Source organism: Gossypium arboreum, chromosome 10, assembly GCF_025698485.1.
Source record: "Gossypium arboreum isolate Shixiya-1 chromosome 10, ASM2569848v2, whole genome shotgun sequence".
NCBI lineage: Eukaryota > Viridiplantae > Streptophyta > Magnoliopsida > Malvales > Malvaceae > Gossypium > Gossypium arboreum.
The window spans coordinates 18,184,835-18,256,923 of record NC_069079.1 but is presented as its reverse complement, the minus strand read 5'-3'; the positions used below and the strand labels follow the sequence as shown (position 1 = coordinate 18,256,923).

The 72,089-nt window shown below is 33.5% G+C and overlaps 3 protein-coding genes and 1 long non-coding RNA gene across 4 annotated transcripts; 3 read left to right on the top strand and 1 right to left on the bottom strand.

The window, feature by feature from the left end:
* Positions 1-24,753: 24,753 nt before the first annotated feature.
* LOC108459363 (thioredoxin-like protein AAED1, chloroplastic) lies at positions 24,754-27,359 on the top strand. The gene is made up of 7 exons (XM_017758722.2): positions 24,754-25,267; positions 25,374-25,420; positions 25,524-25,638; positions 26,344-26,388; positions 26,656-26,715; positions 26,815-26,910; positions 27,003-27,359. Exons 1-7 carry the CDS (start codon positions 24,968-24,970, stop codon positions 27,120-27,122), a joined length of 783 nt encoding a protein of 260 aa, XP_017614211.1. The 5' UTR covers positions 24,754-24,967; the 3' UTR covers positions 27,123-27,359.
* An 852-nt stretch (positions 27,360-28,211) lies between these two features.
* Positions 28,212-32,947, top strand: LOC108459634 (short-chain dehydrogenase ptmH-like). Its single transcript, XM_053020506.1, has 2 exons — positions 28,212-32,353; positions 32,613-32,947. The coding sequence occupies exon 1, from the start codon at positions 28,380-28,382 to the stop codon at positions 29,217-29,219; it is 840 nt and encodes a 279-aa protein (XP_052876466.1). The 5' UTR covers positions 28,212-28,379; the 3' UTR covers positions 29,220-32,353; positions 32,613-32,947.
* Positions 32,948-34,887: 1,940 nt separating this feature from the next.
* LOC128281534 (uncharacterized) lies at positions 34,888-35,427 on the bottom strand. Its single transcript, XR_008271758.1, has 2 exons — positions 35,388-35,427; positions 34,888-35,261 (listed from the first exon to the last, which is right to left on the bottom strand). It is a non-coding gene; the product is annotated as an uncharacterized LOC128281534 (long non-coding RNA).
* Positions 35,428-41,587: 6,160 nt separating this feature from the next.
* Positions 41,588-43,658, top strand: LOC108458537 (1-aminocyclopropane-1-carboxylate synthase 9-like). The gene is made up of 4 exons (XM_053020625.1): positions 41,588-41,888; positions 41,966-42,097; positions 42,179-42,339; positions 42,434-43,658. The coding sequence occupies exons 1-4, from the start codon at positions 41,742-41,744 to the stop codon at positions 43,476-43,478; spliced, it is 1,485 nt and encodes a 494-aa protein (XP_052876585.1). The 5' UTR covers positions 41,588-41,741; the 3' UTR covers positions 43,479-43,658.
* The last annotated feature ends 28,431 nt before the right edge of the window (positions 43,659-72,089 follow it).

The window sequence follows — 72,089 nt, the reverse complement described above, 5'->3', positions numbered from 1 at the left end:
CGATGAAATTCCAACCAGATAGAGCTTTTGATAATTTGAAAAGTAACGAAAAAAATCTACTTAAGTAATGAATGCTTAGTAAGCTCGTATAAACTTTAGTCATATCAATCCATTTCAAATATGAAATTTATACATATCAAGAATAATCATATAACAATATTGCAAGGTTCATGAAACCATATCCAACAACTTACAAAGTGAATAAGTCCACAGCGTCACATATATATATCATCCTAGCATAGTAGGACTTTATAAAACTTTAAACCTTTTCAAATTTTCTTATTTTCATTTTCATTTTATTATTTTCTATTGCATTTACTCTCATTAGCTTAAATAACAACATCAATTCAGTTCATCATTCCCTTTTTCATCATTCTACACTTTAGATATGAACTTACTATTCCATTACCTTTCCACACCCGTTTCATATGCATAACATGTAACAACCCATTTTTAGTCAAATTAGAACAGTAGTTTTGGGACCACAAATTTGAGGTTGAAATAATTATTTAATTGTTATTTTAATGTCTACAGCATGATAATATAATTGTGTGAAAATTTTGTTAAGAAATTTTATCGTTTGAGTGTTTAATTTGATAAAAAGGACTAAATCGCGTAAAGTGTAAAAGTGGAGTTCTATTAGCTAAAGGTATCTAATAGCTATGGAATATTAAATTAGAGGTCCTTATGTTGTAATTAAACCATGGTTAATATTATTGGACATATATGGGCATGTATTAAGTGATTTTACTATTTTATAACTAAGGTTAAAATAGTAAATTATTAAATAAACTAAGTAAAATATAGAAAAACAAATGAGTTATCTTCCTTAGTGTGTTCATCCACTGAATTTTAAGCTAGGAAATCACCATTAAAATAGCTTCAAGGTTCATCCATCTATCATCTATGCATGTAAGTGTGATTTCGTTCCATTTTTAATGATTTCTACGATTTTGATATCGTTGCAGCTTAATTAGCTAGCCCAGAGACTAATTTTCAAAACTGTTAAAGTTTTAGGGTTTTTCCATTGATGAATCCATGTTTATTTTGATTTTTGATAATAGAAAATATATGTTTGTTTTTAGATATACAACATTTGTAAAGTGATTTTTAGTAAAATTGTCAATTAGGGATTAAATTGTGAAATGTGTAAATTTTATGGTTAAATTGTGAAATAAATGAAAAATTCAGGCTGATATGGTAATAAGGGAAATTCGGCTAGCTTAGGTAGGGACTTAATTGCATGAATTTGTAATTTTATGAGATAAGGACTAAATTGTAAAAATGTTGAAATATTGGGGGCAAAAGTGTAAAGTTGTCATAATGTGATTTTTTTGGGCTAAATTGAATAGAATGAAAATTAAATAAGCTAAATTTGATTACATATAGATCAAGAAAAGCGAAGTTCGGATCTAAATCAGGGGAAAAATAAGGTTTTGGACTAATCGACTCATTTCGTCATTTTTGCATTTGAGGTAAGTTCATATGTTACTAAGCATTATTGTAATTGTGTTTTAAATGTTTTATAATTGAATTGTTGATGAATATGATTGTACGAAAATGTTCGACGACAATTCGACAAATGTGAAATCCCAGTTGAACTTTAGGAATAGATAGGATACAAATGACATGTCATTAGGGCTTATGTGATTTGGGTGCTGGTTCGTACGACCTACCAATGGCTGAGTTATCTAACATGTGTTGCGGATTCTCGTCAGCTTGTATGAGCAGCACCATTTAACTATGTCATGACCATCAGCTTGTGTGAGCAGACCCGTTGATAGCTTGAGTGAACATTATATGTGATATGAGATTGAGATAGCTTCGGCTATGTATTGGCACTTAGGGTGTGAGATTCTTGAGTATTCGATAGTATTCCAAATGGTTCAACGGGTATATCAAAGATATGGATGAGTATGAGATTGATAAGAGTTGATACAAGTATGTACATGAACCGTACAAGCTTTAAATTGAAGAAACTTGTGAATTTCTTATCTAAACTTATGTATGAATATGTGATAGGTTTGTGGAGCTGTAACACCCCGTACCCGAGACCATTACCGGAGTCGAACACGAGGTGCTAACCGACTAATTCATTTACTCTCACAGTCCAATTAAAATTTTTCCAGACGACTAGCTAACTGCATCACTGTCACCTTAAAAATCATAACTTGAGTTCCACAAATCGAAAATCAGATTTGTAATTTTTCCCCGAAACTAGACTCATATGTCTATCTACATTACATATTTTTTCTTAGAATTTTTGGTCGGGCCAATTAGTACAGTTTATTAGTTAAAGTCTCCCCTATTCCAGGGTTCGACTACACTGACCTTCATGCATTACGAATCAGATATCTCCCTGTACATGGATTCAATACTGATATCGTTTGTTTCTGTAGAAACTAGACTCAAAAAGGAATCTATACATATATGGCATGACTTCTAAATGTCTCTGGTTAATTTATAATGAATTTCCAAAGTCAGATCAGGGGATCCAGAAACCGTTCTGGCCCTGTCTCACGAAAACTTTAACATCTCATAATATACTGTTCATATGAACGTTTTGTTACTTTCCTATGAAAATAGATTCATCAAGGTTCGATTACATAATTTATTCGCTATTTAATTCCATTCCTACTATTTTTAGAGATTTTTCACATCCACATCACTGCTGCAGCCAGCATTTATTTTTAAGGTAAACTTTACCTATTTCATGATCCTCATGGATCAACTAGAGTTTGTCATACATATACCAAAAGTGATCATGAATAACCATTCCCATGACTAACCGTTACCAACATTTCCATACCTCTCAATGGACGACATACAAAATGATTACAATGCTATGATCAAAGTATACTTAAAGCCATTTTCGCATGGCTTATATACATTAACCAAAATATCCTCCCGCTACTAGTCTATTCTATACATGCCATAAGATAATCCAAAACATAGCAGTACCAAACAGTGGATGGTGATAGTGTGACTAGTTGCTGACGATCCCCGAGCCTGTAGCTTCCAAATGAGATCTATAAAACAGAGGAAACAAAGTAAGCAGAGTAAGCATTACAATGCTTAGTAAGTTTTAAGCAAGTGTCAACAGATAATAACCAAATTATAAGATAGTTGTTCGTATTTTTATTTCACTCTTCTTTCGGGCATACTATCCCTTTACCGAATATGCACATCTCAACATATACTGATGAGGCAAATAAACTTTCACATAAAAGTGAGCTCATGTGACATAAATATATTGTATGATTTCACATAACCTCTCACACTGATCCGATGTCACATACTCATAGGAATAGTCTCATGGATTGCTCTCGTATGCATCACATAACTACCTTATGATTTAGTTCAAATCAAGCTCACATACAAACTTGGAGTACATACTGCTTAACCTTTCGTGACCGAATATAAATTTATAAGCAATTCTTATTACAAAGTCTTATAGCTTTAACCTCTACTCGGATTATCAGCGAGACCTTTAGCTCAGACGAAATCTCCACACGAAGTCATCGGGTCTTACCCGGACATACTCTCCACACGTAGTCATCGGGTCACTAGAGCTCGGATATAGTACGAGCACGAAGCCTACGGTCATTAATCGGTGATAATATTCTCGCATAAAGCCTGCGGGGTTTTAACCCGGATATAGTACTAACACAATTGCCCTTCGAGACTTATCACATTTATACACTTCCACATCCATCACGTCGGCCACTAGGCCTTATCACATATATACACACTTTCACATTCATCACATCGGCCATTAGGCCTTATCACATATATACACACTTTCACATTCATCACATTGGCCATTAGGCCTTATCACATATATATATCTCATACATATTTCATATTTTTCTTGTACATCAATTTCAGCAATAGCTTATAAGCAACTCAAATAGTTTCATCAAAGTTTACAACAAAATCACATATTCACTACATGCAGTTTTCCGAGCAACAATCACTAAATTGTTTATAACTGGAGCTACAAAACTCAAAATCAATTGCCCTTAATTTTCCCCGAATGTAGACTCACGTATCTTTCATCCATAAAATTTCAGAATTTTAGGTGTGGCCAATCAATACCAGATTTTTCTTAAAGTTTCCCCTGTTTCACTGTTTGACTAATCTGACCACTCTTCACTACAAATCAAATTTCTCATTGTACAGAATTCAAAATGTGTTCTATTTGATTTCATTTAAAACTAGACTCATTAAGGAGTCTAGGCATATAAATATTATCTTATAACCATTTTTTTACAAATTATAATGATTTTCCAAAAACAGAACAGGGGATTTTGGAGTCATTCTGACACTGTCCCACACAACTTTAAATATCTCTTTATAGGAAATTTCTTTGCTTCCACGGTCTCTTTTATAAGAAACTAGACCAACTAAGCTTTGATTACATATTTTATTCAGCCTATAATTCCACACCAACAATTTATAGTGATTTTCTAAAATCACATTACTCTTCTTGTCCAAGCAAATTATCACAATTTGCTCTTAAATTTCCAAGTCCAAACACTTATGAACTTACCATTTGGGTTTAAGACATATCATGGCCACATCATATCTTATTAAATCAACTCATTATGTCCTATTATGATTGAATTTACTCAACGATTAATCGCTTAAAACTTACCTCGGAAGTGGTTGACGACTAGATATCCACGGCTATTCGTTTACTTTCTCTTTTCCCTTATCCGACTTTGATCCTCTAGGCTCTTGAGCTAAATCAAACAATTTACTTCCCAATCAAACACAATCACACGGCATCCATATACATTTTAGAACCATTCTTAACATATTTACTACTCAAGCATGTAACTTAACAACTTAACCATTAGTTGCCGAACCACAAACAAAACATATTCATACGTCAATATCTCAAACCTTACCATAACAACCAATATGCAAGATATCACATATACATAACTTAGCTTATGAGAACATATGTATTACATCATAAACACATCTTTTACCAATTACCTCACTTAAGCCAAATTTTTATAATCAATCACAAAGAAAATATACCACAATCACACTTCCAAAATGAGCTACCTCCATGGCCGATTATACTTCATCATTAACATATCTCATTTTCGAATCATATAATCAACATTTGTTCAAGACATCAAACCTCTTTAATTTCGGCTATTACTAATATAAACATTCACAAATCATATTCTTAGGAAGACCGATTTCTTTCCATAACACATTCATCATCAATACATAGATGAAACAATCAAAATCCCTTCCTTTATACCCTAGCCGAATGCTCCAATCATCCATCAAAATTACAAATTTTAGCATGGGCTAAGTAAGAACCATGATTATTTACCTAAAACAAGTTAAAAATTTCACCATTTAACATAATATACTAACCTTCTTAATGACTCAAGTGACCAAAAATTCTTCCCCTCCTTTGTTTCTTCTATTCGGCCATGTTGAACAACCAAGGAAGAATTTTGTTTCTCCTCCCCTTTCTCTAGTCACGGCAATGGGGGGGGAACATGGATGAGACAACTTTGTTCTCATCACCCCTTCTATCCATTTCTTTATTACTAACCCTTTGTTTTATTCTTTCTCCCATAACACACTAACAAAACATGTTTCCAACATGTTTCACCCCATAACATTTTGTCCATCCTCATGCTCATGGCCGGCCACTACATATTAGGGGGGGAAATTGACATGCAAGTCTTCCCTTTTGACTACATGCACTATTAGATCCTTGTAGATTAGCCTATCACATTTCAAAAGTGTCACACAAGTCCTTTTGACTAAATTCACATGCAATTTACTAAATCGAAGCTTAAAATTTTCGCACATTCATATTCACATATTTTAGACCATAAATATCACATCCAAATAATTTGGTGATTTCGGTTTAGCGGTCCCGAAACCGCTTTCGACTAGGGTCACTTTAGGCTGTCACAACTCTCCCCACTTAAGAAATTTTCGTCCCCAAAAATTTCTACCGATGCATAGTTTAGAATAACGTCCTCTTATTGAACTATATTCATATAAACATTAGCTCATCGATAGCAATTGTAATTCATTATTGATTTCACATCGATCTATAAAATCATTTTCTTATCTCAAAACAAATACATAAACATTTCTACAAGTATGCACATATATCTCATTTCCTTGATTTCATAAGCAATAATCACTTAATTTAATTCACAATTGCATTTCAAACACATATCAAGCACATACTAACATGTATAATTCACATCATCAACCCACATATTTGTAACCCACATTTTCATCCATGTATAAGTCAGTAACTCGCCGAAAATACACATATACTCAAACATCCCAATAAATATCCTTTATAACTCCATCGTATCTCAATATTCAACTTCCACACACGAACATTTAATTCATTCAAGACATACGAACATACCTCATTGCTGGAATTTTTACAAGCGTATTAACTGAAATTTTACAGCAAGATTGCTCATTTCGAATCACGTACCTTTGGATTTAATCGAATATAGCGACTCGCTCGATTGTCTTGGGACATAGCCGGTTATAGTGATTCGCACAATTGCCTTTGAATTGACCGGATTTAGTCACTTAGCACAAAAGCCTTCGGGACTTAGCCGGATACCATTTGAATAACCAAGCACATATATCAACAAATCAATACACATTCTTATTACATTCTCATTACCAAAGCTCAAACACAAGACACTTATCATATTTACAATTTCGGCTCAATAGCCACACACCAAGAGCATGATTTCGATTTGCTTAAAACATGATCTAATCAAATCATAATTTAAGCTCTATTTACTCAAGAACTTACTTCACATTACCAACCCTTATGTTCATACACAAAAGATCAACTTAGCTAAAGACCGGTAGCTCGTTTATCAATCGGCGAATACTTACTTGTAAGGGCTCAACTAATTCAAGCACATATAGCTCTTACAATGCCATATCCTAGATATGGTCTTACATATTCTCACATATCGAGCCGATGCCATGTCCCAAGCATGGTCTTACACATTATCTCAAATCAATGCCTTCGTCCCTGCACGAGGTCTTACATGAATTCCACTTCACACACTTAGTGCCCATCGACCGATCTCGCACTCATAGTGCTCGGTTAAAGGGATTTACACACGCAAGTGCCTCTAATCATTCACACACATAGTGCTCTTATTCATTCGTTATTACACATTGAAATGACTTACCCAAGTCTATAAACATCACGTATGTACACTTTTAAACAAATCGTCTCATATAAATTTGAATTGTATAATAATGAACACTTAAACTTTGCTCAATTTACCCAAGACGAAGCCTACTAGGGACGAAGGTCCGAATACACGTCACCAAAGATGATTGCTCTTCGGGACCTAGCCCGGATACATCACTAGCACGAATGCTCTTCGGAACTTAGTCCGGATACGTCACTAGCACGAATGCTCTTCGGAACTTAGTCCGGATACATCACTAGTACGAATGCTCTTCGTAACTTAGTTCGGATACGTCACTAGCACGAATGCTCTTCGGAACTTAGTCCGGATACATCACTAGTACGAATGCTCTTCGTAACTTAGTCCGGATACGTCACTAGCACGAATGCTCTTCGGAACTTAGTCCGGATACATCACTCTCAATTCTCATGGTCATATACACATATAACAATACACATTAGTATATCATTTACATTACTTGAATACAAACACAACATGCTTATCGACCATTCAACTTCCAGTTCCATAGCCACATACAAAGAATCACATTTATAGTCATAACACTCTTTCAAAATTGCATCACTTATACCCTTAATTCAATCCAAATCAAAATTCAAATACGAGTGCATGATACGTGCACGATCAACTTAATAATTTAGGCATATCTAAGTGAAGTTATATCGCAAATTCTCATAGTCGAAGCTTGCTACACTCGATCGGGATCAAGATTCATTACAATACAAACAACCACATTTTAATAGTCAAAAATCATCACACTATCATTTTATCACTTTATGGCATGTATAAATAGACTCACGCGTGCTACGTTAGTCCTAGAATCGACTAAACCGTAGCTCGATACCAATATAATTGTAACACCCGTGCCGAGACCGTTAATCGAGTCGAACACGAGGTGCTAACCGACTAATTCATTTACTCTCACAATTCAATTAAAATTTTTCCAGAAGACTGGCTAACTGCATCACTGTCACCTTAAAAATCATAACTTGAGTTCCACAACTCGAAAATCAGATTCGTAATTTTTCCCCAAAACTACACTCATATGTCCATCTACATATTTTTTCTTAGAATTTTTGGTCAAGACAATTAGTACAGCTTATTAGTTAAAATCTCCCCTATTCCAGGGTTCGACTACACTGACCTTCATGCATTACGAATCAGATATCTCCCTGTACAGGGATTCAATACTGATGCCGTTTGTTTCTGTAGAAACTAGACTCAAAAAGGAATCTATACATATATGGCATGACTTCTAAATGTCTCTGGTTAATTTATAATGAATTTCCAAAGTCAGATCAGGAGATCCAGAAACTGTTCTGTCCCTATCTCACGAAAACTTTAACATCTCGTAATATACTGTTCATATGAACGTTTCGTTACTTTTCTATGAAAATAGATTCATCAAGGTTCGATTACATAATTTATTCGCTATTTAATTCCATTCCTACTATTTTTAGAGATTTTTCACATCCACATCACTGCTGCTGCTAGCATTTATTTTTAAGGTAAACTTTACCTATTTCATGATCCTCCATGGATCAACTAGAGTTTGTCATACATATACCAAAAGTGATCATGAATAACCATTCCCATGACTAACCGTTACCAACATTTCCATACCCCTCGATGGACGACATACAAAATGATTACAATGCTATGATCAAAGTATACTTAAAGCCATTTTCGCATGGCTTATATACATTAACCAAAATATCCTCCCGCTACTAGTCTATTCTATACATGCCATAAGATAATCCAAAACATAGCAGTACCAAACGGTGGATGGTGATAGTGTGACTAGTTCTTGACGATCCCCGAGCCTGTAGCTTCCAAATGAGATCTATAAAACAGAGGAAACAAAGTAAAGCAGAGTAAGCATTACAATGCTTAGTAAGTTTTAAGAAGGTCAACAGATAACAACCAAATTATAAGATAGTTGTTCGTATTTTTATTTCACTCTTCTTTCGGGCATACTATCCCTTTACCGAATATGCACATCTCAACATATACAGTAGGCAAATAAACTTTCACATAAAAGTGAGCTCATGTGACATAAATATATTGTATGATTTCACATAACCTCTCACACTGATCCGATGTCACATACTCATAGGAATAGTCTCATGGATTGCTCTCGTATGCATCACATAACTACCTTATGATTTAGTTCAAATCAAGCTCACATACAAACTTGGAGTACATACTGCTTAACCTTTCGTGACTGAATATAAATTTATAAGCAATTCTTATTACGAAGTCTTATAGCTTTAACCTCTACTCGGATTATCTGAGACCTTTAGCTCGACGAAATCTCCACACGAAGTCATCGGGTCTTACCGGACATACTCTCCACACGTAGTCATCGGGTCACTAGAGCTCGGATATAGTACGAGCACGAAGCCACGGTCATTAATCGGTGATAATATTCTCGCATAAAGCCTGCGGGGTTTTAACCCGGATATAGTACTAACACAATTGCCCTTCGGGACTTATCACATTTATACACTTCCACATCCATCACGTCGGCCACTAGGCCTTATCACATATATACACACTTTCACATTCATCACATCGGCCATTAGGCCTTATCACATATATACACACTTTCATATTCATCACATCGGCCATTAGGCCTTATCACATATATACACACTTTCACATTCATCACATTGGCCATTAGGCCTTATCACATATATATATCTCATACATATTTCATATTTTTCTTGTACATCAATTTCAGCAATAGCTTATAAGCAACTCAAATAGTTTCATCAAAGTTTACAACAAAATCACATATTCACTACATGCAGTTTTCCTGAGCAACAGTCACTAAATTGTTTATAACTGGAGCTACAAAACTCAAAATCAATTGCCCTTAATTTTCCCCGAATGTAGACTCACGTATCTTTCATCCATAAAATTTCAGAATTTTAGGTGTGGCCAATCAATACCAGATTTTTCTTAAAGTTTCCCCTGTTTCACTGTTTGACTAATCTGACCACTCTTCACTACAAATCAAATTTCTCATTGTACAGAATTCAAAATGTGTTCTATTTGATTTCATTTAAAACTAGACTCATTAAGGAGTCTAGGCATATAAATATTATCTTATAACCATTTTTTACAAATTATAATGATTTTCCAAAACAGAAGCAGGGATTTTGGAGTCATTCGACCTTGTCCCACACAACTTTAAATATCTCTTTATAGGAAATTTCTTTGCTTCCACGGTCTCTTTTATAAGAAACTAGACCAACTAAGCTTTGATTACATATTTTATTCAGCCTATAATTCCACACCAACAATTTATAGTGATTTTCTAAAATCACATTACTCTTCTTGTCCAAGCAAATTATCACAATTTGCTCTTAAATTTCCAAGTCCAAACACTTATGAACTTACCATTTGGGTTTAAGACATATCATGGCCACATCATATCTTATTAAATCAAATCATTATGTCCTATTATGATTGAATTTACTCAACGATTAATCGCTTAAAACTTACCTCGGAAGTGGTTGACGACTAGATATCCACGGCTATTCGCTTACTTTCTCTTTCCCTTATCCGACTTTGATCCTCTAGGCTCTTGAGCTAAATCAAACAATTTACTTCCCAATCAAACACAATCACACGGCATCCATATACATTTTAGAACCATTCTTAACATATTTACTACTCAAGCATGTAACTTAACAACTTAACCATTAGTTCTTAGAACCACAAACAAAACATATTCATACGTCAATATCTCAAACCTTACCATAACAACCAATATGCAAGATATCACATATACATAACTTAGCTTATGAGAACATATGTATTACATCATAAACACATCTTTTACCAATTACCTCACTTAAGCCAAATTTTTATAATCAATCACAAAGAAAATATACCACAATCACACTTCCAAAATGAGCTACCTCCATAGCCGATTATACTTCATCATTAACATATCTCATTTTCGAATCATATAATCAACATTTGATCAAGACATCAAACCTCTTTAATTTCGGCTATTACTAATATAAACATTCACAAATCATATTCTTAGGAAGACCGATTTCTTTCCATAACACATTCATCATCAATACATAGATGAAACAATCAAAATCCCTTCCTTTATACCCTAGCCGAATGCTCCAATCATCCATCAAAATTACAAATTTTAGCATGGGCTAAGTAAGAACCATGATTATTTACCTAAAACAAGTTAAAAATTTCACCATTTGACATAATATACTAACCTTCTTAATGACTCAAGTGACCAAAAATTCTTCCCCTCCTTTGTTTCTTCTATTCGGCCATGTTGAACAACCAAGGAAGAATTTTGTTTCTCCTCCCCTTTCTCTAGTCACGGCAATGGGGGGGAACATGGATGAGACAACTTTGTTCTCATCACCCCTCCCATCCATTTCTTTATTACTAACCCTTTGTTTTATTCTTTCTCCCATAACACACTAACACAACATGTTTCCAACATGTTTCACCCCATAACATTTTGTCCATCCTCATGCTCATGGCCGGCCACTACATATTAGGTTGGGAAAATTGACATGCAAGTCCTCCCTTTTGACTACATGCACTATTAGATCCTTGTAGATTAGCCTATCACATTTCAAAAGTGTCACACAAGTCCTTTTGACTAAATTCACATGCAATTTACTAAATCGAAGCTTAAAATTTTTGCACATTCATATTCACATATTTTAGACCATAAATATCACATCCAAATAATTTGGTGACTCGGTTTAGCGGTCCCGAAACCGCTTTCCGACTAGGGTCACTTTAGGGTTGTCACAGGAGCAATATGAATTATATTATGATATGTTTAAATTGCTTAAATTGTAATTGTATAGTAAGTTGAGTTTATTACTATACGAGCTTACTAAACTTTATAGCTTACTTGGTTTACTTTTCTGTGTTTTATAGTGACTATCAAATCTAGCTTAGATTGGGAGTCATCGGAGATCTCATCGCACTACCAAGCTATCACTTTGGTACTTTTTAACTTATGTAATTTGGTTATATGGCATGTATAGGAGTTATGGTCATTTTAGTATATGTTTGTAATGGATTTTAGCCATTTGAGTTGGCTTGTAAATGATAAGTGTTTGGTTTTGTGTATAGCAGTGAGAGTTGGCTTATTTTGGTATATTTGGTGATGTATATATTTGTACAAATGGCCTTTTATTGTGTGGTTGATAATTTCCATTTTATATACTTGTTGTGAATTGGTATTTGGAGTACCATATAGTTGAATTTTGAAGAATTGGTATGCATGTGATTAGAAGTAAGAAAGTACATATATGAAGTTAACTAGTTAAGTGAATTGAGAATGTGAATTTGGTATAAAATTGAGTAGGAAATTGTGATACTTGTGTGCCTCGTAGTTGATGGTATTGAAATGGCATGAATTATACTTGGTTGGGATTGGTTTGAATGTCTATTGATGCTATGCATATAGGTGGTTGCAATTTGAGTGAGAAAGATAGCTTGGTAAATAGCCTATTTTTGTCTACACAGGCAGAGACACAAGTGTGTGTCTCAGCCGTGTGTGACACACGGTTAAGTGACACGGCTGTGTGCCCCCTAGTGTTTAATTAGAAATCAAGTCAGTATGCTCTACACGACCCAGCACATGAGCATGTGACTTGGCCGTGTGGCATAAGTTAGTGTACCCTCTAGGTTTGGCACAGCCTAGCACACGGCCTGGCACACAAGCGTGTGAGGCCATTTCGAAGTGTACACTGGCATATGGTTGGCCGTGTGACCCAAGTTATAGAGTTAAACGGGGTTGAACACGAGCTGGGACATGACTATGTGATACCATTTCAAATGTCCACATGGCCTGTGACACGGGTATGTCTTTGACTATGTAAGACACCCGGCTGGGCCACAAGGCAATTGTCTCTTGTATTTTGAAAAAAAATTTAAGTTTTCTAAAAACTTCTTAAAATATCGATTTAGTCTTGAACCACTTCCAAAGCATGTTTTGGGCCTTGTAGGCTCGTATTATGGATGTTATGAATGATTGTGAATGTTTTATTTGAAATGGAAAATGTATGTGAAATGTATGTTCGATTGTGTTATAAGATCGATAATGCTCCGTAACCCTATTCCAGTGACGGATATGGGTTAGAGGTGTTACATTTATTGGTATCAGAGCTACAGTTTAGTCGATTATAGGACTAACGTAGCATATGTAACTGTCTAACTATACATGCCATATATAACATGTGATAGTGTGATATCTCATGATAGTTTAAAACGTGTTTTCTTATAGTAAATGGATCGCAATCAAGCAGTGGCTGATGATGTTGAGAGTAATGCGCCAGCCTCCATTCATGAAGTAGCGCAATCTGAGTCGAGACCCATATCGGGTAAAAAGGGAGAAGAGGCCAAGGAAGCCTTCTTCTAAATGATGAACGAATGGTTCACTGAGTTTGTCTGAACTAATCCGGCTGCTCAGCAACCTCCACCCCCATCTATTCCCCAACCGGTCCCCATAGCTCCTCAAGGTGTGGAATATTTACAATTGAATAAGCCGCCTATTGATAAAATCCAAAAATACTAGGTTGAAGAGTTTAGAGCTACAATTGATGACGATCCTGAGAGAGCCGAGTTTTGGCTTGAGAACACGATCAAAGTATTTGATAAACTATCTTGCATGCTAGCTGAATGTGTAAAATGCGCCGTATCACTTCTAAGAGACACTGCATATCAGTGGTGGAATACCTTAATATCTGTGGTACCGAGAGAAAGAGTCAAGTGGGAATTCTTTCAAACCGAGTTCAGAAAGAAATACATCACTCAGCGATTTATTGACCAAAAGCGCAAAGAATTTCTGGAATTAAAATAGGGACAAATGTATGTGACGTAGTATGAGAGAGAGTTTGTGAGACTCAGTAAGTATGCTCGAGAATGTGTTTCAACTGAGGCAATTATGTGTAAACGATTCGAAGATGGGTTAAATGAAGACATCAGACTGTTAGTTGGAATTTTAGAATTGAATAAATTTTTTGTATTAGTTGATAGAGCATACAAAGCCAAGAAACTGGGCAAAGAAAAGAGAAAAGCTAATTTTGAAGTTAGAGATTCGAGAAAGAGATCGATGAATAAACCCTATCAATCCTCGTCAAAGAAATCACAGGATTTATATAATCCTTCAACAGCTTCAGCGGGATATTCTAATAGAGATCGTGGGAAGCAATATATGAGTCCTAAAGCTCAGGCTACTTCAATATCGAGTGTGGGTAGTGTGAGAAACAATAAACCTAAGTGTCAACAGTGTGAAAGGCGACATTTTGGAGACTACTGGATGAATAATAAAGGTTGTTTCAAATGTGGCTCACATGATCACTTCATTCAGGATTGTCCTAAGTTACCCAAGAAAGATAGATATTAGAATACAAGATCAAGTAACACAGCTGCTAGAGGGAGACCACCTAGAAATACAAGAAATGTGACTAATAGTAAAGGAACAAAAAAGGACTCTGCTATGAGATCCGAGGCTAGAACACTAGCCAGAGCTTACGCTATTCGCGCTCGCAAAGATGCGTCGTCACCAGATGTTATCACTGGTACATTTTCTCTCTATGACACTAATGTAATTTTCTTGATTGATCTTGGATCTACTCATTCATATGTCTGTATGAATTTAGTGTCTAGTAAGAATTTTCCTGTTAAGTCTACAGAATTTGTGATTAAAGTATCAAACCCCTTAAGTAAGTATGTCCGAGTTGATAAAGTTTGCAAGAATTATCCTTTGATGACCCGGTGTTACTGTTTTTCAGCAAATTTAATGTTTTTACCTTTTGATGAATTCGATATGATTCTGGGTTTGGATTGGTTGACTCTGCATGATGTTGTTGTGAATTGTAGATGAAAGACTATTGAATTGAAATATCATAATAATAAAATCCTTCGAATTGAATTTGATGAGTCGAGTGGATTATCTGTTATGATATCGTCGATGTTAGCTCAGAAATATGTGAGAAAAGGTTGTGATGCTTACCTTGCATATGTACTAGATACAAAAGTGTCTAAATCGAAGATTGAATCAGTACTAGTGGTTTGTGAATATCTGGATGTGTTTCCAAAGGAGTTGCTTGGGTTGCCACCGATCAAAGAAGTCGAGTTTAGTATTGAATTAGTGCCGGGAACATCACCGATTAATAGCTCCGTACATAATGACTCCAACAAAATTGAAAGAGTTGAAATCTCAGATGTAAGAGTTAATAGATAAAGGTGTTGACGACCTAGTTTTTTGCCCTAGGCTGCACCAGTGTTATTTGTAAAGAAGAAAGATGGGTCGATAAGATTGTGCATTGATTATCATCAGCTTAACAATGTTATAATTAAGAATAAGTATCCTTTGTCGAGAATTGATGATTTATTTGATTAGTTGAAAGGAGCAACCGTATTTTCAAATATCGATCTAAGATCTGGTTATTATCAGTTGCGAGTTAAAGATTCAGATTTGCCGAAAACTGCATTCAGAACAAGGTATGGGTATTATGAATTTCTTGTTATGCCTTTTGGATTAACTAATGCTCCTATAGTTTTTATTGATTTGATGAATTGGATTTTTAGACCGTATTTAGGCAGATTTGTTGTTGTATTCATTGATGACATTCTGATCCATTCCCGAGATAAGTCTTAACATGCTAATCATTTAAGAATTGTATTACAAATATTAAGAGATAATCAATTATTTACTAAATTCAGTAAATGCTAGTTTTGGCTTTGAGAGGTTGGATTTTTGGGGCATATTGTTTCAGTAAAAGGTATCCGAGTTGATCCGAGCAAGATTTTAACAATTGTTGACTGGAAACTACCAAGAAATGTGTCTGAAGTCAGAAGCTTTTTGGGATTAGCTGGCTACTATCGGTATTTTGTAAAAGGGTTCTCAATGATAGCTACACCGATGACTCGATTATTACAGAAAATTTGAAGTTCAAATAGTCTGAGAAATGCCAACATAGTTTTGAATAGTTGAAAGCATTGTTAACTGAGGCATTAATTTTAGTTCAGCCTGAATCGGGTAAAGAGTTTGTGATTTTCAGCAACGCATCATTGAATGGTTTGGGATGTGTTTTGATGCAATAGGGCAAGGTGATAGCCTATGCTTCTAAACAGTTAAAGCCGCATGAAAAGAATTATCCGACGCAAGATTTAGAATTGGCCGCTATTGTTTTTGCTTTGAAAATTTGGTGACATCATTTATTTGGTGAGAGGTGCCATATCTTTACCGACCATAAGAGTTTGAAGTAGAAAGATTTGAATTTGCGACAATAAAGATGGCTCGAGTTGTTAAAATACTATGAATTAGTATTTGATTATCATCCAAGGAAGACGAATGTAGTTGCGAATGCTCTGAGTAGAAAATCTTTATTTGCTTTGCAGGCGATGAACACATGGTTAATTTTGTCTGTTGATGGTTCAATTTTAACTGAATTAAAAGCTAAACCGTTATTTCTTTAGCAAATTTGTGAAGCTCAGAAATGTGACGATGAATTACAAGCTAAAAGAGTACAGTGTGAATCTACTACTAATTCAGAGTATCAGATCAGATCCAATGATTGTTTGATGTTCCGAGATAGAATATATGTACAGAGAAACTCCATGCTTATTTAGAAAATTATACATGAAGCACACAGTGGTTGTTTATCTGTTCATTCGGGAAGTACTAAAATGTTTAATGATTTGAAACAGTTTTATTAGTGGTCGGGATGAAACGAGACATTTCAGAGTTTGTATCGAAATGCTTAGTTTGTCAACAAGCTAAAGCCGAACATCAAGTGCCTTCGAGACTATTACAACTAGTAATGATACTAGAGTGGAAATGGGATAGAGTTATGATGGATTTCGTATTGGGATTACCCCTGTCTCTGAAAAAGAAAGATTTTATTTAGGTTGCCATTGATCGACTGACAAAATCTACACATTTCATTCTAGTACGTACAAACTTTTCACTTGATAGACTAGCTTAGTTGTACATATCTGAGATCGTTAGATTGCATGGGGTGCCAATTTCTATTATTTCAGATAGAGATCCGAGGTTCACATCACGATTTTGGAAGAAATTGCAAGAAGTTTGGGTACGCGATTGCACATTAGTATCGCATTTCATCCGTAAGCCGATGTCAGTCTAAGAGAGTAATTTAGATTCTTGAAGATATGCTTCGTTGCTGTGTTTTAGAGTTTAAAGGCAATTGGGAGAAATATTTGCCATTGGTTGAATTCGCGTATAATAACAGTTTTCAATTGAGTATAAAAATGGCACCGTATAAAGCATCATATGGTCGCAATACCGAACTCCGTTGTAGTGGACCGAGCTTAGTGAGAAAAATATTCATGGGATTGATTTGGTTAGAGAGACCGAAGATAAAGTGAAAGTAATTTCCGATAGTTTGAAAGCAGCTTCAGATTGATAGAAATCATATGCGGATTTGAAACGCAAAAACATTGAATTTCAAATCGGCAACAAAGTATTTTTGAAAGTATCTCCATGGAAGAAGATTCTTCGATTTGGTCGCAAAGGCAAATTGAATCCGCGATTTATCAGGTCGTATGAGATTATGGAAAGAATAGGGCCGGTGGCATATCGACTAGCTTTACCGTTAAAGCTAGAAAAGATTCACAATGTATTTCATGTTTTGATGTTGCATCGATATAGTTCAGATCCGTCACATGTAATTTCTCCGACAAAGATTGAAATTCAGCCTGATATGACTTATAATGAAGAACCAATCAGAATTTTAGCTCGAGAGGTTAAAGAGTTGAGAAATAAAAGCATAGCTTTAGTGAAGGTTTTGTGGCAACGTCACGAGGTTGAAGAAGCTATGCGGGAACCCAAGGAAGCTCTGAGAAAACAGTACCCTAACCTCTTTTCTGGTAAGATTTTCGGGGACGAAAATTCTAAGGAGGGGGAGAGTTGTAACAGCCCGTTTTTAGTCAAATCAGAATAGTAGTTTTGCGACCATAAATCTGAGGTCAAAATAATTATTTTATTATTATTTTAATGTCTACGGCATGATAGTATGATTGTGTGAAAATTTCGTTAAGAAATTTTATCGTTTGAGTGTTTAATTTGATAAAAAGGACTAAATCTCGTAAAGTGTAAAAGTGGAGTTCTACTAGCTAAAGGTATCTAATAGCTATGGAATTTTAAATTAGAGATCTTATGTTGTAATTAAATTATGGTTAATATGAGTGGACAAAGATGGGCATGTATTAAGTGATTTTAATGTTTTATAACCAATGTTAAAATAGTAAATTATTGAATAAACTAAGTAAAATATAGAAAAACAAATGAGTTATCTTCCTTAATGTGTTCATCCACTGAATTTTAAGCTAGGAAATCACCATTAAAATAGCTTCAAGGTTCGACCAACTATCATCTATGCATGTAAGTCTGATTTCGTCCCGTTTTTAATGATTTCTATATTTTTGAGATTGTTGCAACTTAATCTAGTTAGCCTAGGGACTAATTTGCAAAATTTTTAAAGGTTTAGGGTTTTTCCATTGATGAATACATGTGTATTTTGATGTTTAATGATAGAAAATGTATACTTGTTATTAGATAAACAATATTTGTAAAGTGATTTTTAGTAAATTTGCCAATTAGGAATTAAATTGTGAAATAAATGAAAAATATGGGCCGATATGGTAACAAGGGAAATTCGGGTAGCTTGGATAGGGACTTAATTGCATGAATTTGTAATTTTATAAGATAAGGACTAAATTGTAATAATGTTGAAATATTAGAGCAAAAGTGTAAAGTTATCATAATGTGATTTTTTGGGCTAAATTGAATAGAATGAAAATTAAACAAGCTAAATTTGATTACACATAGATCAAAAAAAGCGAAGTTCAGATCTAGATCGAGGGAAAAACTAGGTTTTGGACTAATCGACTCATTTCGTCGTTTTTGCATTCGAGATAAGTTCATATGTTAATAAGAATTATTGTAATTGTGTTTTAAATGCTTTATTATTGAATTGTTGATGAATATGATTGTACGGAAATGTTCGACGACGATTCGGCAAATGAAAATCCCGGTTGAAAATTAGGAATAGATAGGATACAAATGACATGTCATTAGGGCTTATGTGATTTGGGTACTGGTCCATAGGTCTTACCAGTGACTAACTTATCCGACATGTGTTGTAGATTCTCATCAGCGTGTATGAGCCGCACCATGTTGCTAACCGTCAGCTTGTGTGAGCAAACCCGTTGATAACTCGAGAGTGAGCATTATATGTGATATGAGATTGAGATAGCCTCGACTATGTATTGGCACTTAGGGTGAGAGATTTTTGAGTATTCGATAGTATTCCAAATGGTTCAATGGGTATATCAAAGATATGGATAAGTATGAGACTAATAAGAGTTGGTACAGGTATGTAAATGAACCATACAAGCATTAAATTGAAGAAACTTGTGAATTTCATATCTAAACTTGTGTATGAATATGTGATAGGTTTGTAGAGCAACATGAATTATAATATGATATGTTTAAATTGCTTAAATTGTATTTGTATGGTAAGTTTAGTTTATTACTATATGAGCTTACTAAGATTTATAGCTTACTTGGTTTACTTTTCCGTGTTTTATAGTGACTATCGAAGCTAGCTCGGATTGGGAGTCATCGGAGATCTCATCACACTATCAAGCTATCACTTTGGTACTTTTGAACTTATGTAATTTGGTTATATGGTATGTATAGGAGTTATGGTCATTTTGGTATATGTTAGTAATGGATTTTAGCCATTTGAGTTGGCTTGTAAATGATAAGTGTTTGGTTTTGTGTATAGCCATGAGAGTTGGCTTATTTTGGTATATTTGGTGATGTATATATTTGTGCAAATGGCCTTTTGTTGTGTGGTTGATAATTTCCATTTTATATGCTTGTTGTGAATTGGTATTTGGAGTACCATATGGTTGAATTTTGAAGAATTGGTATGCATGTGATTAGAAGTAAGAAAGTACATATATGAAGTTAACTAGTTAAGTGAATTGAGAATGTGAATTTGGTATAAAATTGAATAGCAAATTATGGTACTTTTGTGCCTTGTAGTTGATGGTATTGAAATGGCATGAATTATGCTTGGTTGAGACTAGTTTGAATGTCTATTGATGCTATGCTATATGCCAATTGACGTTGTTAGGTGGTTGCAATTTGGGTGAGAAAGATGGCTTGGTAAATAGCCTATTTTTGTCCATAAGGTCAGGTGACACGACCTTGTGTCCCCTGGTGTTTTATTAGAAATTAAGTCAGTATGCTCCACACGGCCCAGCACACGGGTGTATGACTTGGCCGTGTAGCATAAGTCAGTGTACCCTACAGGTTTGGCACGACCAAGCACGTTACCTGGCACACGGGCATGTGAGGCCATTTCGAAAGGCACATGGGCTGGTCACACGGGCGTGTGGTTGGCCATGTAACCCAAGTCAGAGATTTACACAAGGTCGGACACGGGTTGGGACACGGCTATGTGATCCCATATCAAATGTCCACACGGCTTGTGAGACGGGCGTGTCTTTGGCCATGTGAGACACACGATAGGGCTATATGGGCGTGTGTCCCCTGTATTTTGAAAAATTTTCTATGTTTTCCAAAAATTTCCTAAGGTATCGGTTTAGTCCCGAATCAGTTCTAAAGCATGTGTTGGGCCTCGTAGGCTCGTTTTAGGGATGTTATGAATGGTTGTGAATGTTTTATTTGAAATGGAAAAATGCATGTGAAATGTATGTTCAATTGTGTTATAAGTTTGGTAATGCTCCGTAACCCTATTCTGGCGATAGATACGGGTTAGGGGTGTTACATAACACACAAGACATAAGCATATCATTCAATCATAGCTACAAGTTAGCGCATTAAAACATAACTCCTTTTGGAATTAGTCACATAATAAATTATTTCACAAGAAATTACATAATTTAAACCTTACCACTCTTTCATGAACACAAGCATATTTCTATTAGAGCACTTACCATTTCAATGCAACTTATAAGTAAACATAACACCATTCAATCAATAGCTTGGCACATGCCTAAGCATCAAACAACAGCACATGTTAGCCATGTAAATACATATATAAACCAATAATCATGGATGAGCACAACAATTGATTAATTTTCTTAAACATGTATCATCCAATTCAATTTTTTATATACTATATAACAACATTTCCATGTAATTCATATGTGTCCCTCTAATAGTCCGTATTGAACTCTTACCATTTCGTATCAGAATATTGCCCATTGAACCATTTAAAATATCATTGGATACTCGGGAAAGCTCACACATAGTCTGCTAAACTGTAATCCATCAATTATTGTACATGTATGCTCATGTGAGCTATGAATTGGTATGCTCTCACGAGTAGTAAATCGATAAGCTCATATAAGCTAAGAATCGGTAAACTCTCACAAGATGAAATCGGCAAGCTCATTCGAGCTGAGAATTGGTAAGCTCTCACGAGTTAAAATCGGTAATCCCTAATGACATTTCATTTGTATCCTACAAATTCCTAAGGTTCAAATGGGGCTCGTTAATCGTCATATGTCGTTGGATTTACGTCGTTTCATAACACGGTAAATTGCATACTAATATATATAATGATTTAATCACAATATAATCACATATTAACATTAAATTTAATCAAAATTATACATAATACACTTCATACGAACTTACCTGGCTAAATTGCAGAAATACCAAAGTTTAAGGACATTTTGGTAATGTTCTATTTTCCTTGATTTTCCACCCGATCTTGATCTAAATTAATAATTTCATTCAATATATTAATTTAGATAATAAAATAATTCATTTCATGCAATTTGATCTTTTTTACATTTTTACAAAATCACCTCTAAAATTTTACTTTTATTCAATTTAGTCCTTGAGCCCAAAACATGCAAATTAACCATTTTTACCCAAAATTGAACCTAGTCGAATACTTATGGCATCAAATACAACACATTATTGCAACAGTTTCACATCAAGTCCTTATACTTTTACTATTTTAACAATTTAGTCTCTAATTGAAAAATTCATCAAAAATCACTTAATAAAATACTTTTAAATATCAACCAACATTTCAAATTCATCATTTAACATATAAAATCATAAGGTTCATTAATGACAATATTCAAAATCTTTAACAGTTTCAAAATCGAAGGTACAGGCTAGCTGAACTTAGTTGCCACGATATCAAAAACATAAATATTAAAAGAAATAAACTCAAATTTAGCTTACATGTAAAGGAGGACTTGGCCGAATGTTTAAGCTATCATCCATGCTTCCTTCATTCTCCAATTTCGGCAAAACTAAAGAACAAAGGTGATAGCATAATTGTTTTATTTTTAATATAATTTAATTTATCAAATTATCATTTTAACCTTGATTAATAATTAAAATAAACATTAAATTCAAGCTCATAATTGTCCACTAACACCTTGAATGGTCTAATTACCATTTAAGTCCATTTTCCTTTATTCAATTACCCATTTAATCACTCAAATTAAATAGTGATCAGATTTTATATCTTTTACGATTTAGTTCTTTTTAATTAATTGACTATCGAAACGTTAAAATTTTTCAACGAAACTTTAATAACACCTTAATGACACTACTTAAATATTTATAAAAATATTTACAGCTCAATTTATAAAAACAATGTCCCGAAACCTCATTTTTTAAAACCACTTGACCTCAAAGATTTATCACTTGAATTTAATTAATCCTCGAATAGTATAAATTATCAAATAAAAAATATTTTCAAAGTCACAATTAACTCGTAAATATTAAATAATAATATTTACGAACTTATTCACCAAATTTAATGACTGAAACTCTGCTTTCAACACCTCTAAAAAATAGGTCATTTATATATATATATATATATATACCAAAATTTTAATGTGATATGACTTTAGTTCATTGGTGTCATCTTAATGTAAGTTATTCAACCCTTTTAATTATATTTTCATATTTATTTCTTATCTAATTTACATATCAAAGTATGTCATTTTTCCATTTTGGCATTTAAAGTATTTTTCGTAAAGGTTTGGTACATTATATAATTTAGATTAACCTTATTTTCTTTAAAGATAAATTCATTAATTCATTTAATAAATGGAACCATACAATTTAGGGAGAAAAAATAACAAACACTCGTTGTAGATGGTGAAGGACAAGCTCCATAAACACGACAAAGGCTTTAACCTTAGCATCAATAGAACATCATGGCACGTTAACAATTGATTTTGTCACAACTCAAGCACGACATATCTAGAGTGACTGTAAGCACTTAATACGATAAATAAACCAACCCCGGATGGTCCAAAGCGACAAGCAAAATTTGACAAAAGAGTCAAACATTCACCAAACTAGAGAGGACGGCAACCAAACCATCTCTAAAATTACTTGTAATACTAATGTTACATGCATAAGTAAGACTTAAAAATGTGCTACAAGAGTAGACAAAAACTTCCAAAACTGAAAACATATTAAACAATGGAAAAACAAGCAAAAAAATATATATAACTTAAGACAACAATGGCCCAAATCGACTCATAAAATCATTTATTATTCTAAAATATTCTCAAAAATAGAAATAGATTAAGAAGCTAACGAAAAGTCACACACTTTCCAAGAAAAACTATTAGTGGCCTGTATAGTTTTAGCGGACAACAGGCGTTGTCATTTGTCCATTACAACTTGTGAATACAACAAAGATACCTATAAAATAGATCTGCAAACTGAAAAGAGAGAAGACACGAGGAGTAAATGAGAAAGAAGAAATAAAGGGTTGGTAGGAGCAAGACTATAAAAATGTTCACTAAATTTTGGTGAAATTTTTTTTCACTAAATTATGAAATGTTACTTTTTGGTCACTAACATTATTGACTTATAACGTTTTGGTCACTCGTCCGTTAATGGTCGTTATGGCCTTAACAGAAAAAGTGAAGTGCCACATTTATTCAATGGTCAATATCCAATTTGATCCCTAAACTATAGTTAAAACATTCAATTTAGTACTTTTATAACATTTTTAACTATAATTTTGAAATTTTAATTAAAAATTCTAAAATATAAAAAATTTAAAAATTCTAAAATTAATTATTATTTTTATTTTATAAAAACTTAAAAAATTATAAATCATTGGTGTGATTTTAATTTCTTTTTGAAATTATAATTATAATTATGTAAAAAATCAAAGAGATATTTATGAGTATTTATAAAAATAAACTTAATGGTTTGATTAACTATTGAACTAAGAAAAATATCAACTTGGAAAGGAAAAATAGATTAGGTACCACTTGTAAAAAAAATTTAAATACTAATTTACAAGTTAAACCTTATTTTTACAATATTAATGTAAAAACCTAATTTATAAATTTATAAAAAAGTATAATTTAACAAAAATGAAAATGTGAAATTAAAGGAAATTAAATAAAAGAAGTCTTATATTTTTATTTTCAGAATTTCGATCACACAAAGATAGAAATGGTCGAGTGGAACTGTGGAAGTGGTTGTTAAAAACCCGCCCCCAAAAAAAAAAAATTTCCTGGCGCCATCCACCATACATATTGCCCAAACTTCCGCCACGTAAATAACGAATACAAGACGCGATACACCGCCTTCGACGGTTGGCTTAACTTTCATTGCTCCGTGAAAAAAATAAAAAAACGAACTCCAAATGTCTATGGCGATGATGACTTGTTCAAGGATTTTTCTCTGTTATTCAACTCCAAGATCCCAATTCCCTACAGTCATTTCTTCTCCTTCTCACTTCCTTACTCCAAAGAAAGCTACCTATAAATCCACCAAACATATTACTTTGAACGCCAACGGTGGTAACTCTCGTTTCATGGCCCGAGTCTCTTCTTCCTCTGCCGCTGAATTCCCCACCAACATCGGCGATATGCTCAGCGACGTTACCATTTTCACCGCTTCGGGTCAACCCGTTCTGTTCAAAGACCTCTGGGACCAAACCGAGGTAGTAATAATACTTATTTCTATGCTTGAATTTTCAATCCCTCTTGTTTAAAACAATAATTTCTGGGAACCCAAATTTCTTAACAAGCAGCTTAATATTGATTCAGGGAGTAGCGGTTGTTGCATTTTTGAGGCATTTCGGATGCTTTTGCTGGTATATATGTACATATTTAGGAGCCATCTTTGTTAATTTAAGAAACTAGATTTTCCGTTGGGTCTTTTCAGTGATAAATTTATATTATACTTGTTCTTGGAAGTTGGGAACTTGCTTCAGCTTTGAAAGAAGCAAAGCCAAAATTCGACTCAGCTGGTGTGAAATTAATTGCTGTTGGGGTTGGTACTCCTGATAGAGCTCGTATCCTTGCAGAGCGGGTACTTATGTTTTTTCCATTACTTTTTTTCTTTTTTTTGGTTTTCTTTTTTTTTTTTCTTTCCATTACTTGAGTTCTTCATAGTCTATTCGACAATCTAACTTATGAAAGCTTTAAATGGGAGACCATGAATTTTGAGTCTAACTTGTTTGCTCAATTAGCTGTTTGTAGCAGTTCGTGCTTCATCTTTTCGTCAGGGTTTCCCTTAATCGTTTATGTTACATAATTTGGAAATATGTTGTCAACTTTCAAGGCTTTAACATCTAAAGAAGCTTTGATAGAATAGTTTAACCTATGGTTATCGGACTATTCAGTTTTCCTAAATCATCCATATTTGGATATAGATGTGAGGTATGATCCTTCGAATATATGAAAAAGCTTAGAAAAATTTGGTGAACTTGTGCCGGATCCCATATCCAATACTTACCTTTGAGTCTAAGTAACATAGAGTTTAAACACTTGAAATGTCTTTTCATCTTTCTTATTCTCATATGATTAATCAGATAGGTTGTTACTAAAAATGTAACAATTGCATCTTTTGAGTAGATATGAATGTGTGATCTTCTTTCTTATGGAAATGGATTGAGCATGAAAATTGATTTGTTACTCATTGTAAAACCTAAGTTGAACTTGGCACTCTCGGTCATCCGTGTATTTCTGCATCTGCCTATGTCCTTTTTAACAATTGCATTCATGGAATTTGCAGGTACCATTTCCAATGGACTCCCTTTATGCTGATCCTGAACGTAAGGTAATATGTTGCTAGTTTTACGTCTTGAGTGTGAGTATTGGGTGCGCATATGTGTCTGACATAGATATGTTCAATATTTATCAAGATTTCCATGTATTTGGAGGGTCTTTGGAGGATAATACCCTTATACCACTGTCTGGATATGTTTCGGAGATGTGTGTAAAACACAGGACAACTCATAGATATGTTTTACTTATTAATCATGCTCATTTAGTTGAATTTCCCTCTTTTTGTGATTGCAAGTGTTGAACATCTCTTCAATTTCAGGCATATGATGTTCTGGGTTTATACTATGGTCTTGGGCGCACATTTTTCAATCCAGCCAGTGTAAATTCCATTCTCAGCTTATAAGGAGTTACTTTTGTTGTTCATTGAGAGACGATGTCTCATTAATTGATTCATATAAAATTTCATATGTATGTACAGGCGAAGGTGTTCTCAAGACTTGACAAAGTGAAGAAAGCTATGGAAAACTATACCATCAAAGCAACTCCAGATGATACAAGCAGTGTCTTACAACAGGTTTCAGAATTTGCATCAACATTCTTCGTAATTGGTGTTTCAGTTAAGATTAACCGGCTGATCATTCAGGTTTGATTTGGTTCTTTTATCAGGGAGGGATGTTCGTATTCAAAGGTAAACAGTTGTTGTACGCACGAAAAGACGAAGGGACCGGAGATCATGCTCCCCTAGATGATATCTTTGATGTTTGTTGCAAAACCCCTGTTGCATGAAGTGTTCCCTATGCTGTATATTCTTCGATCGTTCTAGGCAAGGCGGCTTCTGATATTGGTATGCTGCAAATTCTGGGTTATTGTTCCAGACACATCTTATTTGTAATCCAGGCTGCAAAATATTGCCTTCAATAATGTTGGAAATCCTACCTGGGATAGTTTGATATATGCAGTTTCTCATGTAAAGCGTGTTATGATAGGAGAAAGAAAATCTATGAAAGCCTTGATCAAAAGAAAGTTCAATTTATGCTATCAAGTGATAAAGTTTAAGGGCTGAAACTTATTAATTTGTTTTCATAAGGTTTTGCATATGAACTTAGAAACAAGTATGTTTTATTTATCACGCACAAATGTTATATTTGGACTTTTCTTGTATATGTGTGAGTTTAAGTTTCACCATACAGATTACTTACTAATAATTGAGCTTGTAAAATCCTTTAAAAAATTAATGGTCAACTAAATTACAAAATAATAAGTTAAAATTTATAGTTAGTCTTTGTAATTTGACAAAATTTAAGATTTAATCTATATATTTAAAGAGATAAATATTAAGTTTATTTATTTATTTAAATATTTTTGTTTAGTTAATTTGAAGTTTGGATTAGACTAGTATGATTGAAAAAAAAATAAACATGATAAAGTTTTGACAAATGATAATGATTGAACTAGGATTTTTAAGTTGAAAAATTAGGAGGATTGAATTTTAACTTTTAAAGATAAGGACTAAATCTCCAATTCTATACAAGTGCAGGGACCAACAGCACATAATAACAACAATGCAATTCAGATAAGGCTTATGAGTTATGGGCCAGGCTAGGTCTATTTTAGGGCCATTTATGCTTTGGCAAACCAGCACTATGATTTAGGCCGTTGATTAAGTTTTCAGTTGGGCTTCCCGTAAGATTTGAAGAGATGAGATAGGAGGAATCCTTGATTTTTGGATCTGAATTGCATTATAATTTTTTAATGGTTGCGTTATGTGGAAAGAAAAAAGGTGTTGAAGATAAACTCTTATATATGTTAAAAGACAAAGATAAAAGGCCTATATGTATATAAGCTAACAAGCTAAGAAGCTCTAATTTTGCCGGCCAATTTGCTTTGAGCAAGCATATGCGTTAAGGCATATTCTTCATCTAGATTTATGAAATAAACAAGAAAAGCAAAGCCTTGTCGTATCCGACAGTCTGCCTCACCAACAATCTTTTATAAATGAAACATTCTTAATATAATCAAAGAGGAATATGAACACGACCTAAAATGCATGAGCCAAAGGTTGTTCTAGTCACCGGTTGTGCAAAAGGTGGCATTGGATTTGAGTATTGCCGGGCATTTGCCGAGCAGGATTGCCGGGTCATCGCCTCCGATATCCCTCAACGCAAGGATGACATGCTAGATTTCGGTTCTGATAAAATCGAAATGGAAGAGCTTGATGTTTCATCAGACGAGAGCGTATCATCAGTTGTGAATGGTATTATATCCAAGTACGGTCACATTGATGTGCTTGTAAATAATGCTGGTATAGGAAGCACCGGACCGTTAGCCGAGCTTCCGTTAGATGCAATCAGGAAAGCTTGGGAAATCAATGCACTGGGGCAGTTAAGAATGGTGCAACAAGTTGTGCCTCACATGGCGTCGAGGTGTCGGGGAGTTATAGTTAATGTAGGGAGCATCGTTGGGAAGGTGCCGACACCATGGGCGGGGTCATATTGTTCTAGCAAGGCTACAGTCCATGCCATGACCAACAGTTTGCGAGTTGAATTAAGGCCCTTTGGCATCGATACGGTGCTTGTGATGCCTGGTTCTGTGAGATCGAATTTCGGAAACTCTAGCCTCGAGAGGCTGGGACACCATGATTGGAAACTTTATAAGGAATTCAAGGAGGCGATTGCAGAGCGGGCCAGGGCTTCGCAAGGTTCAAAGGCAACGGATGCAACTATGTTCGCAAGGCATGTAGTGAAGAAGGTTTTGAGTCCTAAACCACCAAAGCAGATAGTGTTCGGTCACATGACTGGCTTGTTTGCTGTTCTTTCATTGTCCCCGCTTTGGGTTAGAGATATGTTTTTTCGAACTCGTTTCAATTTAAATAAGAAAATGTAATTGATTATAATTAATTGAACATAAATATCGGATACAAATATATGTCCGATATATATATTTTTAACAAAAAATATCCAACACAAATACTTAAAAAACTGTACTAATGAAATTAATTATAAATTAATTACTGGTATTGCTATGTTTATGAATCACTGGTATCTATGAAATTGCACAAAAATGTACAGACTTTCCTTTTAATGGTGATATTAAGGAATTGCAAAAATTTTTATATTCAATTTTCAAAAACTTCGAAAAACAAAAAGAATTTAACAAAATTATTCTCAAGTCTAAGTAATATAACTTATATGTAATGGAATTTCATTTCAACCTTTTAAAGGTTTTACGGTCACACCATTGAAACGCCTCTCATGGTTTCTTTGCAAACTGATGGGAGATTTAAACACCTCATTTGCTATTTATATCAATTTTTTTAAATATATTTATCGCATAATTTTGTTCTTAATCTAGTTCATGACTATGCCATAATCTACTTGTTTATTGTATAAAGGAAACAAGCATCACATTTCAACAAAATCTTATATAATTTTTTAAAATTTTGTTACATAAAATTTTTACTGACATTATATCTGTCAAAACCATTTTTTTGAAAACGGGAAATCGACTTTTGAAAACGAAAAGTTGGGAGTCGCCACCAATCCTTTTTGTTTAGGTGTGATCGAGTCACCCTGTGGTTGATTATTTTAATAAAATATTTTGATTTATTAAAACAACATTTTTGGTCTACGAAAAACTAGAAAATGGATTCGGGAGTCAGTTACGCACGAGGAAGGATTAGCACCCTCGCAAAGCCCAATATCGGTACCGTATTATCGATTAATGTCCTAATGTTGAAAATTTGAAAAAATTTTAAAATACAATCTTTAAAAACGCTTGGATAACTTAAATTGGATATTGAGATTCTCTCGCTTAAAAGAAATAAAATATTACGTCCAGCACGATTGGATACAATATTTCGAAACCTCAACACAGGATCATCTCAAGATTTCCAAAACACATGCACTTAAAACTTTTAAAAAGGATATTTGGCTATTCGGCCCTTCGGCCCAAATGGTAAATCGAAACCTCGACACAAGATCATCTCAAGATTTCCAAAACACATGCACTTAAAACTTTTAAAAAGGATATTTGGCTATTCGGCCCTTCGGCCCAAACGGTAAATCGAAACCCAGCACGATTGGGCACGATTTATCGAATTTCCAAATACGAAACATTGCCTCATTTTAATTTGAGAAAACATGGATGAAATGTCGGAAGGATATTCCGTATCTTAGCCGAATAAAAAAACGAAACCCAGCACAATTGGGCACGATCTCTCAAACTTCCAAACACGGAATATTGCATCATTTTAGTTTAAGAAAACATGGATGAAATTTCAAAAAAGATATTCCATATTTTAGTCGAATGGAAAATTGAAGCCCAGCGCGATTGGGCAGGACTTCCCAAAACTTCCAAACACGAAATATTGCCTCGTTTTATTTTAAGAAAATGTGGATAAAATTTCAAAAAGGATATTTCATATTTTTAGTCGAATGGAAAATTGAAACCCAATACGATTGGGTACGACTTCCCAAACTCCCCAAATACGAAATATTGCCTCATTTTAATTTTAACAAAACATGGATGAAATTTCGAAAGGATATTCCGTATTTTAGCTGAACGAAAAATCGAAACCCAGCACGATTGGGCACGATTTCTTGAACCTCCAAACACGAAATAATTCCTTAAGTTGAGAGGGTAGGAGTTGACAATGATAAAAGTCGAGTTAAAACGTACTTGTTTGATTTGTTTGGAGATAAAAGGCTATCGACATTTAGAAAATATGGAAATTACAATCATGTTGCATTACCAAGAAATTAAACATAAGCATATGCACTAAATCTAATTACTGATGGTGACACATGATGTGCAAAACCGTACGAAGATTTAGAGTCAATGCAATATAATCGATTTAAAGGCTATTAAATATGTACAGGAAAAATACACATGCTAGAATTTGAAATAATTTGTATGTACATAAAACTAATAATATATGGTCAATTCTTTAAATATACAACATGTAAGAAGTAATTGAAATAAATAATATGTTACAAAAATTCAAATGAAACAACTCGATTTAACTAATTATGTATATGCATATGAAGATGAAAAATTAATGTAAATAATATATACACAGAATTACTAAAGTATTTAAAATAAATAAACAGTTTAAGCTAGGATGCTCAAAAGAAGATTAACTTATACATAAATAAATTTAAAAGGAAAGAAAGGAAAAAAATACCTAAATAAATTTAAAAGATATTTGCATGAAATAATATAGTCCAACAGTGTGTACTTAAAGTATAAAAAGCTATGTATACGTGCACACAATAGTACTAAATTAAAATCATATAAAGACGTAGAAATATATGTGTTAAAGGGAGTTTAAAATAGATAAATTGTAAGGTAAAACCATTTTAACACACAAAAAAAAATATAAAAATAAATTAATGAAAATATAAAATAACCAATTAAAACCAGTAAAGTCTGCAAAGACAATTTCTAAAAGATGACTAATGAAACAATTTTAAAAACAAAGAATAAAAAAGGTATACTGAGATAACAAATATTCAATTGAAATAAAAAAAATATAATAAAAAAGGACAATTTGAAAATAAATGTAGTGATGAAACATAATTAAGGATTTAAAAAGATAATGCGCGTAAACGAAAAGGGATTGAAAATACAAATAACCCAACTCCTCAAACGTGATGCCTCAAAACGGGCCAAAATGCAAAAGCACGAGAACTTTGCGCAAAATTTAAAAAAACGAATTAAATGTGAATAGGGTTAATTAAAAGATGAGATAAAAAGGAGGGCCAAGTATGAAAATAACCCCACAAGCCCAAAATGCATGGATCATAGCACCCCAAACGGTGCCATTTAAAATGCAGTACAAAGAGTCTTCCTTTTTTTAAACCAAAATTCATTTGGTTTCTGCCATTTTTGAAATAGAATATGGCAACCCCTTTTTCCCCAATTTGCTAGGGCTTGCACCCTATTTTGGTGCACCAAAAATGGAGGGTCATCGGCACCCTCATGCCGTTGCCTCCGGTGCCTATCCACGGCGAACCCAGGTAAGTCTCCTTTCCTTCGATTTTACTTTTATTTAAAAAAAAAAAAAAAACAGTTTATAAAAGGAAAACATTAAACGAAAATCAGAAAAGAAACAGAAAAAAAAACACCTCTTTAACCTTTAATCTGACTTTTTTTGATGACTATTGCTTGTGTATTCTCTGCTGTGGGTAAAAAAATCGGGAAAAAAACCATTACTTTTACATTTGTTTTGTTTCCATTTTATAGCCGACTTTTACAACTTATTTTACATGTTTGTAGGAGCACGTCTCTAATGTGGAGGTGGAGTGGCATACAACACGGAGGAGGTGCGTGACGTGCGGAAGAGGGACTGCTTCAATTTGTTGAAACGGCACAAAATGACTGCTAGGGTTTCCTTTACTGAAGATGTGCTGGGTTTGTGGGCCAATTGGGCCCTTAAAAATTTGGGTCTGAATTGGTAAACAAAGTGGACTGTTTATTTTGGTTTTTATTTATGGGTCCCGGGCTGAATTGGGCCATAACAATATCATAATTTAATATCTATCTATACTTGTATCAACTCCTTCACCACATTGCGAGTTAATCAGACATAATTTAATTGAGATATTAGTAAACACACTTCTTTCTATGTTTAAATTAACCTGTCACTAGACACCAATTAAGTTGAGATATTAGTAAAATGTCTTTTATATACAAAATAACAAATATTAATATAAGGATGTTTAGGGTTTAGGATTTTCTATCTTTTCATTTTAATAAAAATAATATCATAACGGGATTTGAATTAGAGCACATACATATCAAACTTGATTTTTTATATAATTTTTAATAAATATATTTGTGACATAAAAATTTCACCCACATAATGAGTCACATACCCTATGCCACATGCATTATGTGAGTAAAAATTATTATGTAAAAAGTTTATATAAAAATAAACTTTAATTGAAATAGGTGAAAATTTGAATCTCTTTGAATCTCGTCCTGATGAAAATAAATTTATATTAAAATTTATTAGATATTTAATTATTTTTAATTAAAATAGTGTCTGATAATAATAATAAAAACTTAATAGTGTGTATGTATATAATCACTGACTGCTCCCCATTACTTGAAAACCTATTGAGAATTTTGCTAATATATGCACAAAATCAATGTTGTATGAAATGAGTCACTTGGTCAAATAAAAGTCAATGTGGGTATAAGTCGGCTGTTATATTGGTTGTTGCATGATTAAAAATACCCAACTTACACGATATGAAAACACATTCACTTTTATTAGCTCTAAACATTTTTTTGGAAGGATGGATCAATTTTGGTCTGATTAAACTGAATTTTCTTTTTAAAATTTGGAATTAATTATGATCAATAAACCAAATAAATAAGATGAATTTAAGTTTCAATCCATTCAATTAAAAGTTTCATAATATAATGAATATTTTTTAGAGGGAAATTTATTAATTCATTCCATGAATAAGATCATATAATTCTAGGGAAAAATAATAAACATCCGTTGTACACCTTGAAGGACAAGCTCCATCAACACAACAAAAGTTTCAATTTCAGCATTAATAGAACATTATGACACGTTTGACAATTGACTCTATCACAACTCAAGCACAACATATCAAGGGTGATTGCAAACACTTAATACAATAAGAAAATCAGCCTTGAATGGTCTTAAGCGGCGGGCATAAATCGACAAAAGAACCGAACATCCACCAAACTAGAGAGGACGACAAAAAAATCATCACTAAAATTAAGCAAGACTACATGCATAAGCAAGAGTAAAAAGAGTACTACAAGAGTCACTGCAGCAAAATTGACTTTTAGAAGCGTTTTTTAAGGTCTTAGCGGCGTTTATATGAAAAAAGCCACTAAAGAACATGACCTTTAGCGGCGCATTTCCTACAAACGGCGCTAAAGATCATGACCTTTAGCGGCGCTTTTCCCACAAACGCTGCTAAAAGTCATGTTCTTTAGTGACGCTTTTACCAAAAACGCCGCTAAAAGCCATAAAATTCAAAAAAAAATTATAAAATATTATAAAGGTCATGAAAAATATAAAAAATTTAAAATTCATTATCAAAATATTGAGAAGAATAATATTCATGATATAAATATAAAAATTTTCTATTAAAATTCATTATCAAATTAAATTTTCTATTAAAATTTTAACTTTAAAACTAAATACAAAAATTAATGAATTTAAATTTAGAATTTAAAATAATAAATTAATAACACAATTAAAATCCAAAAGTTAGAACTCAAGTTATCTTAAATATTAAAATAAAAATAAAATTTAGAATCAAAACTAAAATAAATAATAAAAATTAGATTAAATATAAAGATATCAATAAAATAAGATATTATAATGAAGTCCCTTAAATGAAATAAGGATTTAAATCATAACCATGTAAAATATAAGATTTGAATATCCATTCCCATGTGAAATATCAACATTGATTATTTAAATTGATTAACTAAGTCAAAATTGCAATTCGTGTTTTTCTTCTTTCAACTCAAATAAAAATAAAATGTTGAAACAAAACAATTAAATAAAAAAAATAGAATAATTAGTTGACACGAGATTATTATTAAATATATGCAAATATGCAAGTAGACGATTACAAAATAGGGTGTAGTTTTTGATCAACTAATTAGTTGATCCTACTGCAGGTTCTATCTATAATCTGCTTAACTAACATACAAACATAAGGCACTCTAATACTTTTTTGCACATAAAATATCTAAAAGTCACACCTGAATTCGGATTCAGAGCACATATGGTGTCAACTGCATGTTGATCAATATCATCCTTATTCGCTGCTGCAATGCCTCCCACAAGCATTCGTAGAGGTAGGAGCTAGTCATTATGTGCCTTCTGCAAATTGTTCTTGGACCGCAATCTAGTGTAGTTGGATTTTCCTGTTCCATTTGCCACCAGTCAAAACATAAAAGAGCTATTGCCACACAAAAAGTAATCATCAAAACGATATCCAGAAAAACAATATATAGTTAAATTATGAGAATGCAGAAAATACAAAACGATACCGATGTTCTTAGATCCCACAACATTACTTTCCCATCATAAGATGAAGAAAGTAAATGAAGAGGAGATGTATTGTGCCACTTGCAAGCTGGAATCCAATAACTATGTGACGAGAACTAAAACACAGGTGTCGATGTTCCTTGAAAAGTAGAAAAAAAGTTTCAAGTAAGATGGAGTTTTAGTGGTTTCATGTGCCTGCACATGCAACAAGTAAGAGAAAAAGAAGCGAAAAGAAAAAAATGAAAACAATCTAAGAAATAGTATCCTTTTACCATTTTTTCTCAGATGAACAAAAATGGTACATCCAAAAATGGAACATCCAAATATCAAATTAACAATAATGATTATGACAAAGAGCTCATTCAACTAATTTGATATAATTTAATCAATTAATTCAATAGTCAATTAAAAATATTAACTATTATGGTTAAAATGCTAAAATTTATATTTTAAAATATATAAATTCTAATAATAAAATTCAAATCAGCATTTTCATAGAGTCAACAATACTAACTGATTGAACTAACAGATAACAATTAAATTAAATTATGTCAAATCAAAGTATAAGGATTAAATATTAAATTTTAGCATGATAGAGGAGAAAACTATAATTTGACCATTTTATTGGTTATTTCAATTTAATTTCAATTTATTCAAATAAATTGATTTCAATTTGATTCACTATTTGTAAGTTAGAAAACTATAATCATCTGAACCAAACTAAATTCTATTTTTTATTTTATAACTAATTTCTTTTACAAATATAAAAATAAAAAAATTATTTAAATTAGTAAAAAATTAAAATACTTTATACAAATATATTTTAAAAACTAATTAATCAAATGTATACAAGGTTAACTAGTGCTAAGAAGTGGCATTTACCTCACATATCAAAGATCTTTTAGTCTGCACCATATCATTAAAAATAAGTTCAAATCACAAATGATCAACACAAGCAGCATACTTCTTGATGGCATTTCTATCTACCTAATCCTCATTAATATATAGTTTATATATTTCTTATGCATCATGGTATTTCTTTGTTTTTTTCCATTACTTTATATTGTGTTTTATTACAATCTATGCTAATATGATATGAATGAGACTTAGTTTGCAACAAGAGGACAAGCATGGATGTAGCCAAATCATCTAGCAGATCATAAAATATGGGACTACAGTACAAATTCTATTTAATAGAATTATACCGAAGATGGATATTCTTGAAGAACAAAAAGGCTTCTTAACAATATAAACCAAAAAGAAACTTACCCTGGGCAGTTCCAATCCCCTTTCTTCATTTGAACATTATCCGTAGCAACCCTCTTTGGACCCTCTGCTTTACACTTTAAGCACCTTGTATTTCTAGAAAAGTTCATGAAACTGCACCTGTAACATAAAAAGCAATGAATAGCCAAGGTAGAATAGAGATAGGACAGTTAAGTGTAAAGTCCAAAAGATAGATATAGGCATTCATACATATAGGCATTCACACATAAAATGAAATTCTTAACCAACCTGCAATGTACAAAAAGTAACAGATAGCCATTTGATACTTGATAAGGCTGCTAACAAACTGATACAAAAATTATTAATGACACAAAAAGGAATCACAAGAAAAGAGCATGTGGATAAAATTAACATTACAATTTAAAAAAACGAAAAAAAAAAGAAAAAAAAAAGATTAACTAACATTCTGGTTATCTAGGCTTTCTGTGTATTTGAGTAGTATTTGTAGTTTGTATTTGGTTTCTTAGATCTCGAGTGGTAACTGATAGAGCAGTTGAAAGAAAATAAAAGGGAAATGAACTTGATACAACATTACTGCTGATAAATATGATAAAATTGGAACTATACAAGATATATTTGGCAGCAATGAATTCTGTAACTCAAATTTATTCAAGATCTAAACACACATCTGCCCTTGGATTAAGTTGACCTCATTTCTTTGGCCAAAGGCTATATTTGACTTTAGCAAGATCATATATATATATATGTTTTGAGTTACAGAATTGACCAATTAATGAATAAAAATAGCAGGATCATTATACAACTAAATTAGAGCCAAAATTTTCATGCTATGCCTTCACATTTTTCCAGAGAGAATTTTTATAAGAATTTCTGAACTAAAACTATTTTCTTATTTTCACATATTGCCTCGATCTAGTAACTCTTGACCGACACCTTGGGCTGCTAACCGCAAACCAAAAACAGGTTTGATAATATTTAGATGTTAAAGGTACATTCGGTAATGTGGTGATCAAATTAACACTTCTAAGGCATAGGAAACAAATTCTTAACCAAAAGAACACACCCATGTATTAATAATGGTTTAAAATAAAACAATAACAGAAAAATGATAAAAAGCCTCGGCAAAATAAATATCATTAAGAAATTGATCAATATCATAATGTCTCCGAAGAGAAAGCTCGCATGACTTTTGCATGATAGTCTCGATGAATGCTAGAAAAGACATCCCGCACATAAGAAAAGTCATCGGGGAAAGAAGTCTTTGAGAAGCGACAAATTGATTGAAAGAACATTAAAATATATGTATGTATATGAGCATAAAATTTCCTTTTCTAATTGCCCTAATTAACCTAGTTTCGTGAAAAACAACAATGAGATGGACTACTTTGCATCAAAATGGACCTTCTATTAATATATACACATATGGTAATTGGACATACAAACAACCTGAGATTAATACAACAGTCAACACATACCCTCACAGTCTGAACTAATGATAAATGAGTGATAGTGGAATTCCTACCACAAGTGCATTAGAAAGTTCAGAACAAACTAACTTTGTCTTTGCCAAACCAACAGAACAACCTATAATAATCAAGAAATAGTTTTCATTCAATAACAGAGGCAACTAACAAAATTTTGCCTACATCAGAACAAAACCACCCAAAAGATTTACCTGGAGAATGAGATGAGAAAAGTTACGGACATGGGCAATTCCTCTAGGCTGAAGTAATAGAATCTGTTCAAACACATGAAATTCAAACCTTCCGAGAATATTTACTACTCGATGAATGATGAATAAAAATCCAAAATGATTAAAAAAACACAACAACTTCTATTTGATTATTGCTTGTACTCTGAATTATTCGAAATGGGATGAGAGTCTGATAGGGACATGTGTTTGATACAAGTATGCTCGATTTTTTAAGAGTGGTTTCATATATTTGAAGGACCATATAATATACGTCGAGCATAGTTGTCCAACAAATACTTTCAAGAAAATGAAAAATCCAGGTAGCAAGGCTTTAACTACTTAATTTTTGACTCATTGCTTCCAAAAGTGAAAATAGCAAGCGTAAAGTAACTAATAAGTTAATGACAAAATGCAAGGTTTTTACCTTCAAAATGACAGGACTAAGGTTTTTACAATTTCACTAATTGTTCTTTATATATTAAAAGAAAAAGAAACAAAAAAAAATGTTAATCTTGCATTCTTTACCATATTCTTACTTCATATCAACATTTACTGAGACAAAGCCTAAACAAATCAAGCATCTTCGACATCAATTACAAATAAAAGAAAAATAAGATCGATCAAAATTCAAATAAAAATCAACTATAAGCATGAATTACTCGAATATTTACCTCTTCTCCAACATTGACAGAAACTCTAGATGATGAAATACCTGGCCGAATCGCTTTCCCTAATACCTGAAAAAAATTGAATTTTTTTTTTTTAAAATAGAAGGGCTTTACTTAAACGAAGTACTATTTAAAAAAAACTTAGGGATTTTGGAGGAAATTTAGGGATTAAGGGAAATGTAGAGAATTGGGGAAATCTATTTTGGGGTTTTGCTGGGAATGGCTAAGTGTTTGGGAAATCTGTTTTGGGATTTTGGGAGAAATGGCTAAGTGTCGGGCATGACACAAGAAGATAAAATTTAAGAAAGGAAAACAACGCTGTTTTTATTAAACTGTAGTGTTTTTTGCGGTGTTTTTTAAAAAAAGTCTCTAATGCCCTATTTTTTTGTGGCGTTTTTTTAAAAAACGCCACTAATGTCTTAGTTTTCATATTTATTTTTATTTGTTATAATTTGGTAGCCACAATAATTAACTTATGATAGTCAATATTTAATAATATATATAAATTTTATCTATTATCTCCTAAATAATTTAAACAATAATCATAATTTTAATATATTAAGATTAATATTATCTCTTTTACAATTAGATAAGAAATCATTTAATATATAAATTAAATAATACTAATTAATCTAAACCCTAAACTTCTAACCCTTATCCTTAAATCTTAAACCTAAACCACGAACCCATATCCCATTAACCCTTAAACCCTAAACCCTTAACACCTAACCCCTAAACCTTAAACCCCAACACATAATCCCTAAACCATAATCCATAAACCTTAAAATATTAACTCATAAACCATAAACCCCTAACCCCTGTCCCCTTAATGCCTAGCCCTTATGCCCTTAACACTTAACCCCTAACCCCTAACCATTAACCCCAACCCATAAACCACCCTTAAACCATAATCCTTAGACCCATAATCCATAAACCTTAAAATAGTAACTCATAAACATTAAACCTTTAACCATATACCGTAAACCCTAAACTATAATGATAATTAATTCAATATTTTAAAATTAATACTATCTCTTTTACAAGTATATAAGAAAATATTTAACATATAAATTAAAAAACAATTAATCATATACCAAAAATCTTTAAAATTAATTTAAATAATAGTATTTTAATTTTTTCATTTTTTGTGGCGTTTTTCAAAAAAGCCGCTAAAGATTGAGCATTAGTGGCTTTTTTCAAAAAGCGCCGCTAAAGGTGTACTTATAGCGCCGTTTCTTAAAAAAGCGCCGCTAAGCCACTAAAATTTTGCAAAACTCTTTTACGGCATTTTTCAAAAAAAGCCAACGCCGCTAAAGGTGTACATATAGCGGCGTTTTTAAAAAGCGCCGCTAAAGGCACTAAAGGCTCAATACAAAACGACGGCGTTGTGTTAAATATTTTGCGGCGTTCAAAGATCAAGCATTTTCTAAAAAGCGCCGCTAATACTCAATCTTTAGCGGCGTTTGAATGAAAAACGCCGCTAAAAATGCTGCTAAAAACCTATTTTGCTGTAGTGAATAGACAAAAACTTTTAAAAGTGAAACTTATTAAACTATGAAAAATATAAAACTTAATAACACGAGTCCAAACCGACTCATGAAATAATTTATTATTTTGAAATACTCTCAAAACAGAAACAGATTAAGAAATCAACGAAGAGTTACCCAATTTTTTTTTTAAAAAAAGTCGGTAGCGTGTTAATGATGATAGACACCGTCATTTGTTCATCATAACTTGTGAAATACTTAAAAAATAAATTTGTAAACTGAAAAGAGAGAAGATACTTGGAGTGAATGAGAAAAAAAAAATAAAAAGAGAGTTGATAGACAAGAGAAAAAGGTGGGTGGTAACTAGGCTCAAGTATAACACCGCCACTAAACAAAAGAAAAAATTGTAGGGTATTGAAAAAGTTCATAATGAATATTTTTTAATTTAATTATAATAGTATATCTATTATTTTAAAATAATAAAATGTAATATTTAAAATAGTCGTAACTCAATCTGAAAATTTCAAAGCGAGGGGTAGATCAAGGACATCTTGAACAAGAGGGTTGGATTGGTTAAGAGAAAGGGCCTATACCCTCCAACTTACCGTAGACTTTGATGTGGGTGGAGTCGTGTAGCCCATGCTTTTGCCTTTTTCCTCCATAGGACAAACAAATAATTTTGATAAGAAGAGAAATTGTGTTTAATTTTTGGGATTTCTGTAACCTTTTCATATCTCATTTGTATAACAAGAAATGTAGATGAAAATGGATATGTGTGGTAGAAACAATTATTTTTCTCTTTATATTCAATATATTTATTATATAAAAATAAAAGCTAATGGGTGCAGGCGGACGCTTCTGTTCCCTTAATTCCTTATTAGACTTTTTACAATATTTTATAAAAAATAGTAAAAGATTATCTTCTAAAATTTTATAATATAATTATCTTTTATTGTTATGCCCAAAATAAAATAATTAGCTTATCTGCTGTTTGGTAAATACATAAAAAACCTGTCATTTATTAGTTCTCTGTTTCTATCCTAAATAAAGCTCCAATCAGTATAGTCAAAAGCGGCCCTAATTTAAAACTTTGGTGCCTTATGCAATGTATATATATCTCCATTTGCAGCAGACCTCACCATTACTTACATTTCTTCCCTCTCTTTCTCTATTTTTTTTCTTTTGGCTACGATTGATCTAAACAGGAGCTTATATTAGAGCTTTTTAAGTCCTTTTTTCTATAGCTCAAAGAGGCCAAAAATGGGGTTATTGTCAAGAAAAGCCACTTGTAACACTCATGGGCAAGATTCTTCTTACTTTCTAGGATGGCAGGAATATAAGAAAAACCCCTACAATGAAGTCAACAACCCTAATGGTATTATCCAGATGGGTCTTGCAGAAAATCAGGTAACGAGATTTTCTTTTTCTTTTCTTTTTTGAAACTGAGTTTGATATCTCAAATCTTAATGCATTCTTTTTTGTAGCTCTGCTTGGATCTTCTTGAACCATGGCTGATGAAAAACCCAGATGCACTGGGTTTGAAGAGAGATGGGATATCCATATTCAAAGAGCTTGCTCTTTTCCAAGATTATAATGGCTTCCCTGCATTCAAAAGGGTAAGCTTAGCTAATTAAAAAAAATATCCCATAAACATATTAGAAGATAATATTTGGGTTATTGATGATTTTGATGAACAGGCATTGGTTGATTTCATGGGTGAAATCCGAGGAAACAAAGTAAGTTTTGACCCAAATCATGTAGTTCTCACTGCTGGTGCAACCTCCGCCAATGAAACTCTTATGTTTTGTCTCGCTGATCAAGGCGACGCTTTTCTTCTTCCTACGCCATATTACCCAGGGTATATCTTTTGCTTTCTTTATACCTTATTTTATGCATGCATGAAAACATACGTAATTCACTCATACATTCATCATTTTCTCCCCCCTTAATAGTTTTGATAGAGATCTGAGGTGGCGAACTGGGGTTGAAATAGTACCCATACATTGTACCAGTTCTAATGGCTTCAAAGTCACTTTACCCGCCATCGAACAAGCTCATCGACAAGCTCAAAAAAGGAAGCTGAGAGTGAAAGGGGTTTTAATCACCAACCCTTCTAACCCACTGGGGACGACAATGGCGAGAGACGAATTGGATTTACTCATCAACTTCATTGAAGACAAACAAATTCATTTAATCAGCGACGAAATTTACGCCGGCACTGTTTTCACCTCTCCATCCTTCGTAAGTGTAATGGAAGTTTTAAAAGATCGAAATCTCGATCAAACTCAAGTCTGGGAAAGAGTTCATATTGTATACAGTCTTTCTAAAGATTTAGGTCTTCCTGGTTTTCGAGTTGGTGCTATTTACTCCAACGATCCCGTCGTTGTCTCCGCCGCCATTAAAATGTCCAGTTTCGGCCTTGTTTCTTCTCAAACACAGTATCTACTCTCTGCCATGTTATTCGACAAGAAGTTCACGAAAGAATACATGTCCGAGAACCACAAGAGGCTTCAAAAGCAACAAAAGGACCTGGTTTCAGGCCTGGAAAAAGCCGGCATTAGGTGTTTAGACAGCAATGCCGGGCTGTTCTGTTGGGTCGACATGAGACACCTTTTGAAGTCCAACACGTTCGAAGCCGAAATGGAGCTGTGGCAGAAAATTGTTTACCATGTTAAAATAAACATTTCGCCTGGTTCTTCATGTCATTGCATTGAACCAGGTTGGTTTCGAGTTTGCTTTGCTAACATGTTGGAAAGCACCCTGAAACTCGCCATCCAACGGTTGAAATCCTTCGTTAGTTCCATCGCCATGAAGTCCCAAAGCCACCAAGAGTTGAAAAGCTTAAGACGAAAAGCCCGCAACAATTGGGTTTCTCGGCTTTCCTTACAATCTTTCTATGATCGGGAACAAGACACTACAACAGAAGTTAGCTTTAGCTACCGACCACATTTCATGTCCTTGTCTAATATTGCAGCCACATTAGATGCGGCTGCCTAAAATAAGAATATTCGTAACATTTTTAAATGTTGTTAAATTTAATTGAAACCATAAAAATTCTCCTTGTGAATAAAAAATTATACATTGTCAATAAAACAAATTATTGTTAAATGGTATAATTTTACCAATTTATGTATTTGAATTTTTGATGTAATCATTCGAAGATAAATTTATTCCAATTTCATTTATTATAAACATTGACGTAATTTACGCTCAATTGTTGATATTAAAATATTATTAAGCTGAGAATATCAGACAGTACGAAAATATGGAACTAGACTCCATACAAAATAGAATATGTGCAATTATTAAGAATTTAGAATAAAATCATCATAAAAATATCGATTTTTTTAATACGAAATAAAAATAGCTTAAATACAATTATGGCGTGATAAAATATATAAATGCATTAAATTATTGTTAAATGAATTTCATTTCTTAAGATGTCTAATTTCTCTATTTAAATTAATTCAATAGGGTTAAGTGTTTAAATCAGCCATATCTATTATTTGTAAATTAGATTAACTTCAATTAATATATTGTTTTAGCAAACTGAACATTTTTTCTTTTAGATATCTAAGCTTATCTGGTTAGTCAATGAAAGAGTCATGCGTTCACATTTTGGCTAGCATATATATAATTTTAAATTTTAAATGGTTAAGTTCAATTATAAACTTTTTAAAAATATTTTAAAATTTTTAAAGTGGATTGAGAACTAGCATTGCACCGCCCTTGATAGAATAAAATTAAATTACTTTTATATATTTTCATAATTTTTATATTATTTTATTTTTTATTTGGATATTCATATCTTATTCACCTATATATATTTTTGGTGAAATAAATAATTACTAGTATGAATTACACAAAAATATTCTCAAGAGGAACAAAACCCTTTATCTTATCAAAATCAATAAAAATAAAAGCTAAACTCTCTATAGGGGGAGAATCAAAAACTTGTAACTCCTCTTTCTTGACCAAAGCCAACTTAGCTAAGTAGTCTGCAACCTGATTTTGCTCTCTAGGGATGTATTGCCATTGACCTTATTGGGACAAAATGCTCTATATCCTTTTGATCAAAGCTGAGTTTGAAGAAATAGAAAAACCTCATTGTATGGCTTTCACAACTTCTAAGCTATCAGATTGAATTAACACCTTATCGTAACCTCCATGTTGAATGAGTTTAAGCCCCTCTAGAATTCCTCAATTGCATAAAAAACTGAACATTTCTCTAAATATCTATTATATCCAAAAACTCAATCTCTAGTCTCATCCAGCACTATTCCCTAACAGTTGCATTATCAGAATGTAACTGAACAACACCGTCTGTATTCAACAAAAGCCATTTCTCACTTGCTGACTCTCCAGTGTAAGTCTCACAGCAGCCATTCGGATCAGCATTGATGTAAAAAAAAAAAACTCTGTTTGGCCCAGCTGCTCGAAACTTTAACTATTTCCTCCGGACTGCAGGATCTTCCTTGAAATATAAAAAGGTTACAGTTCTTCCATAAACGCCAAGCAAGTATGCCAAAGAGGCACGACCAGTTGGCTCTTCCCTCGTGTATCTTGGTAGTGTCCTGCACATTACAATAGATCTAATCATGTAAACTATTTGAAAAAAAAAGTTCGTTCGATGACTTACCTGGATGACCTGACTCCAGATTACCTTAATGCTTGTGTAGCCTCTAAGAATTTGTAAAATATCTTCTGGAGCATGACCGTAAAAAGGACAAGAGGAATCAACTACTAATCCCCGCATAACTCCTTCAATATTTCTAAGAAGTCTTTGTTTCAAAATCGTCCATAAGAAAAAATGAACCCTTTGAGGACCTGGCAACTTCCCTACTCTCCAAGATTTTTCTGTCAAAATCTTATACGCACTTTTGATAGAGAAAACCCCTGTCGAGGTATGGCACCAACTCTATCGTTCCCCTCAGAAGGATATAGAGGAGGGATACCCATAATATGTTGTACCGCAACATCCGACAACCAGATTTTGAATAGATCTAGGTTCGACAAACCTTTCTCATTCACCATTTCATTGAGTAGACAATCAAAATCAATATTGACATTGGCGGGTATAAGTTGAATCAAAGGTCCTACCCTCGGAACCCAATTATCCGTCTAGCATCTAAATCTGTCACCATTTCCCATAGACCAAATTAGATTTTCTTGTAATAATGGCCAAAACTTTGAGAGCTATTTCCAAAGAAATGAGCTTGTAGTTCATGCAATACAATCTGAAAAATTATCATTTAACCGATACTTCGACCTGATTACTTGGGCCTATAAAGTCTCCTTATCTGAAACTATATTAAACCCAATCTTTAGCAAGAACGATATATTTTGGCCTTGAATTTTTCTAATCCTAAGACCACCACACTCTTTGGGTTAACAGAAAAAATCCTACCCAACTAAAGACATCTTCTTTTTGCCCTCAAAGGAACCCCAAATGAATATTTTCACCAAACTCTCGATCTCGTCATAGATTGATCTATGAATCAGCATGGACCACATGAAGTAGCTAAGAATGGACATAAGGACTGACTGTGCTAAAGTCACCCATCCGACAATAGATAGTTGTCCAACATCCCAACTCTACAACTTTCGACGCACTTTCTCAATCACAAAATGAATGGTACTATTCGTGACTCTATTATGAAAAATAGGAACTCCTAGGTAATGCCCAAGATTTTGCACTCTTTGGAATCCATGTGTGGAATTAATCAAGTAAGCCATAGACTCCTCCACCCCTATAGAGAAAAAGATGTTTATTTTTCTAGCATTAATCTTATGGCCAGAAACTTCACAGAAATCCCCCAACATCTTATTGAGTATCCTACCATGCTCCAAATTTGCTTTGCTGAAAATGACTAAATCAATCGCAAAGAATAGGTTGGAGAGGGCCGGTCACGAACGTGACAAACGGATGGGGGTCCACATACCATTAGAGATAGCTGATTTAAAAGAATGACTGAGCCATTCCAAACAAAGCACAAAGAGATAAGGAGAAAGCAAGCAACCCTGACGAATACCCCTAGCAGGCCTAAATTTAGACAACGAAACTCCATTCCATAAAATTTGCATCGTGGAGTTAGAGATAGCAGACATAATCACATTTCTAAGATAGTCTAAGATACCTGTTGCCTGGAGAGAGCTTTAATGAAGTCCCACCTGACACGATCATAGGCTTTCTCCAATTCGATCTTGATCGCCATCCATTTCCTCTTGTTGTTACTCCGTATAGAATGAACCATCTCTTACGCAATGATAATATTATTTGTGATGTTCCTTCCTGCAATGAATCCAACTTGTTCTTATGCAATAATTTTAGGAAAAACACATTTGTAACAGTTAGCTATTACCTTCATGATCAGTTTATAGAGGACAGAACAAAGATTTATAGGGCGAAATTGAGTAAAAATTTTCAAGTTAGAGACTTTAGGTATGAGGACAATCAAAGTATTATTCAAATCATAATCAATGTTCCCCCCATTAAAAATCACTTTCACCCAAGTACAGACAGCCCCTCCAACCTTGGTCCATTACTTTTGAAAGAAAAAAGCGTGATAACCATCACTGCCCAATGCTTTAAGTGGAGCCATGTCAAAAAGAGCAATCTTAATCTCATCATTCGTGACAGATTTTCCCAAAATATCCACATCAACAGAGACCAATAGTGGGAATCTACTAGCAGGAAAACTCCCCATAGGCCCAAGGACCTCCCCATACAAATTTTGAAAAAAATTGTTTGCCTCTAACTCAATAATCTTTGGATCATAAATCCAATCACCACTAAAGTTACAAATAACAGTAATACGACTTGATTTTTTTTATAGTGTACGTGCATGAAAAAAATTTGTGTTACGATCACCCATCTTTAGCTAATCGCATCTCAACTTTTGTTTCCAAATGAGTTCTTCATGATAAAGCACATTTTTCAGCTCCTGTCTAATACTCAATTCGGTTTGAGCTAACTTATTTGAACCATAAGAATCCATGTGCCACTGAATATCCTCTAATTTATTTATCAAATTTTTTTTATGGGCGATGATGTGACTATAAATCAATTTGTTCTAATCCTTAAGTCTAAAAGTAAACTTGGTCAAAGCATCAGACATATTCCCACTAAATTTCCAATTAACACCCACAAAATTCTCAAAATCGGGATGTTCAACCAACCTAGCCAAAAACTGAAAATGCCTTCCTTTAAGTAAGTTTAACTTTGGATTAACAGATAAGAGAAGAGGTCTATAATCCAACTTAATCTTCGGAAGATAAGTAACCAAACAAATCAAAAATTTACGTACCCAATTAACATTACCCAACGTATGATCCAACCTCTCAAAAAGACCTCATCTGTGCCAGGTAAAAGAAGGGCCTCTGAAACCTAAATCTTGTAGCTTAGTCATGTCTACAAAATCATCGAACTAAGGATACCTTCTCCTACTAGAATTACCCCCCAATTCTTCGTTAGGAAATAAAATAGCATTGAAATCTCCAATCGCAACCCAAGGAATGGGTCCTAACGGAGTCGTTATACTCAAATCCTTCCAAAGATCTTTCTATTTCTGCAGATTAGAACTCCCATATACGAAAGAGACAAGAACCGGTAGAGTAAAAGAAACAGACCATATGTGAGTCAAGATGAACTAAGGATGACTATGAACCACCTCAAGCTGAATGGAAGCTTTCCATCCCAACCAAATACCCCCTAGGTATCCAATCTCTTCAAGTTGATGAGAGCACTGAAAACCCAGCTTTGCTATACTGGTATCAGCTTTTACTCAACTAACTATCGGTTCTAATAAGCTAACAATATTTGGCTTATAATCCATGTTATATTCACGAAAAATTCTTGGAAACTTAACGTTAGCGCACCCGTGACAATTCCATGAAAAAAATCACAAAATTCATAAATAAAATTAAAAAATAAAATGGACAAACCCTTATTTTCGATGGGAAGAACTTTAATTCATATTCGAAGCTGCTACTCCTTGTGGTCTTTTTTCTGATTCAATCACCACTTGAGAAGACAGGAGATTTGCTACCACCTCCATAGACTCAGTTAAAGGAACTCGGGAATTGCTAGTGGATTTAAATTGACTTCCCATTCTTTTTAAAATATTACTAATTTTCTAACCACCATGAGAAATATTAAAATTACCCATTATTTTCTTATCATTGGCACTTGAAGAAAACCCATCTTTGGAAACTGTATCACGCCTAGCGGTAGAATTATGCAATTTTTGGTGAACATCACCCCTAAAAGTCATGGCAGACTGCTTACTGAGGTCTAGGACGCCGTCAACCAACTAGACTTTCTCTCCTTCCGATCTTTCAAAAGCTAGGTTGACTCTTGTTTTAACTCCAACAATTTTTCCATAGGGTTTAAGGACCTACTTTTCCAATAGAGTCGCACTTGCACCAGAAGGAGAAAAGGGTACAGTATTTACTTTATTAAGACACGGGGTGAAGAAACTGACCAATAAATTTATTAATTTCTGGTCCAACAGACTGTGTATTGCTATTAGAGCCCATTGTGATCAAATCTGCTCCAAATAAACTCAAAGTACTCTGGCCCAACACATCCCCAATCATTTTTTTTAATTGTAGGGCCTTCTAATTTTTCCTTCCATCAAAATCCATTATCAGTGCTTCTGCCCTAATTTCATGAGTTTGGCCCACATTAATTAAAACCTTCCCTGTAACAGCCCGTTTTTAAGATTAACCGGAACAGTAGTTTCGGGGCCACTAAATCCGACGAGTAGGTTTGTAAATATTATATTTAATTTTTACGAGTTAATTGTGATTTTAAAAAAAAAATGTTTTTGATATTGTGATATTTGTTTTATAAGTGATTTATTAAGTTCAAGTGGTATGACCTTAAGGTCAAGTGGGTTTAGGAAATGAGGTATCGGGACCTCATTTCTATAAACCGAGTCATAAATATTTTTATAAATATTTACGGAGTGGCAAAAAGATGGTATTAAAGTTTCGTTGAAAAATTTTATCATTTCGATAGTTAATTAAGTAAAAAGGACTAAATCACGTAAAATGTAAAAGTTGCATTCTAATTGTTTAAGTGTTTATTTTTCATGTTTTACTAAAGTAGAAGTCCCTATTTATCAATTAAACCATTACTTTATGATAGTGGAGATTAGTGGTTTGGCATATATGAAATTATGTATTATAAAGGACAAAAAGGTAAATGGAATATTAAAATGTATTAAATAAAAATAAAACATAAAATGGCCATGCAAATTTTATTTTGGCCGAATATGGAGGAGAAAAAGAAAGCCATTGAAGCTTCCTTATTTTCGGCACTTGCACGAAGTGATTTAGGTATGTTTTGTGTTCGGTTTTTGATAATTTTTATGTTTTTAAGATCGTTGCTTCGTATTCTAGCTAGCCTGTATCTCTGATTTCAAAACTGTTAAAGTATTTGAATGTTGCCATTGTTGAATGCATGAGTATTTTGATATTTGATGATGGAAAATAAATTATTGTTGTTGGATATACATGTTTTGTAAAGTGAATTTTGGTAAAAATGTCAATTTTGGATTAAATTGTGAATTATTGAAATTATATGGTTGAAAGTGAATAAATGAAAATATGGGCTGTTATGAAGTTGTAGTAAATTTGGCTTGGCATGGGTTTGGCCAAAAATTGAATGAATTTAATTTTTCGAGCTTAGGGACTAAATTGTAAAGAAGTTGAAATATCAGGGGCAAAAATATAATTTTGCCATAAAATAATTTTTGGGCTGTTTTAATACCATGAATATTCGGTTAAGCTTAATTATGGTTAAAAATGGTTAATTTGCATTTTTTGAGCTCATGGACTAAATTGAATAAAAGTGAAACTTTAGGGGTGAAATAGTAATTTTACCAAAATATGAAATTGAGTTAAAATGAATAGAATATGAATTGTAATAGTTGAATTTGATTGATTTAGATCAAGTTAAGCCTCGTACGAGTCTATATCGAGGGAAAAACGAAGTATCGGATTCGTCGATCTAATTTGTCGTTACCGCGAATGATGTAAGTTCGTATGCAATAAGTATTGTTAAATTTATGTTTCTAATGCTTTAATATCACATAAATTGTATATACGTGAATATTTTAATGTATGATGACATATCGACAAAATGTGGCACTTAGTGTGCGGGGCAATCAAATATGGTACTCAGTGTACGAAATATTGAGAATGGCACTTAGTGTGCGAGATATTGAGAATGACACTTAGTGTGCAAAATATCAAATGATTCAAAGGGCAATTATAAATTGTAATTGAATGATTAAATAGAGCAAAGTGAACAGATATACATGCTATATTATATGAATTGTTTATGAGACGACTTTATAATTGTGATATTCGGGATTTGAGCCTAGCAAGCTTTAAGCTGGTGAATAATATTATTGGGCTTCGAGCCTAGCAGGCTATAATGCCGGTGAAATGATATCGGGCTTCAAGCCTAGCAGGCGAAATGCCGGTGAATGAGTTCAGACTTAAAGTCTAGCAGGCTTCGTCTTGGGTGATGAATTCGGGTTTAAAACCTAGCGAGGCTAAATCTTTGGTGATTTGATAAAAGTCTAAGACTATGAGACCTTGTGTTAAATCGGCAATTGAATTCGTTCAATACATTAAGTTGGCCAGGTATATGATATATACTTATGCATGTTAGATCGATTGGAATTGAATCATGAATGTGAAATGAGAAGCATAGATGAAAATGCCTATGTCATATATGTGAGTAAGGGTAAAACCATCTTAAATTATTGATAAGGGTGGGCTATGTGCGGAACCATCTTATAATTGCTAATTTGAACGGTTGTGTGCGAATCATTGAGCATAATGTATTGCATTGAGATTATGCTTAAGTGAAATTATAGAATTGTGATGAAATTGATTGGTGATATACATGTTTAAATAATGTGAATGCAAAGAATGGGTGAAAGAGTAAATTTGTAATAAATCTGTTTGGGACAGCAGCAGTAATGTGATTTTGGAAAATCACCATAAATTGTGGGAGTTGAGTTAGAAGCTGAATAAATTATGTAATTAAATCTTAGTGAGTCTATTTTCTTATAAAAGAAACCGTGTAAGCAAAAGAATTGCTGATAATGAGATATTTGAAGTGGCGTGGGATAGAGTCAAATGACTTTGGGGTCCCTTGTTCTGTTTTTAGAAAATCATTATAATTTTTAAAAAAATGTTTATAAGATAAAATTTATATGCTTAGACTCCTTAATTAGTCTAGTTTCAAATGAAATCAATGAGAATATATTTTGGATTCTGTACAATGAGAAATTTGATTCGTAGTGAAGAGTGGTCAGATTAGTCAAACAGTGAAATAAGGGAAAATTTAAGAAAAATCTGGTATTGATTGGCCAAACCAAAAATTATGAAAATTTTATGGATGGAAGATATATGAGTCTATTTTCATGTAAAAGTAATGGCAATTGATTTGGAGTTTCGTAGCTCCATTTATAAATAATTTAGTGACTGCTGCTCAGGAAGACAACTTGTAGTGAATTTGTGATTATGTTGTAAACATTGATAAAACTTGTTAATGAGTTGCTTATTATTTTCTTATGAACTTACTAAGCATAAAGCTTACTCCCCTTTTCTTTCCCATATTTCCTAGGGTTGCCAGGTTAGCTCGGTTGGAGGCTATCAGAGATATTATCACACTGTCGAGTTAACGCTATTGGTGTAAGTAAATCCTAGTGTTTCGAGTCTATGGCATGTATAGGGTTTTAATGTTGAGTATGTGATATTATGATTTAGCCAAAGATGTTGGCTTGTATTGATAAAGTGTTGTAGCCATGTGAATTGGCCTATGTTGGCTAATAATGTTATGGGCCTAAATGTTTATTCATATATATGTATGATACTATATCTTGTGATGTGGCTTATAGTATGTATGCCTAGAGATTAAAATGAGATTCATTGATGAGTTAGTAACTGATGCAAGATTTGGTGATTGGTAAATAGTTAATAATGCCTCATGAATGGTTTGTGGAAATGATTATGTATGCTTAGTGATGGGCATGAGGTTTGTGATGTAATGATAGTTATGACTAGTATGTGGTAATGATGTGGGCAAATTCTATAATATTTATTGCATAAGAAAATGACTTGAGCATAACATGTTTGTAGATGTTTAAGAGCTCATTTATGCCATGTTGTATGTTATTGGATAAGTATGTATCTATGCATGTGGTGTGAGAGTGACAAAAGGCTTGGTAAATAGCCTATTTACGCCACTGACTGAGCATCTGCGTGTGAAGCCTTAATGTAAGAGATTTTTCTAAGTTTTTCATGAGTTCTTGGTTGGGTCCTAAACCACCCCGGATGTATGTTTTGGGCGTCGTAAGCCCGTCTATGGGACAGATTGCATGTGAAAAGAAAATTTTTTAAATTGATCAAAATTTTACGGCCCGATTTTTGTGTGATTGATTGAGTTTTTAATTATTTGAGATTTCATGGCCCTGTTTAGTATGGATGTGTTAGTAAAAGTCAGGTAGCACCTTGAACCCTGTCCCGGTGTCGGATACAGGCGAGGGGTGTTACATTTAGTGGTATCAGAGCTATGGTTTAGTCAATTCTCGGACTAACCTAGCGTATGTGAGTCTAGCTATACATGCCATATTACTACTCATGATAGTGTGACATCTCCCAGCTCTAACGAAATTGTTTTGTAAGACAGATATGCTTTCCAACCGAGCTAATTCTGATAGTACAGAATGTTATACTCAAACGTTTGAGTGAAAATGTGTTGGTGATGAGTTGAAACTCATAAAAGGTATGAATCAGAATGCATGATATTCTGCTATTGATAAATGTTATAATTATATGAGTATATGAGTTGTGATGTTGGGTATATAATTGTTGTGTGAATATTTTGATTTGGAATTTATGATTTGATTTAGCGTATGAGCTATGTGTTAAGTACCAAGTGATCATAAGTAAATGATTGCTAGATGTTTGAGAGTACGGAATTAGTAATGAACTGTTCGTTCATAATAGTATGTGTGATGTGCATGCTTACGTAAGAATTAAAATTGTTGGCTTTACAACCCTCACCCCCTCATTGGTAAAGCATTGTAATGAGATCCGTACTATATGGCTTAAATAAGCTTACAAGTGTGGAATGATAGAGTCTCGTGATTAAAGGATTAGTACTGTGATCAGATAAGAGAATGAGTCCGCAAGTGAAGAAAGTAACAGAAAAGATATTGGATGTGTTAAAGGCCAATTGTAATATGCAAAGTCACTGTTAAAAGAAAAGTTGAATTAGATGAAATCAAATATTCAGGTATGATATCTAAAGAATATATTAACTGAAAGTTCTTCCGAATTGGCCTCTGTTAGTGTTGGGATAATGAGAAATTAGTGATGTCAGGGATAGATAGTAGAATCATATTTGAATTATAAAGATATTTGAGTAGTCGAATGGTTTACGAGAACTCTTCTGGGTACTCTATGTGTTCAATTATCCTCAGAGGTATCTGAAGCTGTATATTTTCAGATGAAATTCTTATCATATGAGAACGTTATCTATATATATTGATATATGAAAGCATTGTTGGGCTGTTCGGGTTACAATCAGCATTATTATATCTTTCTCTGGTATTCTATTTCATTTTATTGAAAGAAAAGATCGACGATTAAATCTGTGTGATGCTAGTATTTTGCTCCTACTGGTTGTCGATCTGCTTAGCATACATGAAGATTATATTGTTTCTGTTACTGTTGACTCCGGTACATATGAGTGATGCTTTACTTCTGGATTTCCTCTGAGACATCATTGAGATATCTGTCATCTGATATGGGTGCTTTCTTAAAAAGATCAGTATAATGATATATTTGAGAATTACAGTATCTCTGCTTTCATATGATTCTATATGGTTATCTGTGAAAAATATCTATTGAATGACTGTAATTATAGTTCAATTTCTCTCATGTTCAAAATGCATTATTGATAATTGGGACATTATATATCTATACGGTTGAGATGTCAGCCTTATTATGGCACTATGATTTTAATTTATCTAATGGTTGTGGCTTCAGTATGGTTCAAAGCTTCGTTGATTAATAATTGAAAAGTTATTACTTGACAGTCGAGATCGATTCAGTTGTCTAGTTTGATTAGATTAATTGCTTGAAGGATTAATCGAGTTACTTGTATCTGAATCTATCCACATGGTGGAAATAAAGTTTGAATGTTCACGGATAAATAGATGAATATTTTGAATGCAGGATTCATATTCTAGAAGATATGATATAGAATTATATCCATCAGAACGATTTTATTGAGAAATGTTCTTATAGATCACGATTGGGAAGTCTGAATGATGTGATATTTAGTTGTGACAGCCCTAATTTGACCCCAGTCGGGAAGTGGTTTCGGGACCACTAAACCGAGTCGTGAAAATAATTGAATGATAAATTTTGTGCTTAATTTGTGTGAAAATGCATATGTGAATTTGTGGTGCTTTGATTTTTGCCAATTAAGGTGAATTTTATTGAAAGGGACTTGTGTGAAAAATTTAAGAAATGTGCTAGGTATTTATGTGATGGCTTATTACTATGGTTTAAAAAGCATAAGGATGTGCATGTCAAATTGTCATTTTTTTTATAGTGGCCACCATGTGGTTGAGTAATTGAAAAAGTATAAATTTTATATGTATTTATATATATAAATGTATTATAATATGTAATAACAATTTTATATTATAATGAAATAAGTAAGTGGGTGAAAAGAACAAGGTTGATAACTTTTGTTCTTCATTGCGAAAGGGGGGATAGGAGAGACCAAACTTTCGGCTATGTTAGCATCAAACTTAAGGTATGTTTCATGTGCTATCTTCAAAGTCTTGTGAAAATCTAGTTAATCACATAGTTTCCTACATAGCCCATGTTAAAAACTTTAGTTTTGGTTGAGGATATAGCATTCGCCATTTACCTAAGTTTTTGCTAAATTATTGATAGTTGAATGTTAGTTTTAAAGAATGAATAATTGTGATTGTAATGGAGTTTCATGTTGCTTAGGTGGTGAATTAAGCATATATGTGCATTAGATGCTAAGTAGGAAATCGGCTAATGTGTTGGGTGTACTATGGCGATTGTGACTTGGATAAAATTTAGTAATGTATGTGCTTTAAATGTGTTATGAACTATTATAAGTTAAATTAAGTTGAAGCTTGGTAAAATTGAATAATTGTGGTTTAATTTCTTAATGGCAATTGGCTATTATGGTGAAATGCAAATGTTAATATTTAGTTACTAGTGTTTATATGTGTGCTAGCCGGATTTGAACTTGAATGATGATTTGAGCACAATGTGTTGTATTGATATTATGCTTAAGTGAAATTATAGATATATATGATGAGATTGATTGGTGATATACATGTTTGAATAATATGTATGCAAAGAATGTGTGAAAGAGTGAATTGGTAATAATCTGTTTGGGACAGCAGTAGTAAAGTGATTTTGAAAAATCACCATAAATTGTGGGAGTTGAGTTAGAAGCTGAATAAATTATATAATTAAAGCTTAATGAGTCTAGTTTCTTATAAAAGAAACCATGTAAGTAAAATAATTTCCAATAATAAGATATTTGAAGTGATGTGGGACAGGGTCAAAATGACTTCTAGATCCCCTGTTCTATTTTTATAAAATCATTATAAATTGTAAAAAAATGGTTATAAGATTAAGTTTATATTCTTAGACTCCTTAATGAGTCTAGTTTCAAATGAAATAAACGAGAACATATTTTGAATTCTTTACAATGAGAATTTTGATTCGTAGTGAAGAGTGGTCAGATTAGTCAAACAGTGAAACAAGGGAAACTTTAAGAAAAATCTAGTATTGATTTGCCAAACTAAAAATTCTGAAAATTTTATGGATAAAAGATATATGAGTCTATTTTCAGGGAAAATTAACGGAACTTGATTTGGAGTTTCGTAGCTCCAGTTATAAATGATTTAGTGACTGTTGCTCAGGAAGACAGCTTGCAGTGAAATTATGATTATGTGGTAAACATTGACAAAAAATTCGTTAATGAGTTGCTTATTGATTTCTTATAAGCTTACTATGATCAGTAAGTGTGAAAGTCGAATATATATATATATATATATATATATATATATTTATAAAGTGATGCTTGAATAGTCGAATAATGACTAGTTTAAAATCTTTGAATTTAAGCTCAAGAGCATAGAGGAACAAATTCGGATAAGGGAAAAGAGAAAGTAATCGAATAGCCGTTGTAATCATTCGGTAACATTCGAGGTAAGTTCTTAAGTGTTTAAGCTTGATTCCTTTTTATATGCCTAAGAGTTAAATTAATATGGCAAAGAGAATGTAAATTTTATTTAGTTAATGTGCCGAATATGTAATGATTTAAGGCTATAATCCGATTATGGCTATTATGCTTAAGTTGAATTGGATTTGGAAATTTGATGCACTAAATGAGTGTTACAATGAGTAAACTATGACGTATATGTGTTGGTAAAGATATCACGATTTGTGATTATTAAATATCTAAAGGAAACCATTATCTGTATAAAATTATTATTATTAGTCCTTTGTGGTAGCCAAATATGGCTTGGCACTAAAGTGATTAAATGTGAACTTCGATGAGGTAAGCTATTAAAAGTGTGGTGCTTTAAGACTATGGGCTAATACGATATGTGGATTCGTTCCGTAAAGTAAATTATTCAGGTACGAATAACCTAATTAAGTATATGTGAATTAAATGAATTTGATGATTGATGTGAATCGAACATATAAAAAATGGTTTCATGTTTATGTTCAACTATGAGACCTTGTGTTAAATCGACAATCGATTTCGTTCAATACATTAAGTTGGTCAGGTATGCGATATGTACTTATGCATGTTAAATCGATTGGAATTGAATCATGAATGTGAATTGAGAAGCATAGGTAAAAATGCCTATATCATATATGTGAGTAAGGGTAAAACCATTGTAAATTATCGATAAGGATGGGCTATGTGCGGAACCAACTTATAATTGCTAATTTGAAAGGTTGTGTGCGAATCGGTGAGCAATATGTATATATTAGGTGAATTGTAACCTTTTGGTTCTACTTGAATTAAGTTGTGCGATAAATAATTTATGTATATGACTTATAGCCGAATGGTCACTATGGGTTAAGTTTGAATGGTAAAATGGATATGTGATATTTATGTATGACTTTTGAACTGAAATGTAAATGATGGTGTTCATATAGAGCTTATATCCGAATGTAGCAAATGACTACTAATGTGATATGTTGAATGAGATGTGTTAATATATGATTAAATATGCATGATATTTGATGTGTATCCGGGCTTAAAGACCCATGAGCTATATCTTTGGAATTATATCCGGTTAAATCCATGCAGCTTCGTCTTGGTATTATATCCGAGTTAAATCCTTGAGCTTCGTCTTTGGTGTTATGTTTGGGTTTTATACCTCGCAGGCCAAGTTTTAGTGAATTTGATAAAGTATATGACTACGAGATCCTATGCTAAGATGATAAATTAAACTCGTATTACACATTAAGTGATTCAGGTATGTGATATATATATATATATATATTATATGAGATTGATCTGACGGGAATTAAGAATGTGTAATGAGAAGCATATGAAAAGATGTTGTAAATTCATATGTATATTTGTATATGTGTGCATTCAGTTATTATGCAAAGTTACAAGATAGTTTTCGATATGCTATTTAACTATGAATGTTGAAAGTAAGTATGAGTAAGAAATGATACACTAGTGAAATTTGAAAGAATTAAAGTTAATCTGGAAGCTTGTAAATACTATGTTTATATGAGTTTGAGTATAAACAGAGTAAAATGATATGTGTTTGTGCATAATCAGCCAAATAGTATTGTAATTAGAAAGTGTTATGTGATTTCGAACATTTGGTTTGTTTTTAAGTTCAACTATTTAAATTGCTTAAGACTTACTAAGCTTATGAAAGCTTACTTTGAATGTTATGTTTCTCTGTTTATTTTTGTAGATCGTTGACTCTTACTATTAGCTTGGGGATCGTCAGCACTTCGTCACACTATCTACTATTGTAGTAATCATGTGATTTGGACTTAGCTTATGGCATGTATAGGATAGACTATAAATAGAATGATATTTTGACTATTGTATATAAGCCATGCGAATATGGCATCGTATGGAAGTTTACTTTTATAAGTTTTAAATTCGATCTTTGTTTGTGTCTATTAGTTATATAAATAAATGATCTTTTATTTAAGAAAAGGTTCAAAGTTTTACTGTTCTGATCCGATTTCTAATTTCTGGTAATGTCTCGTCCTATTCCGGCGATGGTTACGGGATAGGGGTGTTACATTTTATTGGTATTGAAAGATTATGAGTCAGCGATTGATTATCAATCTGGGCAAATGATTATAGTCTTTGGGGTTCTGAGCGAGAATCTTTATGTGTTTTACGATCGACAATCATGTGATTAATCTTATCAAATGATGAGTAGCTATTGGCTGAGCTAGAAACTAAATTGATGTTTAATCAGCAAATTTGTGAGGCTAGGAGGTCTGACAGTGAATTACAAGTTAAAAAGGGTACAACGTAAATTGATTTCTGATTTAGAATTTTAGATTGGAACCGGCAATCATTCGTTGTGTCGAGATAGAGTTCGTATATTGAGAAATCCAGAGATTTTACAACAATTGTGACATCTAGTACAGTGGTAATTATCTGTCCGTACGGGAAGTACTAAAAGAGTGCCAGTTTTCATTGTTCAAATGGAGACACGAGGATTATATCGTGTTACTAAAATAAACTACTGCGAGCTTGGGTATGAAGTTACTTTGTCACACTGTGTTCTAGAACTTGAAAGCAACCGAGAAAGACATTTATTGTTGGTTAAGTTTCCGTATAATTATAATGGTTATGAGATGAATATTAAGATAGCATTGTATGAATGCAGATGGTTGCAATTACTGAACTTCGTTATATCGAATCGAATTTTGATAAAAAGAACTTCGGGGTCGATGTGATTGGAAAGGAGAAATGAAAGTAATTCGTGACCGTCTAAAAGAATTTCATATTGGCAGAAAATATAAGTGGGCTTGATGCGTAAAAACATTAAATTTTCAATTAGAAAATTGAGTATTTGTGAAAGTATTATAGTGGGAATAGAATTTCTCGATTTAGCTATAAAAAGAAGTTGAGTTCGCAATTCATCGGACTGGATGAGATTATTATCAGAACTTGAGAAGAACCGTAATGTGTTTCTTATATATATGATGTGATGATACAGATAAGATCCTTTATCTATAGTATCTCTTACAGAAGTAGAAACTCAGCTTGTTATGATGTATAGCAAAGAGCAGATCCTAATCTTAGCTCATGAGATTGAAAAGTTGAGAAATCTAAGGCTATGTGAGACATTGTTAAGACTTGTGAAAGTAAGTCACTAATTTATTCTCTGTTAAGATTTTCGGGGACGAAAATCCCTAAGGGGGGAGAGTTGTAACAGCCCGTTTATAGGATTAACCGGAACAGTGGTTTCGGGGCCACCAAATCCGACGAGTAGGTTTGTAAATATTATATTTAATATTTACGAGTTAATTGTGATTTTTAAAAAAAATGTTTTTGATATTGTGATATTTGTTTTATAAGTGATTTATTAAGTTCAAGTGGTATGACCTTAAGGTCAAGTGGATTTAGGAAATGAGGTATCGGGACCTCATTTCTATAAACCGAGTCGTAAATATTTTTATAAATATTTACGGAGTGTCAAAAAGATGGTATTAAAGTTTCGTTGAAAAATTTTATCATTTCGATAGTTAATTAAGTAAAAAGGACTAAATCGCGTAAAATGTAAAAGTTGCATTCTAATTGTTTAAGTGTTTATTTTTCATGTTTTACTAAAGTAGAAGTCCCTATTTATCAATTAAACCATTACTTTATGATAGTGGAGATTAGTGGTTTGGCATATATGAAATTATGTATTATTATAAAGGACAAAAATGTAAATGGAATATTAAAATGTATTAAATAAAAATAAAACATAAAATGGCCATGCAAATTTTATTTTGGCCGAATATGGAGGAGAAAAAGAAAGCCATCGAAGCTTCCTTATTTTCGGCACTTGCACGAAGTGATTTAGGTATGTTTTGTGTTCAGTTTTTGATAATTTTTATGTTTTTGAGATCGTTGCTTCGTATTTTAGCTAGCCCGTATCTCTGATTTCAAAACTGTTAAAGTATTTGAATGTTGCCATTGTTGAATGCATGAGTATTTTGATAGTTGATGATGGAAAATAAATTATTGTTGTTGGATATACATGTTTTGTAAAGTGAATTTTGGTAAAAATGTCAATTTTGGATTAAATTGTGAATTATTGAAATTATATGGTTGAAAGTGTGAATAAATGAAAATATGGGCTGTTATGAAGTTGTAGTAAATTTGGCTTGGCATGGGTTTGGCCAAAAATTGAATGAATTTAATTTTTCGAGCTTAGGGACTAAATTGTAAAGAAGTTGAAATATCAGGGGCAAAAATATAATTTTACCATAAAATAATTTATGGGCTGTTTTAATACCATGAATATTCAGCAAAAATGCTAATTTGAATGGTTGTGTGCGAAGCATTGAGCATAATGTATTGTATTGAGATTATGCTTAAGTGAAATTATAGAATTGTGATGAAATTGCTTGGTGATATACGTGTTTAAATAATGTGAATGCAAAGAATTGGTGAAAGAGTAAATTTGTAATAAATCTGTTTGAGACAGCAGCAGTAACGTGATTTTGGAAAATCACCATAAATTGTGGGAGTTGAGTTAGAAGCTGAATAAATTATGTAATTAAATCTTACTGAGTCTATTTTCTTATAAAAGAAACCGTGTAAGCAAAAGAATTGCCGATAATGAGATATTTGAAGTGGCGTGGGATAGAGTCAAATGACTTCGGGGTCCCTTGTTCTGTTTTTAGAAAATCATTATAATTTGTACAAAAATTTTTATAAGATAAAATTTATATGCTTAGACTCCTTAATGAGTCTAGTTTCAAATGAAATCAATGAGAACATATTTTGAATTCTGTACAATGAGAAATTTGATTCGTAGTGAAGAGTGGTCAGATTAGTCAAATAGTGAAACAGGGGAAAATTTAAGAAAAATCTGGTATTGATTGGCCAAACAAAAAATTATGAAAATTTTATGGATGGAAGATATACGAGTCTATTTTCATGGAAAATTAACGGCAATTGATTTGTAGTTTCGTAGCTCCAGTTATAAATAATATAGTGACTGTTGCTCAGGAAGACAACTTGTAGTGAATTTGTGATTATGTTGTAAACATTGATAAAACTTGTTAATGAGTTGCTTATTGTTTTCTTATGAACTTACTAAGCATAAAACTTACTCCCCTTTTCTTTCCCATATTCCCTAGGGTTGCCAGGTTAGCTCAGGTTGGAGGCCGTCGGAGATATTATCACACTGTCGAGTTAACACTATTGGTGTAAGTAAATCCTAGTGTTTCGAGTCTATGGCATGTATAGGGTTTTAATGTTGAGTATGTGATATTATGATTTAGCCAAAGATGTTGGCTTGTATTGATAAAGTGTTGTAGCCATGTGAATTGGCCTATGTTGGCTAATAATGTTGTGGGCCTAAATGTTTATTCATATATATGTATGATACTATATCTTGTGATGTGGCTTATAGTATGTATGCCTAGAGATTAAAATGAGATTCATTGATGAGTTAGTAACTGATGCAAGATTTGGTGATTGGTAAATAGTTAATAATACCTCATGAATGGTTTGTGGAAATGGTTTGTGATGAGTTTTTGATGTCGCTGCAAGCGTAAATATAGTTGTCGATAATGCTATAATTTCACAAACGCCCAATTGCCAACAGCCAATTCTAGATCGCGATGATGCCTGTCCGCTTGGAGCTTCATGCGAGTTTGAGCTTTTGTCAAATTGTGTTTCAAGAGTTTCAGCAATTGGTCTCTTTCCAAGAGTTCGTGAGCTAGCTGCCCATTGGAAGAGCTACCTTCCAAATATGTAATGATGGTAAGGGGTTCACGACCATACAACGCCTGAAAAGGTGTTATGCCAGCGGATGTTTGAAACACCGTATTATACCAATACTCCGCCCAAGCTAAAAATTTCTCCCATTCACTAGGATCATCCCCCGTTATACAACATAAATACATTTCGAGGCAACGATTTAACGCTTCCGTTTGACCATCGGATTGGGGGTGGTAGGCAAAACTGAAACATAATTTTGTTCCTTGTAATTTAGCTAAGTCTGTCCAGAATGTACTCAGGAAAATACGATCTCTGTCACTCACAATAGTTCGAGGAATACCATGTAATTTAACCACTCCTTGCATAAAAACACGAGCAATATAGGCACTATCAAAATGTCAAGGTAAAGCAAAAAATGACCATACTTTGTAAGGCGATCGATGACCACTATAATAGCTTCTTTACCATTAGACCGAGGCAATCCGACAATGAAATCTATAGATATATCTTCAAATACTTGGGAAGGAATAGGAAGAGGCTGAAGCAAACCTGCTGGCGCTAAACTTTCACTCTTCATATGTTGACATTCTTGACAATTGAGGATAAAACGGCAAACATCCTGACGCATTCCTTTCCAATAAAACCTAGCAGCAAGCTGGTGAAAATTCCTTGTAATCCCCGCATGACCCCCCAACACAAAACTTTGAAATTCACTCAAAAGTAGGGTGCGCAAGGCTGTCTCGTTAGGAACTAAAACTCACTCGTGGAATAAAATTAACCCATCTCTATCATTGTAGCCGACTAAACCAGAGGCACTTTATTGTAAACCAGCTCAAAGTAATTGCATTTCGCCATCGGCAAGTGTTGCTGCACGAATTGCTTCAATAATCCCCAAAATAGGCCGAGAGAGAGCCATAAAACTAGCTAATGTTTCACGCGACAAGGCATCCACTATCGTATTTTGTTTTCCTGGACGATAGTGAATGTCGAAATCATAGCCGACCAATTTGGAGAGCCATCGTTGCTATTCTGGGGTCTGTATGGTCTGCTAGTTTAATTCGCGTAGGGCCCGTTGATCCGTAAGAATGTTAAATTTACGGCCTACCAAATATTGGTGCCATTTGCCCACCGCTTGTGTTATTGCGTACATCTCGCGAGAATAGGTCGAGGAATTTTGTAAGCGAGGGCATAATTTCTGACTAAAATAGGCTAAAGGTCAACCCTCCTTAGTGAGAACAGCCCCGATGCCGACACCTGAGGCGTCTGTTTCGACTTGAAATTCTTTATCGAACTAAGGCAGACCGAGCATCGGTGCAAAACAAAGATATGTTTTAAGGTGGTCCAGTGTCGTTTGAGTCGTAGGAGTTTACTCGAAGGGATGATCTTTTCGTAGTAAGTCCGAGATCGGAGCATCGATAGAAGCGAAACCTTTAATAAAACGTCGGTAGTACCCGGCGATATTGAGGAAACTACGGACCTCTCGTAATGTCGTGGGGGTAGGCCAATTACGTATCACCTTGATTTTAGCCGGATCAACAACTAAACCCTTCCTTGAAATGATATGTCCCAAATACTCGACTGTAGGTTGCCCAAAAGTGCATTTGCTTCACTTGGCAACAAAGCCAGTCTCCTGCAATCGTAAGAGGACTTGCCAAACATGCTCCAAGTGATCCTGCCATGAACGACTATAAACAAGTATATCATCGAGAAAGATCAATACAAATTTCTGTAAAAATAGGTGAAAAATATCATTCATCGTAGCTTGAAAAGTAGACGGAGCATAGGTCAAGCCAAAAGGCATGACGAGAAATTCGTAGTGGCCCTCGTGTGTACGAAATGTAGTTTTGTGAACATCGGCCGCTTGAACTCTAATTTGGTGGTAGCCAGCAAGCAAATCAAGCTTTGAGAAAAACTGGGAGTTGCCCAACTCGTCAAACAATTCATCGACCGTTGGAATAGGGAACTTGTCTTTGACTGTGACAGCGTTCAACGCTCGATAATCCACACAAAATCTCCACGTGCCATCCTTTTTCTTGACGAGAAGGACCGGAGAAGAAAATGAACTAGTGCTCCGTCGGATTAAGTTTTGATCCAACATCTGTTGCACTTGACGTTCGACCTCAGCTTTTTGGAAATAGGGATAACGATAGGGGCGAAATTGATGGGTTTCGTATCGGGTTGAAGATGTATGGCGTGGTCATTTTGTCAAGCAAGTGGAAGGCCCTGAGAGGGAACAAACACTGACTCAAATTCTGCCAAAAGAGCTACCATGTCGGTCGACTCAACTGAAGGTTCGACCAAGGGTATGTGTTGAAGATGCAACAGATAACACGTGGCCATGGCATTTGTTTCAAGCATCCGACGAAGAGAATGCATCTGAACTTGTTGCGAACCAAAACTAGACTCACCCAACTAATGAATGTCGACAGTGCCTTGTCAAAATTGAAACATTAATTTGGAGCAATCCATTGTTATCGGACCCATAATAGCTAGCCACGCGACCCCAAGAACCAATTCGGTACCTTCTAATGGAAGCACATAAAAGTCTGTCACAATTTTAGTCCCTTGAACATATAGGTGAAGATCCTTGATACACCCCTCGTTCTGCAGTTTTTGACCACTGCCCACCATGACTCTAAAATTGGGGGTAGAAGTAATCGGAAGTCCCAAATGCTTGGCCACGCGAGACTAAATAAAATTATGTGTACTGCCTCCATCGATTAGAATTCAAACCTGATGATCGAAAATGTTTCTCACGACTCTGATGGTATTAGGGTGAATCCCACCTGCCAAGGTATTCAAGGATACTAAGGATTGATCCGGACCAGAGTTATTGATGTCATCATTATCTGAGGCAACAAGGAGTTGTGGTGGGGGTAACGGAGCTGAAACAACTGATGTGCCTTCATCATCCAACAGAAACAGTTGAGGGTCTTTGCATTTATGCCTAGGCATATACTTTGCATCACAGTAATAACACAGCCCCTTTTCATAGCGTGCTTGAGCTTCAACCGAAGAAATACGTCGAGGGGTTGGAATAGTAGAAATTGTCGGATTGGGTTGATCTACTGGAGGGGGACGGCCTGGTTGAAACTTAGGCCCAGGAATAGCCAGATTGGGAGTGGGTAATAACGGTGGTGGCTTGTTGAAGAAGGCCCGACCCAATTGACGTCGATCGTGTAAACAAGCTTCCTGAAATCGAGCAAGTGCCTGAACCTCGATCATGGAAGAAGGACGATGGCTGAGCACCTCATGCTTGATATCTGTCCACAAGCCTGATATAAAGCAATCCGTTAAAAACTCATCAGATAAATTATGAGTACGCAAAGCTAAATCTTGAACCGAGATTGATAATCCTCCACTGTCGTTGTTTGAGTCAGTTTGGATAATTGTCCTGCTGGTGATTCAATTTCCAGAACAGTGAATTGCTTTCTAATCGAGTTAACCAAGTGATTCCACCCAGCCAGTTTTCGTTGGTGTTGCATCCACCGGAACCATTTCTTCACCGTGCCATCCATCCGGAAAAAAGTCATGGTGACGCGATGATGGTCCTCCGTGCCGTAGAACTCAAAGAAACCATGGGCCGATGCTAACCATTCGTCGGATCTTTCCCGTAAACAAAGGAAGTTCCACTTGGACAGGCTTGGGAGCAAAGGGAAAAACATCATCTGAATCAGCGCAGACCTTTGCCTTTCCCGCACCGCACTAGTATCGACGGTGTCGTCGCCTCCTCGTGATATAGGCGAGATGGCGTGTAACTGATTGGCCATGTCCTGAAGTGTGAGATGGGTAGTTGTGTTCCATTGTTCCTGAGTCGTAACATGATTCTATAACGAGGCGAGAACCTTGTGATGGTGAGCTGTAGTGTATTGAAGGGCTTTAATGGATTCAGAATGGTTCACCATGAAGAAGTTCAATGAAAGCACCAATTTTTATGAATAGATTTGGAAGAAGAATAGTGCAGGAATTGAGAGAATTAGATGAGGAAGAAGGGAGCTTAGATTTCAAGGAAAGAGTAAATTCAAGGTTTTTCTTATATCCCTTCGGATTACACATGCATCTTATTTATAGTTTGTTCCCTAGGATAGGACAAAATCTATTAGGGAGGTTGGGATTCTTCTTTCCCTCTTGCTCCTGCGTGGTTCCACTTGGCCTGGTTCATCCGCCTGTCCTGTATTATTGGTAGCAGCTGTGACATTTTACCCCCTTTTTGATCATGCGATCCCTTTCCCAAGCATCTCCTTCCAAGAAAGTTTTGCCATCGGGGACAGCCTATCAACCATCTTCATATCTGAGTCTGAATTTGGATATTTAAAATGAACTTTCTTCATGTTGTGATCACCGGCGAAGCCAGCGTCGCCATCAGGAAACTCTCCAAGAGAAACACTACCAGCCATTATAAAGTGATTAAGGCCAAAAAACTAAATCCACCTATATATTTTTCAATACATTAAAAATTTGTAACTATTTATTAAATACTAAAAGCTTACCATAATTAAATATATTTTAATTATACCTAAATGGCATTTATTTACACTAATTGACTAGATTCCTTACTAAAATAGTAATGTTATTATATGTGATTAATGTTTTTTTCCATAAAACCAATAAACCATCTTTAACTAAGATTATTTTAATTTTGATTATGATTTTCCATAATAATTAATTACTTTTTAACTAATTCAAAATCTATTATGCCAAATCATTGATTGATAATTAGTCAAATTAATTAAAGTTCATATATTTTATTCCTATTTTAATAACATAACTACACTTTTTTCTTTTGTATTGACTTTTAATATCATATGCTTTTGCATGTGGTTTTACATAATACCTAAAAATAAGAAAATTCAATTTTGAAATTATCAATTTTCAATAATTTGAAACCTGCTAAAAATTATGAAGTAAATCAAATAGTCAAAACAATTTTAAGAAAAGAAAAGAAACAGTAAAAAAAATTAAAAATTAAGCAAATTGGTCCCTCTAAAAAAATTAGAGCAATTTAATCCATGTCAATTTTGAAAGTGAGTAACTAAGAACAATTAACCATATCATTAATGTTTTCCATCAATTTTACATGATTTTGATTGTTATAGTAATAAACTTAGGCCTCAAAGTTTACACATTCTGTCATTTTGGTCCCAATTTAACAAATTTATCCAACAACATTTGTGTAAATGTACAAATGTTGAGGCTGAATTTGTTGAATTTTTTAGAATTAAGGCCAAGTTGACAAACTATATAAATATTAAAGGTTAAATTGTTATTATACTAATCAAAATTATGTACAATTGATGGAAAATATTAACGCCATGATTAATTGTCTTTAGTTGCTCACTTTAAAAATTGACAATGACTAAATTGCTTCCATTTTTTTGAGAGAGACTAATTGACTGCGTCTCGGCATGCGTGCATCAGGCTATGAATCAACACAAATAAGAATAATAATCTAGCAGTATATTGCAAGTGTGACAAGTCGAGTTGTAATATTTATAGTGTTATAATGGAACAACTGAGTATTCCAAAGATCGAACCCAAGAGAGTTCGAGGGCAAAGTGATTCCTAAGCAACAAGCATGCAACCAAGAAGTCTAGCAAACTACTTGTTAAGTGCTATATTACAACAATTCAAAATCGAGGTTAAATTACATTAATTGGCTACCTAACACTAAAAAGAATGAAATTGTGAAATAGTCAAAATTAAGCAATTAGCAATTCAATGAGTAAGAATAGTTGGTTTACTTCCATGTTGTTGATTAGTCTTTGGATCAGCGATCTAAAAAGCTTAACTTCTAATTGGCTCAATTTTACCTCTCGGTCACCATTTTATCAAGTTAGACGATTTAGTCCAATTTATCTATCACCCTTACCAAGCTAACTCAAAATAACCAAATTGGTGCTGAATAGAATCTCCTCTTGGTCTCACCTATCTATATTTTCCCCTAGAGGCACCAATTTTAGATTATGAAGTTTATTCGATTTAGTATAATTTTTACAATTTAGTTAATATACCAAAAACTAACCAAGCAACATTTCCATCAACCAACCACCATAGATTTAGTTACCTAACACCATTTTCATACAAAAAATAACCTAACACACATTCAAATCATACCTTCAATTAAATAAAAAAATAGGGTTGGAGAAAGCTTAGAGATTTCTTGGTGATTCATTAGAGAAGATGACGGTGTCAACAATGGAGGTGAAAAATACCAATAAATTCCAGATTTTTAACTAAGAAAAAGGAAATAAAGTTAAGCTATATTAAAAGCTATGGATTAAAATGAAAATACAAAGAAATCTTGAGTACAAATGTAAATAACACCAATCTACAGTAGAAACTAACTAAACTCAGAACAAAAAAAAACCCTTAACCTAATGGAGAAGAAGACATCTCCTTAAGCTAAAAAGATGATGAGAAAGTAAGGAACATAGTTGGTTCCTTTAAAGTTATCAGTCAAAAGTCTTTTTACATCTAAATACAACCCAAATTTTGGACAAAAGTGCCCTTAGAAGCTACATTTTGATTGGAGTTGGTGTTGGACAAAAACTACCCATGTAGTAAATTTCCCACTTGTTAGGCTTTGGTGTCGTGAAACCCAAAATAGTAGCTAATGGATCTTTAGGGTCTCATTGTCATGACACCCACTCCTTAGTGTCACGACATTACTGAAGTCGGCCTCAATTTCTTCACTTCAACACCTTCAGGTATATCATGACTTTGGAGGCTCAATATTGTGATGTTGGCTTAATGTCATAACATCCATCCCTCGTTATATAACTCCCACAAAAGTATGCTCAATGTTGATTTGTGTTGAAGTTTTACATCCTCAAGGTGAAAGGTCTTAGTGCTGCAACTTCTGCGTTGTGACACATTGTCAATATCATGATAATAGTAATAATATTTTAATATTTAGGATAATAATAATATTTTAAATGAAAATTAATTTTAAATATGGAGGATTTTTCTAAAGGGTTAAATGGTGATTTGCCCCCTAAATTATCCCTCATTCCTAAATGTGGTACCTGTGGTTTTTTTTCTCAATTTGGTACCTATGGTTTGATATCGTTAAAGAACTTACCCCAAACTGTTACGAAATTTAATGTGGCAATCTAGGGCCATTCAACGCTTTACACGTGTCATTTTAAAATAATTACTCGATTTTTTCCTTTTATATTGGTTGGTTATAGAGCTATAATGCACTTTAGTCTTTTAGTGTCAAGGAATGTAATAAAGGATGGCTTAATTTTCGCATATGGTAATACATCTTTGTTTCAATGATAAAACACTTAAGAAAAAAATGGTGTGTTACATGTCTATATAGAGTATAAGGTAGACAAACCTTAGTTTGCAAACCATGTTCCAATAAATAAAGATGTTGGGAAAGTTGGGCAATCATGTGAGGCATCTAATACTAGTGGTTTACAAATTTTTTTTGTTGGTGAGGCATTTAATACTAGTGTGTCCCATACTATGAAAAATTATGAGGAGGATGGTTTGATTAATATGGAAATATGTGAGTAAAAATGATAAGGATAAAACAAAGGGTTTTAGAGAGTTTAAAATAAATAGTGATAATGAGAGTGGGATGGATCGTGAATGTGATTCTTCATTTGACAATGATTATTTGAGTTTTATTTTTTCTTAACAATAAGGTTACAAGAGTGAAGATAAGGAGATAAGGGAGATAGGAGAAAAACATGTTCAGATCAAGAAAAAGAAAATTAAGAAGACTATGTCAAATAATGATGTAGAGAAAAAGGTCAGTTTTGATGTCGAGTTCAAAGGGGTGAATTGTGAAGCTAGTCAGTCTAGTGGTAGCATGGGGAAGGAACACTCTTATAGGAATGTTGGGAAAATAAATCTAGTGGTTCTATGATATATTATATTAATATCTCAAATATAGGAAATTATGAGAGTGATGATGATGGAAATCTCTACAAGAAAAGTAAAAAGGTATTTTTTTATCCTTCAAATCTAATACAACATTTGTAGCTTGGAATGATATTTGAGAGTCCAAAATAGTTCAAAGATGTTCTAGCAAACTCAAGCAAAGTATGCTATCTCAAAGAGGTCTGATTATATGTTAAGCAAGAATGAAAAAGATAGGACAAAATCTAAATGTAAGGGTATTAGGTGTCCTTTTGTGGCATATGTTGTCACGCTCCATCATCTTTTATGTGCCAAAATTTAAGGGAAGTTAGGATTAAATTAAATGGATTGGCAAAATTTTAGGCTCCATTGGGAATTTTAGAAATTTTAGTGGCTGAATTATGTTTAGTTGGATCCCAAATCTGGTTTAGTTAGTTTGAAACTGGCTACCTCCCTAGTGGGAGACAAAATAATTAGTAATTAATGACTATAATGGACTAAAGAGACTGTGCAAACTTTGAATATATATGTGTGTGGAGAGGAAAGAGTTCTACTGAATTAACTTGTAATCTCACTTTTGTTTGCAACGTCTTCTTCGATTACTCCAAAAAGGAAGAAAAAGAAATGTAAGAAGGCTTTGCATGAGGAAGTAAACATGAGATTCAAGAGTTAAGTATTCGAAACAGAAATGTGATGATGAATTGGTAAGGTATGAAACTCATAGTGTATAATTAGCATGAAATGGTATGAGAATTTGATAGTAATGAATAACTTATAGTCATGTTAACATTTTTGGTATGACTTGTTGTGAAATGATGTCAATTGTGACATATTGGTATGAGTTGGTATTGTTTGATCTATCATTCAATTGATATTTTGAGTATGTTTTGATATGGTATGGTTCAAATGATGGAGTAAAATGGTAACATATGTTTAGAATGAGTAGTGATGTATGTTTGAATTATTGTGAATTCATAAGTTTAAATGATATGCCTAAGTGTCTAATTAATGCATACTAGTTTGATGGCTATGAGATGGTACAATGGATGTTTTTTATATGTTTTGAATTGGTTTTATGTAGGATATATTTTTGCATTATGTATCAATTGTGCTAATGGTTTGGCTTGGCATAAAATAAGTACCAAAATGGCTTTAAATGTACAAAAAAATAGAGTCCACATCGATACGAGAAACTCTCATCGTCACAATGTCAACCAACATTTTGTGACGTTCTGATGTTGAGTGGTTGAGCATCGCAATGTGACAAACTATTTGGCGACATCACAATGTTGGCCATGGATTTTCAAAACTTTGCAATTTGGTCCTAATTCCAGCTTGGGTCAACAATAAAGCTTTCGTAAGCTCAATTAAGGTTTGAATTTAGTTGTGAATTGTATTATAAATGTGTTTAAGTCATAAATGTTTTTTTGATTGATGTATTTATTGTACTCTATCAGAAGTTACTACGGAAACTCAAACCCAATGATCGGGTCAAGCAAGGGGTGTTAAAACATGCAACTACTAAATGTGAATTAAACAATTGATGTTCCTTACAGACATAAGTTTTGGGACAAGTCACTCTAAATTTAATTACCACCCATAAAATACATTAATATAACCATCAAGCAAAATAATAATGCAATATTGTACATGGAAGCTTCTTTTTTTAGTCTTCATTAGCTTATCTTCAAACACTT

Bases quoted from the DNA above. Each gene is read 5' to 3' on its own strand.
- LOC108459363 (XM_017758722.2), top strand. From the start codon at position 24,968: ATGTCTATGGCGATGATGACTTGTTCAAGGATTTTTCTCTGTTATTCA. The intron at 25,268-25,373 runs GTAGTAATAATA...ATATTGATTCAG, and splicing joins ACCTCTGGGACCAAACCGAG to GGAGTAGCGGTTGTTGCATT. The intron at 26,389-26,655 runs GTAATATGTTGC...CTTCAATTTCAG, and splicing joins ATGCTGATCCTGAACGTAAG to GCATATGATGTTCTGGGTTT.
- LOC108459634 (XM_053020506.1), top strand. From the start codon at position 28,380: ATGCATGAGCCAAAGGTTGTTCTAGTCACCGGTTGTGCAAAAGGTGGC.
- LOC108458537 (XM_053020625.1), top strand. From the start codon at position 41,742: ATGGGGTTATTGTCAAGAAAAGCCACTTGTAACACTCATGGGCAAGAT. The intron at 41,889-41,965 runs GTAACGAGATTT...TCTTTTTTGTAG, and splicing joins TGGGTCTTGCAGAAAATCAG to CTCTGCTTGGATCTTCTTGA. The intron at 42,098-42,178 runs GTAAGCTTAGCT...TTTGATGAACAG, and splicing joins GCTTCCCTGCATTCAAAAGG to GCATTGGTTGATTTCATGGG.